General features: G+C 39.3%; 1 protein-coding gene and 1 long non-coding RNA gene across 10 annotated transcripts; both read right to left on the reverse strand.

Moving 5' to 3' along the window:
• Positions 1 to 12,010: 12,010 nt before the first annotated feature.
• On the reverse strand, positions 12,011 to 44,535 carry LOC110006414 (protein-tyrosine-phosphatase PTP1-like). Of its 9 annotated transcripts, none has more exons than XM_088852270.1 (9): positions 44,469 to 44,535; positions 44,060 to 44,343; positions 23,796 to 23,892; positions 23,568 to 23,650; positions 23,309 to 23,449; positions 21,740 to 21,874; positions 13,069 to 13,217; positions 12,846 to 12,987; positions 12,011 to 12,280 (listed from the first exon to the last, which is right to left on the reverse strand). In XM_088852270.1, the coding sequence occupies exons 2-9, from the start codon at positions 44,270 to 44,272 to the stop codon at positions 12,206 to 12,208; spliced, it is 1,035 nt and encodes a 344-aa protein (XP_088708396.1). In that variant the 5' UTR covers positions 44,273 to 44,343; positions 44,469 to 44,535; the 3' UTR covers positions 12,011 to 12,205. The 9 variants fall into 9 exon arrangements, with proteins under 9 accessions (XP_088708396.1, XP_088708395.1, XP_088708393.1 ...); XM_088852269.1 differs by having other exon boundaries at positions 13,069 to 13,220; XM_088852267.1 differs by having other exon boundaries at positions 23,285 to 23,449.
• Positions 44,536 to 57,804: 13,269 nt separating this feature from the next.
• On the reverse strand, positions 57,805 to 60,338 carry LOC148779826 (uncharacterized). The gene is made up of 2 exons (XR_016044780.1): positions 60,198 to 60,338; positions 57,805 to 58,404 (listed from the first exon to the last, which is right to left on the reverse strand). It is a non-coding gene; the product is annotated as an uncharacterized LOC148779826 (long non-coding RNA).
• Positions 60,339 to 72,089: the final 11,751 nt, after the last annotated feature.

Raw genomic sequence — 72,089 nt, forward strand, 5'->3', positions numbered from 1 at the left:
CAAAGTAAATAAAAAAAGCTAGCACAACAACAGTATCTTCCAAGGTTGATCTTGACTAGCACTCAAAATGAATCCGCAGTTATCCTGAAAAAATGTTTACCATAGTTTGATAAGTTTGGCTACTCAGTAAGTGATCATCATAATCCTAAAAATAATCATGATAGAAAGATATCAATATTTTTCAAAATGAGATCTATTAACAGAAATGCATCAACAGTTTCACTTTCAATAAATGCATAATTAAGTATAATCTGAGTAATTGAAATGCTTATAATACTTTTAACGGCAGTACATAATTCAAAGGATTTCACAAAATACGCTACTGGCATCCCAAGTAGGTCACCTATATACCCCATCAGCGTCCTGATGGGTCCACTTAATCCCTATCGGCGTCTCAGATAGGTCCACTTAATCCCTGCAGGTCCACTTATACCTCACCGGCGTACCGGGTGAGTCCACTTAATCCCTACCGGCGTCCCAAATAGGTCCACTTATACCTCACCGGCGAACCGGATGAGTCCACTTGCATACTTAAATTATTTCTAAATCTCTTTAAACATTCGAAAGCAGCAATATCATGTACTCAACATATCACTGAAATCATTAATATGAATTTCACTTACGAATTGCTCACCATATAGATAATACCTTTATATTTTCAAAGCGAATACTATTGCAGCTAGCTCCAAATCATGAATTGGATATTTTTTCTCATATTCTTTCAACTGTTTGGATGCATATGCCACTACTTTCCCATATTGCATTAATACACAGCCCAAACCTTTATGTGAAGCATCACTATAAATTACAAATCCCCCACTCCCCTCAGAAATAGTTAAAATAGGTGCTGAAGTTAATCGAACTTTTAGTTCTTGAAAACTCTCTTCATATTCACTTGTCCACTCAAATTTGACATTTTTCTGTGTCAATCGAGTCAATGGGATTGCGATTCAAGAAAATCCTTCTATAAATTTTCTGTAATATCCTGCCAATCCCAAAAAGCTTCGAACTTCAGTCACATTACTTGGTTGTTTCCAATTAACAACGGCTTCAACCTTTGAAGGATCAACTGATAGACCTTCCTTTGATATGACATGTCCTAAAAATATCACTTGTTAAAGCCAAAATTCACATTTACTAAGTTTAGCATACAATTTCTTTTCTCTTAATATTTGCAATACCATTCTTACATGCTGCTCATGTTCCTTCTGATTCTTGGAATAAATTAAAATATCATCGATGAATACCACAATAAATTTATCCAAAAAGGGCTTAAAGATCCGATTCATCAAATCCATAAATGCAGCTGGTGCATTGGTTAATCCAAAAGGTATGACTAGAAATTCATAATGGCCATATCTTGTTCTGAAAGCTGTCTTAAGTACATCTTCACTTTTAATCTTAAGCTGATGGTATCCAGAACTAAGATCAATTTTTGAAAACACTTGTGATCCTTGTAATTGATCAAATAAATCATCAATTCTAGGTAATGGATACTTATTTTTCACTGTCACTTGGTTCAACTGTCTATAATCAATACACAATCTCATAGTCCCATCTCTCTTTTTGACAAACAGTACTGGAGCACCCCAAGGTGACACACTGGGCCTGATAAAACCTTTATTTAATAATTCTTCCGATTGTTGTTTCAGTTCTTTAAGTTCTGCAGGAGCCATTCTGTAAGGTGCCTTAGAAATTGGTGCTACCCCTGGCAATAATTCAATGGAGAATTCAATTTCCCTGTCAGGCGGTAATCCTGGCAATTCTTCAGGAAATACGTCGGGAAATTCTCGGATAACCGGAGTGGTATCCAAATTTATTTCTTCATTCCTATCTTCTTTGATATAGGCAAGAAAGCCTTGACACCCTTTTCGAAGGAGGCGATTAGCTCAAATACAAGAGATTAAATATGATGGGGAGTCTTCTTTGACACCATTGAAGTAAAATACTGGTTGATTCGAAATACTAAAGGTAACAATTTTCTTATAACAATCAATACTTGCATGGTATGCAGAAAGCCAATCCATGCCTAAGATTATATCAAAATCTTGAATTTTCAGGAGTATTAAATCAACCAACAGTTCATTTTCTTCTATCTTTATTACACATGATTTGTACTTTATATTGGTGTTAATTGAATCTCCCATCGGTGTGGCTACCTCTAGAATGTATTCCAATTGTTCTGGTTCTACCTTTAAGTGGCATGCAAAGTGTTGTGACACAAATGAATGAGTAGATCCAGGATCAATCAAAACATGAGCTACTTTTTGGAAGATAGTAAGAGTACCTTAGATCACTGATTTTGAGGCCTGAGCGTCTTGCACGGTAATCGCAAATACTCTTCCCTTCATCTGAGGCTTTGGAGCTATCTCTCCCTGCTTTGGAAGCTGTTGTGTCTGTAAGCTAGGACATTGTCTAATCTGGTGTCCCAATTTTCCACATTTAAAACAGGCTCCGGTATTCCTATAACAAGGGCTTGATCCATGATTTTTCCCACATTTTCTACATGGTTCTATTGGGTTTTGAAATGGCGAGGGCCTTGGCTTCTTGTTTGGCCTTTCAAACTGTTGTCGATTAGATGATGTAGGTCTAACATGACTGTTCTGATTTTTAGTCTTTTGGTAATCTTCAAAATCTTTTTCGACAATTTGGGCACGATCCACTATTTCAGCATAAGTTCTTAATTTCAAGACTGATATTCTGCTTCTAATAGCTGGCCTGAGACCCCTTTCAAATTTCTTCACCTTTCTTGCCTCATTGTTAATCATATGTGGTGCAAACCTGGCCAATTCAGTAAACTTGACCTCGTACTGTGCTACTGTCCTATTTCCTTGGATTAATTCTAGAAATTCCATTTTTTTTTGGTCTCGAATAAAATCTGAGAAATATTTTTCATTAAATGTCTCTAGAAATACTTCCCAAGTCAAGGTTTTATTTTCTTTGACCAATACTCCTTTTGCCATTCGCCACCAGTGTTGTGCCTCACCTTCTAACATAAAAACTGCCAAGGCCACCTTCCTATCATCAGGACATTCCATAACCTCGAATATTTTTTCCAATTGTATAATCCATCCCTCGGCTTCCAGTGGGTTTACAGCACCCTTAAAAGAAGGTGGGTTTAATTTCTTAAATTGTTCGATATTGCTCCCACCATTTCTTGTAACTGACTGCCTGGGTGGATTGTTGTTTTCCATCTGATGTTGCATTAGAGCAACCATATTTTCCAAGGCTTTGTGAATTCCTTCCATATCGGCTTCAGCTATTCTGGATCTTGACTTTATCCCGGTCCGTACACACAATAAATGTGATTTTAAGTACATTCTTTTTAAATTTCCTAAGGATCTTAAACCTATTGCTCTGATACCATAATTGTCACACTCCAAGAATTTACAGTACTGTTATTCTTGAGATGTGACAGACAAAACATATATACATCTATTGATAGGACAAATTTACAGTGGCGAGGCCTTACAAAGTAAATAAAGAAAGCTAGCACAACAACAGTATCTTCCAAGGTTGATCTTGACTAGCACTCAAAATGAATCCGCAGTTATCCTGAAAAAATGTTTACCATAGTTTGATGAGTTTGGCTACTCAGTAAGTGATCATCATAATCTTAAAAATAATCATGATTGAAAGAAATCAATATTTTTCAAAATGAGATCTATTAACAGAAATGCATCAACAGTTTCACTTTCAATAAATGCATAATTAAGTATAATCCGAGTAATTGAAATGCTTATAACACTTTTAACGGCAGTACATAATTCAAAGGATTTCACAAAATACCCTACTGGCGTCCAAGTAGGTCACCTATATACCCCATCAGCGTCCTGATGGGTCCACTTAATCCCTATCGGCGTCCCAGATAGGTCCACTTAATCCCTGCAGGTCCACTTATACCTCACCGGCGTACCGGATGAGTCCACTTAATCCCTACCGGCGTCCCAGATAGGTCCACTTATACCTCATCGGCGAACCGGATGAGTCCACTTGCATACTTAAATTATTTCTAAATCTCTTTAAACATTCGAAAGCAGCAATATCATGTACTCAACATATCACTGAAATCATTAATATGAATTTCACTTAAACCATTAATAACAGTCACTCTCTATAACATTTCAAAAATAATCAATCAAATATTTTGGGCTCAAATTTAGAAAGGTAGCAGTTTGTAAAGGCATTCTAGCATAATTGCCAATTTAATATGTATAGAAAAATTCTTATAAAAATTCAAGAATACGGAATTATCACAATTTATGGGATATCAATCCACAAATAAGCATTTCACAACAATACTATAATCAATTGCAAAAATGTCAATTTTTTTAAATAATAAGGCAGTTATTTGCACATGAATTTTACAATGTCCAAATATTCAGAACAATAGAAAGAAATATCACAATTTTACTAAAAACAGAAATATCACATTTATTTCTAACAATAAACAAGAAAAATAAATAAATTTATTTTTCTAATTTACAGCATTCAAAATTTCTAACATAGATAAAATATCACAATTTTTATTAGAAAGATTATTTTTCAAGATAATGAGGTCACGTGCGCATAAAATTTATCGCGCTTAAAATTCATGATAATAAGCAGAAATAATTATTTCATTTCATTTTTAAAAAGAATGGATTATTTTTCGAGACAATGGGGTCAATTACACACAAAACTTATAAAATAAAGATCCTGGACGGAAATATCACTATTTATTAAAAACAGACTATTTTTCAGGAAGACGATGTCACTTACTCACAAATATTTGAGAGGGAGCTGCCGATAAAAATTCGGTTCGAGAGAGGAGTTCACTGTGTTTCGACCAGAGAGAGAGAGATCTCGAAATTTTTTTAGGGTGGGAGTGCTCACCTGCCCTATTTAAATTCTTATAATGTATTATTATATTATTTTATTACGCTCTACCTCATACCTGAGGTGTCGCGTTAAGAGTCTGCTTTTAACATACGAAAACCACGTCCACTAAAGGACGTGGCAAACAGCAAGCAGCAAGCAGCAAGCAGCATCAAGCAAAAGCAGGCAAAAGCAGGCAAAAGCAAAAGTTTAAACCGAAGTAATAACTTTTGAAAATAGTGATGGTCCCCAAGGACCATCATACTCAAACAGACCATCACCTATTTAAAAGCATCTTTTCTCCCTTTTTTTTTTTGAAATTTTAGGATTGTTACAGCCACCATCACACACAACGGTCATCAAGTCCCTTGGCTCTCTCCTCTAAGCCTAAGCTCCGACCTCATCAAGGGTTAACTTAAAACCCTCCTCGATTAATTCTTTATGCCCAGGTACCTTGGGTTTTCCAACTGACTGGCCAAGATCGATAAGCACAGTCTGGTATAAAGCAAACGTTATTCGTTTAGTATAGTCCTCGAGGGACCATACTCGCACTGAATTTATGTTTTACTATAATAAAAGGATTTCAATATGCACTCATAACCTTTAAAGGCCACATAAACCTAACATTCTTAAACTTTTAAAGAGAAACTATCATAAATTTTAGAAAGAGAAACATCCACAAAAAAATTTAGAGATAGAAATATCTCTTTGTTTAGAGAGAGAAACTGTCATAGAAGATCTATGCCCCCTACCATTCAGTCGCCCAATTTTGATCAACAGAGCGACTCACCGTTTGCTCTTAGATCTGATGTATCAAAGTATTTTATTTTTAGTTTTTTTATACAAATTGTATGAATATGAAATTTGATACGTGCCATTTTCTCATTGGGGTGCACTTATAAAAAATATTAAAAATAAATTTTCGATAAAATATGATAACCAAAATACCATTTGAAACTTTCAAGGGTATTTCAGTCATTTTATTTTACTATTACTACTATTGTTATCATCATGTAATTATTATTATTATTTACGATGAAAACGAATTACAAAAAAAAAAAAATACCTCCAAAATGTTCAAATCTATATTTTCGATATCGAATATTCTTGTCATGGATTCCTCAAATCTCTTGTTTGAATAAACTATATAAAATTCATGGATTATTTACAATCATTTTCATGTCCATTGCTCAGTCCAAATTTGATACAGTTTTTCTTTCTAAATTTTTAATACTCTCTTTAAAACTCAAAATTTGGGATAGTTTATCATTAAAATAGTTTCTCTCTCTCTAAAACTTGATATGGTTTGTCGCTCTAATATTTTAATAGATTTTCTCTCCAAAACTTAAAATTTGAAATTGTTTCTCCAAAATTTTTGAGATAGTTTCTCTATCTAAAATTTTCAAATGCTTTTTCTCTAAAGTTTAATATAATTTCTCACTCCAAAATTTTAATATACTCTCTTTCTCTAAAACTTAAAATTTGAGATAGTTTTCCTCTCTCACATTTTTTGATACAGTTTTTCTCTCTAAAAATTTTAGGTATTTTCTTTCTCTAAAATATGATATAGTTTTTATCTCTAAAATTTTAAGGTACTTTCACTCTCTAAAACTTAAAATTTGAGATAATTTCTCTCTAAAAGTTGTGAGATAGTTTCTCTCTCTAAAATTTGATATAGTTACTATGTCTTAAGTTTTAAGATGCTTTCTATCTCTAAAATTAAAATTTTGAGATAGTTTTTCTCTCTAAAATTTTGAGATAGTTTCTCTATTTAAAATTTGATATAGATTCCCTCTCTAAAATTTGAATATACTCTCTCTCTCAAAACTTGACATTTGAGACAGTTTCTCTCTCTAATTTTTTTGATATAGTTTCTCTCTCTAAAATCTTCATGTACTTTCTCTATCTAAAATTTGATATAGTATCTCTCTAAAATTTTAATGTACTTTCTCTCTCTAAAATATAAAATTTACAATAGTTTATCCCTATAAATTTGTTGAAATACTTTATCTTTTTAAAAGAATTTAGGTAGTTTCTCTCTCTAAAATTTGATATAATTTGTATATCTAAATTCAAATATATTTTCTCACTCAAAAATTTGATACAATTTTCATCTCTAAAATTTAAATATACATTCTCTCTCTAAAACTTAAAATTTGAGATGGGACCTCTCTCTAAAGAATTTGAGATATTTCTCTCTAAAAAATTTCTACAATTTTTTTCTAAATTTATTATAGTTTATCTCTCAGAAATTTTAAGAATACTTTCTCCCTCCAAAACTTTAGATTTCAGATACTTTATCTCTCTAAATTTTTTGAGATAGTTTCTATCTCTAAAAATTTTTAGATACTTTCTCTAAATTTATCTCTCTAAAAACTTTTAGGTAGTTTCTCTCCAAAATTTGATGTAGTTTTTATCTTTAAAATTGTAACATATTTTCTCTCTCTAAAATTTAAGATTTGATATAGTTTCTCTCTCTAAAAAAATTGAGATAGTTTCTATCTCTAAAAAATTTCAAGTCATCTCTCTAAAATTGGATATAGTTTCTTAAAACTTTAAATTTGATATAGTCTCTCTCTCTCTCTCTCAAAATTTCACATAGTTTTCCTCTCAAAATTTTTTTATGTATTTTCTCTCTCTAAAATTTGATATAATTTCCCTCTCTAGAACTTAAAATTTGAGATAGTTTCTCTCTCTAAATTTGTTGAGATAGTTTATCTTTAAAAAAAAATTTAGATACTCTCTCTCTAAATTTTTATACGTACCAAATGTGCCCAATGTTTCTGGTTGAGGGGACCGTGAGTGGAATCCATAGGCCTTGTAAATTCAAAAAAACAAATTTTGTTGTGGAAATGAAATTATATAAAAGTTAGGGTGATTTTCTATGATTTAATTTCTATAAAATTTTAATATCCTAGCCACAGAATCCATGCGCCAAAATCCATGGGCCTAAACGGCTCTAAAATAGCGAGATGGCTTTTAGTTTCATAATGGATGATCAATGCCCCACCGGACCGGCTTGGAATAATTGAATTGGAGTCATATGGCTTTGAGGTCCATATAAAAAGTCACCCAGCGAGCTTATGCATCTCAAACCCTAGCTGGTCTGGCTCTCTCTCTCTCTCTCTTCTTAGCGAAATAAATTCAACATTATATAACGAGACCTCGTACGTGGGTCACAAAACCTCAAACTATATGTAAACAAGTTTTTCTGGAGGGAAATTAAAATAAATATATGTTTTTCAATATTTTAAAAATATCCTTAAAATTTCAAAATTTATGTAGATGTCCGATTCGTTTAGTCGTTGTTGGTTTTTTTTTTTTTTCGCAAATAGCCATTTTTTATGCATCTCAGTTTCGAATTGTGTTGATGCATCTCGGTTTCGAATTGTGGTGAAGTTGGTTTTTTTTACAAAAAATATACTCTGCTGTCGTGAGAGTATGTTACGCCTTTAAGAAAGTTTGGTACTAACGAGTACCGATCAAATTTATTCTTTATGTTTGATACTATCAACACCGTATTATTGTCTCTCTTATGTTCAGTACTAGTAGTGCCATACAATTTTTTTTTATTTATATATAACCGAAGCAGAGTACCAAACATAACATTTAAGAGAATAAATTTATTTGGTAATCTTAATATCTAACTTTATTTCGAGCATTCATATGTTCAATACTCACCGAATGGTGTTTTTTCGCAAAACCCAACTTCAACATATTCCATAACTACGAGTACTGAAATAATGGACATTTTGGGAAAAAATAGACAGGAAAAATAGGTACATCAACGTATGATTTAAAGTTTTCGGGATATTTTTTTAATATCCCTAAAAGCGGGTTATAATAAATCTGAGGGTCCCTTTAGAGACCTAGAGATATCTGTAACGGAGGTGATTCTCCAATGGGATTGCCTATTTCCACTATTTGAATGCGAAAAAAGGAGGCCAAAACAAGGAAATCGATCTTCTAGAGAATCAGATGGATTGCACTCTCCATGAAACGGTTTCATATGGACCTGAAAATAGATGCTTTATTAGGAGTGATCTAGTGACAAACAGGTGAGGGCAACAGTCCGATTGAACCGGCCAGGTTGGACCAGCTATACGGTGAACTAGTCACATAATTAGAAACTAGAAAAAAATAAAAAAATACATATAAAATAGAAAAAGAATGTCAAATCTAGAAAAATACAGGAAACTAAGAGAATTTTAAGAAATATACTAGGAAAAAAATAATATCTATCAAGTATAAATGTTTTTCATACTCCATTGTTTATTGAAGTTGAAGTGCTAAAAATTAAATAAATATAAAAACCCCAAAAGAACTATTATTTGTTTTTAAAAAATGCATAAAAGCTTCCTAAAGAGCAATACCATACACCATGGGTAAATTGCAACAATAAACTTAAGATAAAACAACGATTAACAGGGACAAATGAAGTAATGTATTGCAAGAATTTGGGGAAAAAAATCATATATAGTAGATTTTATCTAATCAAGCACGGATGTTTGTCGTTAAAGAGGAATCAAATGAATTCAAAAGAAGTTTTTCGGAAGGTATCAATAAGCTAGACCCATACTACGAGTTGTCTCATGCCATAAATAAACACATACACTCAAGAAATCCGTTGGACAGGCGTATTCACATCTCTTACAATTTGTAGTGTCCTCTATTCAACAAATATACATGGATTTGCTTCCAACGGGACCAATCTCCCCATTGCATATTGATACTTATCGAGTATAGAATAAATTTACTTTTCTTTGTTCCTATGAGCAGAGTCGTTCGATTATTACCAAGGGCACGAACTTGTCCAAGACAATCCACTTAAAAGTGAAAATGGTCAGGTCCACGGCATAGTCTTTTTCAATGTGATAAAGTTACATAGTGTCTGTTTTGATGAAGGGGGTATTTCCATGGGTTTGCCTTGGTATCGTGTTCATACCGGTCTTGAATGATCCCGGTCAGTTGCTTTCTGTCTATATAAAACCCCTAAAAATCTGAAATTTTATATAAAAAAACAACAAAACAAGAAAATGGTGTAATAGACTTGCGGATTACCGAATACAAAAAATTGCCAAAACTTCTCCGTATAAAGAAGCCCGGTTGTTAAAGCCCCAAATCCTACGTATAATAATCAAAAGGCCAAAATGTCCTTATAAAAATAAAACACAAAAAAAGACACTAAAAAAGGTGGAAAAAGTGAACTAATTTTTTTTTTAAACAAAGCAAAAAAAAAAAATGAAGGAAATGTGATTGTTTCAACATCGTCTAACCGGTTGGTTCAACCATGAACCAGTGCACCAACCTGCAACTCACTCTCTCCGGTATTAATGGATTCGGAAGGAGGAAAGGTTTTTATGCTTCCCCTACAGCATAGAAGTTCTATCTTCCGCCTACCATCCAGCCGTCCAATTTTGATCAAGAGAACCACTCACCATTTGATCTTAGATTTGACGTCTCAAAGTATTTTATTTTCAGTTTTTTTTATACAAATTGTATGAATATGAAATTTGGTAGGTGCCATGTTCTCAATGGGACGGACCTATAAAAAGCATTAACAATAATTTTTCGATAAAATATAATGATCAAAATACCCTTTAAAACTTTCAAAAGTATTTTGGTTATTTTATTTTATTGATTATTATTTTTATATTTATTTTTAGCTAGTGTGAGTTTAATAGAGAAATGGACATCCAAAATTTGGTTTCGAAATAGTTTATAAAAAAAATTAAAAACAAAATAGTGTAGAGACGTGACATTGTGATTGGGACAATCTTAACCCTCCATTTAAAATGGACGGTTGGATAAAGAGAAGGATAAAACTTCTATGCTCTAGGGGAAGCATAGAAAACTCGCCCTCTAGAAGGAATGTTGCTACACGAAAGGGATATGAATTTTCATAAGCTATCCAAACAACATCTTCCAGCATAAGCGAATTCATGGATATGCCTATTCCAGGAGAGTCATTCCCTCCGGACAAGCATCTCTAGGTATCCGAGCCCGGATATAGTAGGGAAACACAACCTATTGCCATGGTCATTTCTCATAGGAAAAAGTTTATATAAGGGCGAGGACTGAAATAATCAAATTAAGACGCACCTCAAAAATTTCACTAGAAAAACAAATTGGTATCTCAACCTCAAGACATGAGAAAAATGAATTTCAAAGCTTGAAAATAATGTACCTTATAATGCATTTTAGGTCCATCAATTTTCAATATCATCAAGTGTTTATAGATTTGTTCAATCTACACTATTTTTGAAGCTTTAAATTTTATAATTACAGATGAAAATAAATGTTCAAGCCACCACAACAATTACTGGTATTGAAACATCTTTCAACACTATACAAACCACACCCTTTCTCATAGGGTCTACTTAGAAACGTTTTTCTAATTTAAAATTTTGATATTTACTTCATAATTAAAGTCCAAGTTTTTGAACACGAAGCCTAGATATAACTCTCCAAATAACTTAGACAAATTCCTTGTTTCCATCATAGGCCCTTAGAGGTTCCATGGCTCCTAAGGCTACATGTTTTTCCCAAGCGCAAGGTTGCTTCTTGGGCTTACAAAAAAAAATGTTCGGGCCTACACTTGGGCCTGATCCTCAGCTCCAACAATAAATCAGGCAGGGCTTGGCTGGAGTATGGCACTTGCTAGGCTCATGCCTTAGGCTACTAGGCTACATAACCTTGCCACCACATTTTGAATCTTTACTATATTGAAATGTATAATGATTAGGCCATTTATTTTTTATACAAGGTTATAATCATTATTGATCATTGGATGTGATATCACTTCTTAATGATAAATTTCTCCAAATGTGTAACACACTTCAATCTATTGGATTTCACAGGTAGCTATAAATAATTACCCTTCTTCTATCAAGAATAAATCGTTTCATGAATAATATATTCTCCTATGCAAATTTAGGAGCTCAAAATCATTAACTTTTTCTCCTTTTTTAAATTATATAGATGATTTCTCAAATTGCGGATTAAGTGGGGCTTTCTCTTGAGGGACCAAGTGCAAAGCTTGCTCCAGCGGGAGCATGCACCCCATTGAAGCTCTGTATGTTTTCTCATTCCGACAAACCTCCCACTCTCTCTCTCTCTCCTCTCTCTCTCTCATGTACCTGCGTCTCAGGTGGACAGGAGAATGGTATACATTTGGCTGGACATACACCCTGAAAATGCAAATCTACAGATAACAAGTGGTCAATTTTGCTCTCAGCAGATAACAAGTGGTCAATTTATGTCTAACAAGTATAGATAACAGGATGCAGATGAACTTGCATTAGTTTCGCCCGCTCTAGGATACCATTGATTATCGTTGGGCTACAAATCACTGTTCTCCACTTCCTGAGATGAGGTCTTCTAACTCATCCATTATGACAGAGTAACAGAACAAGAATTGTTCCTGCAAAACCATTACTCAATTACATAGTATCATCTACAAAATGAAGCAAAATCCATAATCATATCCTTGATCAAAATATCATTTCATTAATATGAAATTGATTCGTTGCTGAGGTAGACCCCTTAAAATACAAATAATAAGGGGTGTGGTTTGCATAAGGTTGCAAACTTAAACAATAAAAGTAAGATGCAAATTTGGTGTCAAAAATTCTTAGGGTGGCCCGAAAATCTATTTTCATCTCTAATTATAAAATTTTAAATTAAAAAAATGGTTCAAATCAAACAGATCTATAAAAGCATGACAATTTTGAAAATGGACGGTCCAGATAATGTATTGCAAGATGTACTATTTTTGGGACTTAAAAGCTTCTTTTTTTTTTTTTTCATATCCATGTATATTGATGTCAAGATGATCAATTAGATGATTTTTCAACATCAAAACATCCTTTTCACAGGGAGTTTTGTGATGCAACTTAATTCTACAATTTAAGGCGTCAACCTTAAACTTTTTCCAATAACGAGATAAAGCAGTAATTTGGTCACTTGATTAAGTTAACTAATCTTACTCGTGTCTGAACCATCCCAATACGCTCATCTCGGAAGTTGCTAATGGTTACATGAAGATCCACAGCCGACATATCCCCAACAAGAATTCTCTGGATTGTGTGATATATTGTACAAAAGGCACCAGTTCTTCCAATTCCAGCACTATCAAGATATGAAATCTCAGATGAGAATACACTTTTATATAATCTAGAGGCTAATTTAAAGTAAAATATGTGGTTTAACCTGCAGTGAACAATAAAGGGGCCCAATTGTGGAGCTATGTGATAAAGCCTCTTCAAAATTTCACGAACAGATGTGGTATCTTCTGGCACCCCATGGTCGGGCCACTCTGCATACTGAATGTGTAAAACTTGGTGCGAGATTTCATCCAACTGCTATGGAAAAGAACCATGACCACAAGTAAACATCAATAGCATCAGTACCTGTCGTGAGATATGCTCATGGGCTTCGACACTTTCGAATTTGAGTGAAGGTAGGAGGCAATAATATTTTTTCCTTTTTTTTTAATTTGGGTTGGGGGCGGGGAGGAGCAGAGAAAAAGGTTCCCGCTCATGGGCTTCGACACTTTCGAATTTGAGTGAAGGTAGGAGGCAATAATATTTTTTTCCTTTTTTTTTAATTTGGGTTGGGAGCGGGGGGGGGGGGGGGGGGGGGGGGGGGGGGAGGAGCAGAGAAAAAGGTTCCAGGCACTAATGGTTGGGAGAGAATGATAGCACTACTTGGTGGGAGAGAAGGAGAGATTATTTGCTAACTTGAGGCCACACAGTCTATTTCAATTTATCGACATAATGTAACTGGCATAATGATCATAGTTACTCAGCTGATTCCAAATAGGGGCACAGATTTTCTTTCAACAGGGATGGCATACATTGCACCATAATACAGAAACAGGATAAACAAAATAAACATATTCGACAACCCAATGAAATAAATGCATTAAATTCAATTCGCCCCTTCAAATCCCAAGTAATCACTCCAGGCAACATGGTCACAAAAAAGTGAAGAAGGGATATGAGCTATGTTACATGGATTCTTCTGTTTGGGTGCTGTGCTGTGTCTGACTGTAATGACACATAACAGTAGAGATTCCTCTGGATTCTTCCTCATGATTAACCACTGATTACATCATTTTAGAGACCTGATATTTTCTGTTTGGGGTAGACACCTTTGAAGTTTGAAAAAAGAATATCCATCGAACTTGGAAAATATATACGGATTCAGCCATTTCAGGTAAGAAAAAGTTTATATAAGGGTGAGGCCCTAAACAATTAAATTAAGGCACACATAAAAAATTGACTAGAATAGGTTGTTTCAATGCCCCCCAAAAATTCTCAAATTTAATCATTTTGACCTCGAGATGTATGGAACATTCGAAAAATGAATTTTAAATCTTAGAATTAGTGCATCTTGTGATGCATTTTTTGGACGGTCAATTTTCAAGATTTTCAAGTGTTAATAGAACTGCTTGATCTACAATATTTTTAAAGCTTTAAATTTTATAACTAGAAATGAAAATAGATTTTCAAGCCATCCCAAAGATTTCTACTACTGAAACAACAGCTTCCGCCACTATTTAAAGGTACGCCTTACTTTGAGTGTTTAGGGCCTCAGCCTTACGCCCAGAGGAATTCCTCCCAGCTGACTTCCCTGTACTCAAAGAGAATTGTCTAAGCGCTCTCTCCCAAAGCACTCACAAAGTGCATAAGCACGGAGCGAGGCCTAATGACACTCGTTGGAATAGATGATGGTCTTCCTCTGATGTCTCCAAGCGGCCATAATAGAATAGATAGGCAAAGCAGCCAATAGCAGGTAGCTCTGTTCTCGCCTGTCGCCTTATACAAATCGCACCCTTTCAGGTATAATTGATTGTTTGTTGCTATTCATCACAAAATGAAATATTAGTAAAACATAGTTGAAGTTGGTTGTCTCATCATACCATAGCCATGCGGCCAAATTCTCTTTTTTATGGCATGAGGGATCAAATACACCATCCCCATTTCACACACTGACACACATTCTTGTGTCCATGCAACATAGAGTTATGAGCTGTGTATTCAAAAAAGGACTATTAACTCTGGAATATTTTTCAAAGGCCCAAATGCTTTCTAAGATATTTGGAGAACTAATAGCCAGCTTTACTCGACAAAGAAAATCCTAAATGTAAAAAATATCGCTTAAGCAATCACATTCCCCCCAGGAAACTGAACTATCCTTGCCTACAAAATGACGTCAAGTGCATCACTGTCAACCCTTAAGCATAGGGGTTATGGCAGGCATTTGTGGATCAAAGGCAATGCGTCATTTGCTTCTAGGATCAGCATGTCTTTTCCTCTACATTTTCGTAATCATGATTGTACTCATGTAGTACATGGATTAGGAGAACAGTTTACTTGTGTCATTTATGCTCTGTTCCTATTTGGGACAAGTGGAGTCCTAATAAAGATAGGCACTCCTGCAAATTTGTGTATCAGCCTACCAGGACTCGAGTAAGGTTTGGAGATAGTAGCCAAATTGCAGAAATTGATGATCAGTTGAAGTAATATGAATGCCGCTTGATGAATGGTGCGAACATATGTTCCACAGTGACTAACATCAGTTAGTTAACTGGTTCTGTCTCAGTGCTTTAATTATAAAAAGAAGGAATCTAAAAGGCCAATAGGAGAATTGATATGAGGGAGATGGTTTTCCGCTCTGCAATGCCTCATCGCCCCCATAACCCCTCACAGCTGCAAGCTCCCTGCCACCCCCATCACCCCTCACCCTCAACCCACCCCCCTCATTCGAGTTTCCCCCGAGGGAAACACTCTACCTCATCTTTCCCTTCTCTCTATGAATCTTACACCAAGCTCATCCCCACCCAAAAACCTTCCTCTCGCCCCCAACCTCTCAGTTCCTCTTCTTCTCTTCCCCATTCCCAGCCACCTGTTTCTCGCTGCCCGCCCTCCATTCGCCGCTTCCACTCCAACCCCAACTCAATGCCTCCTATGCTTACATCTTGCAGGCTCCGCAATCCTTTTCGCCTCCTACCCCTGATAAATCCCAGCCACAGGTGCCTCCTCCATATCCCTGCCCACCCCTCTCTGCTCCTTTTTCCATCCCCGTTGGAGGCAGTCATGCCTCTCACCTGGAGAAAGCTTTGAGGTTCTTGCTTATTGGTTGGTTCCAGCCTGCACACAACGATGCCAAAGGAGTTCAGAGGTGGGCAGCTGAGACTTGGGATGTCTCAGCTCTCTCTTGCAGGAAGCTCTCTTCAGGGGATTTCCTCTTCTCCTTCCCCATAGAGGAAAAGATGCTCGAAGTCTTGAGGAGCCACAAAGAGTCTTTTCATGGTGCTGCCCTTTCCCTCACAAGCTGCAACAAGATGATGGGAGCAGCGGTCCCACAAAAGATCTGGCTGTTAGCCTCTTCCCTTCCTCTTCATGTGTGGAACATAGATACTTTCTAACGCATTGGAGAAGCCTGCAGAAAGTTCATTGCAGTGGATTGGAAGTCTGCTGGGTCTCTCCCTCTCGGCTCCATTCAGTTGCTGGTGGACGCTCTAATTCCTGCCCAGATCCCCCAAGCTCTTTGGTTGGAAATTGATGGGTTCTGCTTCCAAATCCCAATCTCTTGATCCTGTGCATTGCCTCCTTCTCATCGCCATGTTCATGATCTCTATCGCTTTGCGTCTAGAGCATGTCCTTCCGTGACCAGGACCCCCCCCCTCCCTTGAGCCTGAATGGACCTTAGTGAAGAGAAAGCATCCACCCCGTCGCCCCCATCATTGAAGGGTCCCCCAGGTTCCCAGCCAAAAAACTTTCCCTCAACATTCTTTCGTGGCCCTGCAGGTCCGTCTACCCAGTCCAGTTGTGCAGAGGCTTGGGAGTACCATCCATCCGTCAATCTCCCAGGAAGCAACATCGATGGCTTCGCAGTCTGCCATGCCAGCTGCTTTTCCTAATGGGTCGACACGTAGCCCCTAAGTACCTGACAGCCCTACCTGCCCACCACTCTTTCCGCACCTTCTTGCCTCCATCCTGTCGTTCCCCTTGGGACAAATGTCGATCCCTCGACCGACCACCTCTTCACCCAATCCCTCGCCGTTACCTTCAAACCCTCTGTCTGCCCCGCCCGTTTCCCTTAATCCCCTTTTGGTCCCTGCTCCCCTCCTTTTCTCTCCCACCGGCCTTTTGCCAAGTGGCGAGCTTCTTGACCTACACTTGGCTACAGTCTTTTCCTCCCAAATCGAAACCTTTGGTGCGGCCCCCTCTTCCTGTTCGTGTAGCTCTTCTCCGGCTCTCGTCTACTTCCCTAACTTCATTCTCGTCTACTTCCCTACTTCCCATTCCTTGTCCCTTCCCTCCCCTCCTTTGGCAGATCCCGCTGTCTAGAACTCATCCTCTCCTCACATTCCCTCCCCCCTTCCATTTTGCTCATGCCCATTTCTCTCCCCACTACTCCCTTTCGCCAGTCCCCCCCATTTTGTTGCTTCACCACCTTTACCCCCAACCTTCCTCTCCCTTTCTTCTAGAAGCAGCTCGTCTCAAGCTCTAAGGTGCAATTTTTCACCCAATGCCCTTCCCGTTTCATCCTTCTCATCTCCTTCTTCTGGATCAGCTATCCCTGGCAAGGAGTTCTCGTATTTTGCAGCCTCAGTTGATTCTGTATTTCTCGACGGCTTGAACCGAGTCCAAGGCAACCCTCACAAGGTCTTAAGGTGATGGGCTTCAGATTTAATGGCCCAAGGGACGTACTGGAAGACTTCGTCAATTGGGAATCCAAATCTCGCAGCAAGAAAGGAAAAAGAGAGCTGGCCAATCTTCTTTCTTTTGAAGTCAATTACAGTTTTGGTACGTCCCCAATTCCCTCTCTCTCTTCTGCATTAGCCTTAGCTTCTTCAGCTAGTTCTGCAACTAAGCTCCGTTCTCAGCATACTGTTAATCCCCCTGGTGACCAATGAAGATTATTATGTGGAATATACGAGGCCTGGGCCAGCTGGAACACGACAATCGCATATTTAGGTGTGGGAGAAGAGATAGTGCATTGGACTCCTAAGTGCAATAGTGCATCGAGTCCAAATCCTGCACTCGCTAACACTGCCTTGACCATTTGTTTGCGAGGAGAAATCATGTTTTCCTAACTATTGGAGAGACATCCCCGACCTACTTGATTTCTCATGTAGTCATAGCCAGTGTTATCCGATTCATTTCGGAGCCTTCTTTGGTTTGGTTGAAAAAAACGAAGCAATTTAGTTCTTTGGTTGATTTGAAGGAAGACTTCAGAATTTCTTTTAAAATTTAATATAAATAAAGTATATATTGATATGTAAAATATATTAAAATAATAATTTCAAAAATAAAAATTTGAAAATAAAAAAATAATTAAAAAAAAAACACAATTTAATGCTCACCTAAAGCATGCCAAAGCTTTGGTCGAAGAGGCTGAATCAGACCGAAACAGCCTGAAGTAAGCCCAAGCGAATGCACCACAACTTCGCTTCACTTCGGTTTAGGCTGAATATACGAAGACTCTAGCCTCTTCAGCCGAAGTGAAGCCAAGTGAATCTGATAACATTGGTCTTAGCAGAGCATTGTGAACTGCGTAGAGAAGCTCGAAGAGCATTTCTTTTGTGGCACCCGTCAGCCTCTAGGTATTGTGTGCATCTCTTCGAATTCTGAATACCAAGTTGACGGTTGTTGCACATATGGGGTACACTGTAAACATTGTTAGCCATTTATCGTTTTGGCATCCAAGTAACTCATATACCAACAGGATGATCGATGAATTGAAATTTGAGGCAAATAAGATTAACTTTAACCATATCAATTTTGGAGCTCTGAAAATTTAAGGGCTTTCGTACACAAAGAATCAACTTAAAGAACTATATGAAGTTTCAATATGCAAAGTATCCATGACAGAACGAATATAGCAACAAAAGGGGAAGAATAGAACAAGAAATCAACAAAAGAGGGGGTTTTCACCATGACAGGGATGAGGAAAGGAGATTAAACCCATTGATAATTAAACTCATGGGGCCCAATATTTGTAGTGGAAGGAGACTCCAAAAACGTCATTTCCTAGGCTGCAGGCACTACAACTACTCCTTGGTACCTTTCCATGATTTTTGATGAAATTGATTTCATATGCAGGGATATGAACGTCTTATGGTGGCATACTTGGTGGACATTGAACGAGTTCGCAGACCTTCTCGCTAAAGACGGAGCACGGGCCCGTCCCGAAGACCACGACTGGTCCATCTCCTTTTTTGCTTTGGACCACAGAGGGAGTCTAGGGCGGTAATTAGTCACATCTACTTTTCCTGTAACCGGGCACTCTTATAAGCCCCATTTTTTGTAATACACATGTACATATTCTGTAATCAGGAAGGTCCAAGGTCATTTTTTGTATAAGGCCGCTGGACCAATTTTTTGACCAAGAGACCCGTCTCGTGGGTACTCTGTCCCATCTTCCCCCCCTCCTCTTTGTACTCTATCTCCTTACAGCAATACAATGTTAACTTTTCTCAATAAAAAAGAAAGAAACGGGAAACTAGATGGCAATTTTGAGAAAAAATAAGGGTGATATTCTTGAGGTTTATAAACGCTTACAGAGCAAGAGACGTTTTGTCCTAGATTTATACTCACATGTCATCCAGTTAAACCCTAAGGGCATCTTAGTCAAGTAATTCGTCTATGAATCTCACGAACGAGCCTTTCAATGATAAATTGGGTGAATGCTTAATCTTAAAAGGGTTTCTCTCATTCTCTTCTCCATGCAACACCAATGAATGCATGCTGATTTGTCTAGCATCGTATTGAGACAGCAAATGATGAAGATCTGGTCGTAATTCTTTCCCTTTCATGAAGGTATCTCTTCACTTAGTTTTTGTTTATTCCTTTTATATTGGACATCGACCATTTAAGGTAGCATTACAGAACAGCTTCCCTATTTTGACAGTTTTTTTAACAGAAGGAAACGTAAGTTGCTAGGACGTATGACCTGTTCTTGGGCTTTCTGCTTCACCTACTCTATCCTCTAGGGGTTAATTGTTTGACTACTGAAAGGTTCACTCATGCGTTGCAACTTTTGAATCAAAGGTGGAGCTAGTTTTGTTCTTTGTGGTTTCTTATCACTCAGCTTTTGCAGCTTTCCTATATAGTTGGTAATTTTGGTTTACAGGGCATATTATTTCATCATCTTTCTAGAGAGGCCAAAATGAATGCTGATGCACTCACCTATGGTGGAGTGGCACAAGATGTGTTTTGAATAGAGCCTGACAATTCCAGCATTCAAGACGCCACTTTGTCATCTCATTAAGGCCACAGCATTCCCTTTCTTTATTCAATTTACTTATTTTATAACAAAATTAACAGTTGCTGATTAAAAAAAAAGCATGTCTTCCCCAATTAGCCATGATTTAGTTTCAACAGGTTGGTTCAGAATAGACCCTTTTCAACAGGCTGGCTGAGAATAGACCCTTTCTTCAGGAAATTTATCAGGTATGCCACCAACAGAAGTGCAGTTGTTGCCTCCTATACCCACCCCCAAAAGAGGCCTATATCAGTTCTATACTGGGGATGGATTAACGATAATCATGTATAGCTTTTCAACTTGATGCTGATGTTTTCTTGAAGTTCTAAGGTACCCAAACAGGTTCGTTCACCAATATTTTGATGTCTTCCATTGATGTATGAGGGCCAACTCATGTCCTATCCATGACTAGTTCGATATACGAAGTCACTTTGATTGGCAACTGCTCTATATCTCTACATAAGTATTTGTTCATTTGAGTCAGATGTTCCAAATGTTCTTAGAACCTTAATAAATGAAACACACTTAGAATGCTCTGACTATGGGGGAGAATATATGACTACTGAGATTCTAAGCTTTTCTTAACAAGTGAAGGAATTATTCAAGTCCTCGCACTCAAGGATCTGAAGCTTAAGGCACATCAATAGAGCTCTTGCCAACAAAATGAAGAATTGCAAAAGCCAATGGGAGCTGAGTACAGTAACAGAATCCAGCCTCCGGCATCAGAACCTCAACCATGACCTCTGTCCAAGACTCTGATGGGAGCACCCATTGAAGTAAGTGCCAAAGTCCATAATCCAGAGGCAGCCCATGCTGGACATGGTGTACAGGAGGAAATCGGTGAAGAATCAGCAACTTCCAATCTCTCAGAAGTTAGTAATACTAAAAATCCAAAGCTCAGATCTCGTGACACCCTAAGTGATTACTGATACTCAAAAATCATTTCAAGCAGTAATCCTTCTAAACATGCACCCATTACTCCCTAACAAGATATCCAACTAAACCGACACCAAGAAAAGTTGACAAATTACCTTCTCTTGCCTCGTGAAGTTTCAACAACTAAACCCCTTGTCTTAATGTTTTGAGAAATGTCTAATTCATTACAAAAACCTTGCGAGAGTCGTGATGTATAATTATAGTGAAAGGCAACCCACATTTCGGGTGCTCAGAGTGACATGGTCTGTGTACAGAAAAGGGACAGTGAGAGAAGGAGAAGAAAAGAGAGGGCAGAACTCCTCAGCAGCCCATCCCTCAAAAATTGTCCATGGCTGCTAAGGTTGTGTTTCCTGATCATAATTTTCATTTGACGAGAGCTGTCTATAGTCCATAAATGAGGGCTTTCCCATGGTTTCTAACTACCATCCAAGCATTATCAAGTATTTCTAAAGAGCAATTCAGCAAATCATATTTGGATTTCCGGAAACCTCAGCTCTTCTATGATTACAATCCCTAATAAGCAAAGAAAAACATAAACAGGATTTTTTTTTTGGGGAAGACAAGATTTAAACATTATGACATATTCACAAAAATAACATCTTATCACACATTTCACATTTCACAAGTTTATATCCTGATGACTAAATTAATATTTATAACATCTCACCTCTTTGTGCTTGACTTCCATGCAGCGCAATACTAAAGAGTTATCACTAGTCTTCATGCACTTAGTAGTAACACAAACTTTTCCAAATTCTCTAGATCCTTTGTCTGCTTGAAAATAATCACCACACTTCACCATCTGAAAACCAATTTGATTTGTAAGAGCACAATTGGCAACCCAAGGAGGGAGAGAAAATTGTAGGAATTCATGACTGGGCGCTATTTCCAGAGTTTCAATACCAAAATATCAAAGAGATAAATCAAGTTTATACATGTGGTCTAAATTGTATGAAAAAGAGAAAAGTGCTTGCTCTTGTGGCTGGCATGCATCCATAGGAAATAAATGGTCAAAATTAAAGAAGGGCAGTCATGAAAACAGGAAGCACATATATGTTCAAGGTAACATATGTCAGCTGGAAGGCCACAAGTTTCTCACATGAATGTGTTCAATGATATAGATTCCAAAATGCAGAAAAGTAACTTTACATTCAGAACTAATGCTTGCAGCAAACCGGCAGCAATTGACAAAAAGGTCAATAAAATCAATAGGAACATTTTAAAAGAGACCTCTTGCAAATAGTATTGAAACAAGATTTGATGACTAGATGACATGAATCAACAGAATGAGTAAAGATCGAGACAAGAAAGCAAAGAAATAAATATATTTCATTGTATATAATATGTGGCTGACAATAAGATTTCTCATAAACTATATTAAAAAAATACACATAAATGAACCTAAAATATGGTGAGGAAACACATACTACAAGAGACAATGGTGATGGAAGTTTAACTAACAGAACATAGAAATGAACTTTTAATTGACAAAATACATGTCAATACAGACTTCAATAAAATTCCACATGTGATTTACAACTTATTATACGATGAGAAGTCCATTCACCAATAACAATCATCACAAAAGAAGGTTGAATATATAGAAAGTATTTGAAAAAAAAAATACAATAGCATATACTATGTATTTTTTAGTATGTTTACTACTCCTGTGCACAAAAAAGCAGACAGAAGACCACACAGTTGACTAAAAAAGTATCAGTTAGAATCTAATAAAGTTGCCCTTCCCCTAACGCAAAAGAGAAAGGCTGAATAACCTTCTAATAATTTCTAGAATGCATGGGATTTGACATCCATTGCTTTGTGACAGAGAAAAAGTATATACTGTGCACACACTGTGGTTTAGGCATGATTAAGGAAACCCCTTTCCATTACATGCCCACACAAATAAGTGATACAGAAAAGGATGCCCAGAGAGAAGTTTGAATTTAAAAGAAACAGCAAATACACCAACTTAAAATTACATAATTAACTACAAACATAGCATATAATCTCTGGAGAAGAAAGGAATCCAATGGCAGAAGCACTCCAAACAGCTCATATTTAGAATGCAACGATCTGGTCGTTGGACATTTGCAAACACATTCAGAACTATCATTCCCATAATTATCAAATGAAGCAACAATCAGATGATCATCTCTGAAAGACGCAGTCTAGCTTCTCATTGCATTTCAATTTACTATATGGAAATTACCTTGAATCTGACACAATGAAGTACCTTGTAATTATCAATCAACCGAGTGAGCATTACAATTACAGGGCAATGGAATTGGATTACCATCTCCCAAAAGTCCTCAAAAGTTTCTGGTAGAGGTCCCTGGGTGGCTATAAACTGTGGCAGTCTTTCACAGGAAGTATTCTACACAAAAAGTTCTATAGTAGTCAAAAGACACCATACGAGTAAATGGTTACATGCAAGATACACTGAAAGCAATTTTAATAATATGTGTGCATCACTAACTGAACAATATTGATACCGTAACAAAACTAGCATTGATATAACCACTTCCAGAAGACTTGTTATTCCGATTTTGATTGAGAACAACCCTTGAATCATCGACTGGAAAAGGATAGCAAGCAAACTTCAGCTGTTTAAATTACCACATTTTAGACTTGAAAAATAGATCAGATACTAAACAATATCTAGAACTTAAGGAACTGAATAAACTGAAGAAAATAGTAAAGGATGCATTATAAAATAACACATGGTAAGACATCTCCATAGCGGTTTTTGTTGGCATTAGCTTCTTGGAGAGCCACTTGGCACCTTCGTAACATATCACTCTTTCTTAACCTGTTTGCCTGTCAAGTAAGAAGCAGCATCGATAACTACACAAGTTTGGAACTATGACTATTTCAAAAGCATTGAGACAACAAATCCAATCCAGTAAAAGAAAAAATGGCCATCAGACTACATAGCATCTGAGACAAATAAGAATACATAGCATTTGAGACAAATAAGAACGAAAAGTTTGGTATAAAAGCTTTTATACAAGTAAACCGGCAAAATTCATTTTTCCTTTTCGAAAATCATGATCTCCTTGCAAAAAAAAAAAAGGCAAAATATTTACAACTCATTAAATCGCTTGTCAGTTAGTTGTGTAAAAGCATTAATGTTGGTTTATTTGTTGACGTTAAGTAGTTATTATATGGGGAACAAGTACTCAAGTGCACGACATCATAAATTAACTGACTGATCTCAGCTGGCATTTTAAACAATTTTTCTACCAAAAGAACTGCTTCTATCATTTTGGAAGCTTCATTTTTTAATAATTTGGAAGTCGTAAGTATTTAAGAGAAGAAGGGCGCCTTGTACATGCACTCAAGAAACCTAATAGGGAAAGTTGAGATTTCAAGGTGCTAGGGAGTTGAGCTTCTGAAAGAGATAGCTTCCAAGCTATGCTCCATCTTTTCTATGAACCAGTTCTTCAATTAGAGGAGGGTAAAAAGAAATCTTGAGATTTTTTAAAAGATGTCACCAAAGAGAGCCTCTCCTCCTCCATGTCATGCCAATGAAGCATCGATAACTACACAAGTTTGGAACTATGACTATTTCAAAAGGATTGAGACAACAAATCCAATCCAGTACAAGAAAAAATGCCCATCAGACTACATAGCATCTGAGACAAATAAGAATGGCAAGTTTGGTATAACAGCTTTTATACAAGTAAACCGGCAAAATTCATTTTTCTTTTCCGAAAATCATGATCTCCTTGCAAAAAAAAAAGGCAAAATATTTACAACTCATTAAATCGCTTGTCAGTTAGTTGTGTAAAAGCATTAATGTTGGTTTATTTGTTGACGTTAAGTAGTTATTATATGGGGAACAAGTACTCAAGTGCATGGCATCATAAATTAACTGACTGATCTCAGCTGGCATTTTATACAATTTTTCTACCAAAAGAACTGCTTCTATCATTTTGGAAGCTTCATTTTTTAATAATTTGGAAGTCGTAAGTATTTAAGAGAAGGAGGCCGCCTTTTACAAGCACTCAAGCAACCTAATAGAGAAAGTTGAGATTTCAAGGAGCTAGGGAGTTGAGCTTCTGAAAGAGATAGCTTCCAAGCTATGCTTCATCTTTTCTGTGAACCACTTCTTCAAGTACAGGAGGTTAAAAAGAAATCTTGAGATTTTTGAAAAGATGTCACCAAAGAGAGCCTCTCCTCCTCCATGTCACGCCAATGAAGAGCCAAGATCTCAGCTCAGGTTTTGCTCCATGTGGAAAGCATGGTGGTTGCTATTTACGTAGAACTCAAGCATAATTAAGCACCATATGCACTGTTCAAATATCATGTAAGATCTTTTACTTTAATATGTTTTCCACTGTTTGAAAACCTTTTAGGCACAGCACCTTTTGGTAACTAAGGCAGTTTCTCGGATGTCTGGCTGGGCACCTCAAGTTTAGGAATCCAAAAACACAATGAAGAGGTGGTGGTGATGAATTCAGTTAAAATTGAATTGCATAATGAACTTAATGTATGTGTTGCAGTTTCTAAAAGTGCATTCATGAATCAGTAAACTAATAAAGGCATACTAGTATGCCCCACAATTCAAAATTAATTTTAAAGAACGGTTGCAATTTTAGAAGGATAAAGAAAATTTTGGCTGCTAATATGATTCACATAGTGCACTTGATGTATGTATAGAAGTTCTAATAACGTATTCATGAAACAGGAAACTAAAAAAGCCATCAATGTCCTACAATTCAAAATTCAATATCAAACGCCTGTTTGGATAACATTTAAGTTTATCTAAGTAGACCATCTTATATAAAATTAACATATTCTGCATAATATTATTTTCTTAGCTATTTGGTATGTACCAATGATTTCAAAAGCGGATCGGTGACCCGGATCGGGCACCTAAAAAACCGATTCGGATCGGCGAATCCGCTGAATCGGTCGGATTAAAGCTTAAAAAAAATCCGAAAAAATTATTAAAATTCATTATAAATATTGTTTTTGAGGAATCCAATAAGAAATGAGGGTACTACATTATTAACTTTCAGTTTTTTCACCAATTTGTGAATATTGAGATGCTCTTTTCCCTGTATAAACTTAAGTATTAAATTTGCATCACATAAAAAAAAAACCATAGCATTATCATGGATAAAATATATAATTATATATGGACTATAATAAAGAATAGACTAAATCAATGAAAGAATGGCCATTAAAATCTCGTTTTGGCGAAAAACCCTAATCCGCTAAAAAAACCCAAATTATTACAACCTAACTAACTATAATCCAAAATTATTACAACCTAACTAATTATAATATTATATACTGAAATTATAATTATTAGTTTACATTTTATAATTATTTTATTAGATAAATAATAACAAATTAAAAATATTTTATAATATTATCTAATTTAAAATGTATTATTGACAACTTAAGAAAAATAGTACATTACATGATTTATAATGTAAAAATTAATAAATAAAATAAAAGACTTGGTTATCAATGTAAAAATTAATAAAATGCCTACAAATTTTGGAAAAAACACTTTAATTTATTATATGCCCAAAGGGGAACAAAATTAGCTCAAGAAGGGATAACTATTATATGGCCCAAGAGCGGATTCGAACTTGAGATGTGAAAACAAATAACATTAGTGATAACCATCATGCCTCCTTAACATATGTGTTTAAATTGCCTATTAATAGCATATATTTACATTATGTTTTCATTTAATGATGTTTGGAAATTATCCTACATCGAAGGATGAGTATTCAAATATGCTATATAAATAACTATGTAATTGGAAGATTAATGCAAGTGTGAAAACACTAGGGCATCAGTGCAAATGCAAACGTGCATGTGCGTGTCGCACGCGTGGCACATGTGGGAGTGGTGTGCGTCGCACGTGTGATGTGTACGTGTATGTGCGTGTCGCACGTGTGTCACATGTGGGAGTGGTGTGTGTTGCACATGTGGCACATGTGGAACTGGTGTGTTGCATGTGTGACGCGTACACACGTGTGGGAGTGGACGCGTCACACGTGTGGGAGTGGTGCGTGTAGCACGTGCGATGCACACACGTGCGTGCACGTGCGTGTGGCACGTGTGGAAGTGTGTACGGCTCGTGTCACACATACACACGTGTGTGAGTGGTGTGTGTGGCGCGCGAGACGCGTACACACATGTGAAGGCTAGAACCGGGAGGGAACCAGCTAGAACCGGGTGGGAACCGGCTAGAACCGGGTGGGAACCGGCTAGAACTGGGAGGGAACCACTAGAACCGGGAGGGAACAGACGGTTTTGCTCTGGAACCGGGCGGTTCCCGGTTTTGTGCTGGAACCGGCACGGCCTGTGCCGATTCCCGAGTCTAACCGGGAGAGTCCGGTTCGACTCGGCGATTTTTAAATCATTGGTATGTACCTTATATTATGTATGATATTATGTACTTATTGTTTGGGTAGACAGATTTTCAATCTCTCTCTGCCTTAAACAAATAGCACCAGACATGATAAAGTTACAGTGAGTGAAGTACAAACAACTTTTCAAAAAGACAAATTTATATGGGGAATTACATACAAGTTTATCTCAGATGATTTTTTATGTTGGTCATTCCTAAAAAAGAGATGACTAGTTATCAAGACTAGTTTTATTGAATTTGTGAATTATCAGTTTTAACAAGTACATCCAAATATAAGCTAAAAGCAGGTAGCAATTTCGGTGATGAGCTACCAAATAAGGCTCCAATGATTTAACCTCTCTCTCTCTCTGTCTCTCACACACACACACACACACATATGGCATAGGGTGCCTAAGCACCCACCTAGGCTAGCTAAGTAGGTACCTATAGGCCATGTCTAGGGAGGGCATTGAGGGCCACACCGCATTGCCTAGGTGCCCTATTTTTTAAAGCACTGATTAATCTTGCACTCCTACAAGTAGTATTTTGCTTTTCTGGGGCTCCTGGTTCTACTCCTGGAAAAGGATACATAATGCCTATCCCATCTTGTGGTGGTCACTGGTGGAGCTACTCTGTGTATTTTTTGGAAAAGGCGATGTAGTCAAGTCATAGTCATGTATAACTCACCTTCTAGCATTATTTAAAAACATGCACAATGAGAAGTCTATAGCCTGAAAGTCCTATAAACAATGTAAAAATTGGAGGGTCATGATAAGAACTGAACTTGGAAATAGCGAAAGTCCCTACAGTGAACCGAATGAGACAACGATTTGCTATAGTGAGAACTGCCTGATTCTGAACAAGCCCGACAATTCCACCTCTTCACAACCATCCGGGATCGGACTCTAATAGGCCCAAGCCAACTCAGGCAATTCCGAGTCAATTCGTTAGATTTTAACCACTTATGCAAACCACGACCATGGAAATAGAAAACAAAAAACGTCTATAAGTGATCGCTAGCTAGAAAATTGTCAAAAGAAAAAAAAAAACACAAAATCAAAGACATCAAATTCAAAATTCAAAAACTTTTGAAACTTCCCCCTAAGATCCGTCCATTTTCAGTTGGGTAGAAATCCCCTTTCAAAGCAATCAAGATCCCCTTCAGTCAGGGACCGAGATCCTTATATAATAGGGGTTGAGCTTCCTTGATGGTGGGAGCAAGCTCCAATAAAGCTCCAGTTCTGGGTAGGAGGATGATTCCGAGGGGGATCCCCACCCCCAATTAAGCTTCCAGCATCTATGAGTCAATTAGGTCTCCAATCTCAAGATAAGAAGTCAAACAAAATAATGGTACATGCTGAGCTTTTACGCTAGATCTACAAGGCATTCTTGATATGAAGTTCTTGGACTCGTCAGCATCCAACCCCAAGGTAGCAGTAGAGGGCTATTTTTTTTTAAAATTTTTTTTATTCTTTTGATAGTTTAGCTGACACCAAATAGTCGGGAAAAAGTTCTAATGATGATGATGATTCTTTTGATAGTTTCCTTATTAAGAGGTTTGGAATGGAGACTCAATCCATCATAAGCCCAAAGCATACCGTTTATACATTTCAGTTTGTCATTATCATTATTCTATTTACTCGAGACATATACTTTACCATGATTCTTTGGTTTTTGTAATGTTTATGACCAATGGGTTTCTCTATTTGGGGGTGGATTTTACCAAATTGCAAATTCCAGGCATGATGCAATGTGAGAATGTAACCCATCTCAGGATAGCATAAGAATATCAGATATGTAGGTGCATGTGTCTTCAGTTAATAAGCAACGATATTCAAAAGAGATGTATTTAGGAAAGCATGCATGCTAATTGATTTTGAAAGAATAAAAGAAGAAGATAGGATCAATTAGGGGTTGTGTTTTCTATGTTTTCTTTTATGCCTTGATTGATGGTTACAAAAAAGGGTCATGGGTAGATAAGAGAAGAGACTGATCTTGAGTCTACAAAGGAAGTAGCCCCCTCAAGTGGTCATCTAGTGAGTTCTTTCTCAATTTTCAAACCCATTCTTGCTTTTCAGTGAATTATTAATCATCTCCTAATTATTTCTCTACATCTTTGTTTCATAGTTGTCAGGTGCAGGAGCGTTCCCGGAGCGGGAACTGGCTCGGGTCCGCAGAACCGTGGATTGTTGGAAGCTCCTTGTGGTTGGGGTCGTTGTCTGTACGATCCTATGTCAAGGCAGTATGATCCTTGTCACAAGGAAGCACGATTCCATCACTGAATGATGCATGGGTTAACAGTACCATTGGGCACAAACACGAATCAGTGCATATGAATCAATGTCGAATAGAGAAAACATCATATGCACTGCATCAGACACTTGAGAACCGCAGTTCAAACCTGTTGGGAACGAGGATCACAATGTAAGGTCCGCATTCCATCCAAGATCCCTAGCTGGAACCGAGGGATTGAGGTTCCGGAGCGGGTCCATGACCATTCCTACAAGATTCCAGCAACTATGCTTTGTCTAGCTTTAATAAGTTCATTCCATATTGTTCCAAAGCTCTTTCTTGAGAGCGATTATGCCTTATGTATGCTGTAAGCTTCCCTTGTTTCATCCTAGCACATCAGAAAATCAAGACTCAAACCCAAGGTGGACTGAAACTTTTCCCTTCTCCGACCTCCTACTTCGCCATTGCTTTTAATCGTTTCAATCTTGAGTGAGAGAGAAAAAGAGGGAAAAAAAGGAGAAGAGATCCAAGAAAATAAGAGAGAGAGAAAGTGGCTCCCACGAACAAAGACTTAGAATCATAGTTAAACCAAGTTAAAGATGGTGCCGAAAGCTACCAAGTTAAAGATGATGCCGAAGAGCTTTCTCACACACCCTCAAGGACATATAAGCATTAGTTACTGCTTTGGACCCCAATTTGATAATATTCCTTTTCCTTGATACTATGGCTTTTCCTTGAACCAATGTTAAAGAACGCAGAGGCGGCCACCTAGGCAGTTTGGGCTCTGGGCCACCTAGGTGGGCGCCCAAACACAGAGGCAGCCTGCCTTTTGGGGAAGTGCATATCCTTGCGGATTTTTGGCCCCCCCCATACCTCCCCCCATTTCATTGCATATAGAAATGATTTTTTTTTAAATTTAATACGTAAGTTTTGTATTTAATATATTGTTCAAAAGTCAGAAGTACAGATCAAACATAAACATTTGCGACTTTAGACTGTAAATTAAATAGTTAAAACTCAAAAGTCAAACTTGAAGAAAACATTTACAAGATGTGAAAATTGTAAATACATACACAAAAGCAAGATTAGTCATCCAAGTAAACTCATGTTTTAAAACTCGTAAAAAAAGGCAAGAAGTGAAAATTGTAAATATATACACAACAGCAATATTAGTCATCCAAGTAAAACTCATGTTTTAAACTTAAAAAAAAAGGTCAAAAGAAATATTTATTCGATTTGGGGGCAATGAACTTTTTTATTGAATTGCTTTCCCAAAGACCCAAACTACATATTAAAATGGGAAAATAATAATGCAAATAGTTAATAACATATCAAATATATATTATAAAATATCACAAAAAAAATACAAATAGCAAAGAATAACATTATAAGACATTGTGAAAAAAACAAATACTAACCTAATAAAAACTAAAAGCTGGGATGAGCCGTCGTCTCCATCTTTCTCGTCCCCTAAGCTGGGATCAGATCTATGCCCTCTACCCCAAAATCCACCCTCCGCCTTCTAGTATTCATCCTTCTCCTCTTGTTGTCCCTCGTTCCTCTTCTGGGGGAGCTGTTAAGCTTCCAGCGCTGACTAAGCAACCTCTCAAGGCTACCTTTTCCCAAGTGGTTGCCTCTGGATAAACGACCGCCAGGGAGGAGTCCCACTATCCCGATTCCTTCTCCCTTTCTCCCATATATAATCTCAACCCCACCAGAGGAGTCTAAGCAGCTTAAACAAAATCTCTCAACATGCCTGGTAGCAAGGTTTCAACCCAAACGCGATGACATCAGGGGAATTGAGAGATGGGCTAAGCGCATTTGGGGGGGAACCTAACCTCACTTGTAGACATATCTCTGGTGGAGACTTCCTCTTCTCCTTCCCGTCCCCACTTTATGAATCGCGTGTCTTACAGGAGCCTCCACCCTCTGCCTTCAAAGGAGCTTCCTGCTCCCTTCATGACTGGTCCTCGGCTCAAGGGTCCTTTTGGATGCAGAGAATCTGGCTCACCCTTGACCATGTTCTTTTCCATGCGTGGTTCCCTTCCACCTTCAGGAGAGTGGCAGAAGTTTGCGGTAACCTTGTCTCGATCCATTGGAAATCTCTAGAGACCCTTCCTCTCGGCTCCATGCGACTTCTCCTGGAGGTGCTGGACACCAGCCGTATCCCATCTAGTGTCTGGCTGGAAGTCGACAACCTTTTCTACCAGGTAACCCTTTCGTGGTCGAAGCCTTCACCTCCTTCTCTACACTTCTTCAACAACGCGGACTCCTCTCAGCCTACAGTGTCCTCTTCCCAGTCTTGGACCATTGTGTCACGCAAACACCGCCATCCTAGGAGGTGCCGCCGGCAGCCCCCCACTGCTCCATCGAACCTTAACACGGCTTCCAAACCACCAAGGTCCGCCATCTGGTAGCCTCGGCTTGACATCCCAGATAGGCCAGGTAATAGAAAGGACATCGTTAAGTCGATTCAGCAAGCTGAAGGTGCCATCCATCAGCAGAGATCTAGACCTAAAGTAGGCGGGCCAGTCATCCAGCCTGCGATGATATGCCTCCACTTCTTTCTCTACCACCCGGCGATGATATGCCTCATCATATCCCCACCTGGCGATGTTATCTCTCTACCACCCGGCAATGATACATCTCGAGATCCTACCCAACCCAATCTCTCTACCCTTTCCCCTTTGCCGCGTTATGTTCTCTCTCTCACGATGGGTGCTTCTCCTGCTCCCTACCCCACGACACCCTCCCAACCCCTTCTGCACCCCCTACTCCCCCCACCCCTACCCCCATCCTCTCTCTTACTGTTCTACCTCTTCAAACTGCTGCCGAGGCTGCAACAGAACCCCAACCCTCCGCTCTTTGCTCCCTTCCCCAGTCAATGGATAGACCTCAGCTTCCTTATGGTATAATAGCCGTGTATTCCATGGACGCATCCCCCCACCGACCCAGAACTCATCTCCTCTCTTCTTGCCCCTCAGCTCTCCTACACTCCCCATCTCGTCCATATTTGCAGAATCTTGACCCTCCACTTTAACTATGCCCTTCACTATCCTCGGCCTTACACTGCTTTCGTCCCTCCCCAGTCACACCACATCCTTATATACTTCCCCTTTTTGGTCCACCATGAATCCTATTACCCTCCTAACCTGTATGCTTCCCAACACCCAGCTGTTTTCAACCTTGCCTCTTCCCCGCCCTCTCCAATCCTGGCCTAGGACTTGTTGTATCCCTCCCTTCTTCACTTGACTGAGCCATTCCTTTTTGACTTGCCCTTCCTGCCCTCCACCCTTTCGCCTTTGCCCCCACGCACTGAGCTAGCCTTGGAGTCGCTCGAGGTTTCTGGTACGCCCATCTCTCCCCCTTTGGTGAGGGACAATGTTGAGGGGGTCGACAGGGATGGGAACAACCAAGCCATGGAGTCGTCTGAGGACCCTGGTACGCCCATCTCCCCCCCATCGGTGAGGGATAAGACCGAGGGGCTCGACAAGCATGGAAGTGACAAAGATTTGGCGAGAATGAAAGAAATTTACCATGTTATGGGCTTCCAATATGAAGGCCCTGAAGGACCGGTGCACCGATTCCTCCTTGCAGACGTGCAGAGCTGTCTAAAGGTGAGTATTAAAGGACAAAGAGAGCTTCTCAATCTTTTCTCATCTATCGCTTATGATGACTCCCCTTTAGTCGACCTCCAATCCTCCACCCCCTCTCCCTTGCTGAGGAGGTCTACTAGATTAGCTTCTTCCATAGCTTCTATTCCCAAACTATGAAGATTCTCTCTTGGAACATTAGAGATTTGGGACACTTGTCCAAAAGGGAGCAGTCAAGGACTTGACCTCGAAACACCTTCCGACTATTCTGACTCTCACTGAAACCAAACTACCTGAGCCCACTCTCTTACAAATTCGTCAGGTCTGGGGTAGAAGGCCTTGCCAATGGGTCGCTCTACCTGCCGATGGGGCTTTAGGGGGAATTTGGGTGATCTGGAACCTGTCAGACCATCACCTCCTCTCATCCCATTTAGGGGAATTCTCTGTCACCCTACTACTTTCACGCATTTCCGACAGCTTATGTTGGAAATTTTCAGCCATCTATGGCCCCTGCTCAGCTACTCTTTGCCCTCGTCTCTGGACAGAACTGGACCGGGTGGCTACTTTACCAAATCCCATTTGGTATTTGGGTGGAGACTTCAACATCACAAGATGATCTCATGAGAGAAATTCAAACTCTATCATTTCTCAAGGGATGAATGACTCTTAGATATCCTTTTACAAGGAAGCCGCTTTACCTGGTCCAACCACTCCCCTCAACCATCCCTTTCTAAACTTGATAGGTTCCTCCTATCTTTGAACTAGGAGGATATTTTCTCGGGCTCTCATGCCAGAGCTTTGCCAGAACCCACCTGTGATCACTGTCCTATTCTTCTAGACACCCAAGCTATCAATAGAGGACCGACACCCTTCCGCTTTGAACTGGCCTAGCTTGAAGAAAAGTCTCTTCACACCCTCATTCCTATCTGATGGAACTCCTTCTCAGGCCAAGTTTCAGGAAGAGCAGGCTATAGGCTCCAAACTAAATTTCAGCTTCTCAAAGCCTCCCTAAAGACCTGGAGCAAGTCCTTCCCCAGGAATTACTCTCAAATCAAGAATTCATTCCTCAACTCCATTCAAGGCCTTGACCGTATTGAGGAGTCTAGACCTTTGATTGATTCAGAATTCAACCTGCGGACCCAAACAAAGCTTGATTACTTCTCCACCCTTAAAAAAGAACTGTACTGGTTTCAGAGATCACGGGTAAATTGGCTAAAAGCAGGCGACCATAGTACACGATTCTTTCACTGGATACCAAATTGTCGGAGGAGAGACAATACCATTTCAACTATCAAGTCAAATAATTGCTATCTGGAACAGCTAGGAGAAATTGAATTGGCTATTCTTAACTACTTCCAAGCCCTCTACACTGCCTCGTTGGGCCTCAGACCACTAATGGTTGACCTGGATTTTATATCTCTTACAGAAGCCCAGGCCCTTTGGCTTGAGCGACCTTTCCTGGAAGAAGAAATCAAAAAAGCCTTAGGAGTCTTAGCCAAAGACAAAGACCCCCGATCCAAATGGGTTCCCCATAGCTCCCTTCAAAATTTTCTAGGAAACTTTTCGCCCAGACTTTATGAGCTTCTTCGAAGAATTCTTTCACAGGGGAATCCAAAACAAAGCTATCAATGCTACCTTCATTGCCTTGGTCCCCAAGGTTGAAGGGGCTGAGGAGCTAAAGGACTTTTGCCCTATTAGCCTACTCAATTCCTCCTACAAAATCCTGGCCAAGGTGCTGGCCTCTAGATTACAACAAGTCCTTCCCCGTCTCATCTCACAGTCTCAATCGGTCTTCATCAAAGATAGACAAATCATAGACGGAGCTTTAACAGCACACGAGTGTATTCATTCTAGGCATTTGTCTAAAAGCCGGGTCTCATCTTTAAGATTGACTGGGAGAAGCCCTATGACTATGTCGATTGGTCCATTATGGACGAGTCAATGGCACGAATGGGGTTCCGAGATCGCTGGAGAAATTGGATGAGAGGCTGCTACTCTCATCCCCACTTCTCGATCCTCATAAACGGAGCCCCACAAGGTTTCTTCCCCTCCTCGAGGGGGTTACGTCAAGGGGACCCCCTCTCACCCTTTCTTTTTGCTATAACAGTAGAAGTCTTCAGCTGTTCTATCTCCCGTCTTTACCAGGCAGGCCTTCTTTCGGGCTTCAAAACGTCTCATCGAGGCCCTACAGTGTCTCATCTGCAACATGCAGACGACACACTGGTATTCCTAGACGCCTCTCCACTAGAGATTGAAAACTTGAGGCTATACCTCAAATGCTTCCAAGTGGCCACAGGTTTCAAAGTCAACATGGAAAAATAAAAAAAATGACGGGAGTTGAAATCTCCAACGCAGATATCAAGGAGCTTATTCCAAATTGGGAATGCAAAGTTGAGGATCTTCTTACAACCTACCTTGACCTGCTTCTAGGTTTTGGAAAACAGAAAAAGAGACACTGGTCACATGTGATAGACAGGGTTGATAGGCGTTTGGCGGGATGGAAAGGGAGATACCTTTCTCAGGCTGGACGAACCACTTTGAACAAAGCAACTCTGGTCAATGCCCTGGTCTACCTCATGTCTCTGTTCCAAATGCCAACGTCAGTGGCAAATCGGCTTGATCAACTTATGAGGAATTTTCTATGGTCAGGCCAGGTAGAAAGAACTAAATATTACGTAATCCGGTGGGAAAAAGTATGTTTACCCAAACAGCAGGGGCGGGGATCAGGATCCTAATAAAACATAACCTGGCCCTTTTAGGCAAATGGTGGTGGCGTATGGCAACTCAGCCTAATTCCCTTTCGGCGCAGGTCCTACATCGTAAATAAACGATCTCCAAAGGTACTTGGGTGCCAGAGAAGAGATCTTTTAGCAAGGCCTCAAAAGCGTGGAGGTCCTTCACCTCAACTCTCTCACTGTTCAGAAATTTCTTCAGATTTCATCCAAGAGAGGGAACAAGAGTACACTGCTGGTTAGATCTCTGGCTCGGACACACTCCCTTAAGGGATCTCTTCGCCTCCCTTGACTCCATTGTCTCTAACAACGATTCCACTACCGCGAAGGAAATGGTAGTAGTGGGAGGTAGAAGAGTGTGGAGCCCCTCCTTCAGAAGAAACCTCTCTGATGAGGAAACTAACGAATTTATCTCTGTTTCAACAATATTACATAATTTCTTCATTTCAACACAAGGGAGGGATTTGTTGGTATGGTCTCTTGCACCCTCTGGTATTTTCTCGATGGCTTCATTCTACAAAGGACTTATCCAACCTCCCACTTTCCCTCTTAACCCCACTTCTGTACTATCCAAGGTTTGGTCCACAATAGCACCTCCTAAAGTGCAAATTTTCAATAAGATAGTGGAGTCTCAAAGGGCTCTTACAGTGGATCAGCTTCAAAAGAAAGGGATCCCTATTCCCAATAGATGTGTCATGTATCTGTGAGAGGAAGAATCAAATCCTCACCTCTTCATCCATTGTAACATGGCTCATGATCTCTGGGGATCAAATGTTGCAGTTGTTTGGGGTCCAATGGGTAACGCCTCTGACAGTCAAGGACATCTTATCTTCGGACCCTACGTCACACTAGCATAAGATTGGACAAATACTTTGGAAGGCTGCAGTGGCGGCCGTCGTTTGGGTTATCGGGAAAGAGAAAAACTCCAGGATATTCCATGGCACTACTGCCAAAGGTCCAACACTTTTCCACAAGGTTACATCCCTTGTAATTTTTTGGGCATCCAACTAGCGGATCTTTTCGGGGTTCTCAGCAAATACCTTCCTAAGCCAGTGGGAAAACATCCTGCATCACCATCCACGAAAGGTGCAAAAATCTCACAACTAGCAACCACCCCCACAAGGAGTATAAAGCTTAACTTCGACGGTTGCTCTCTGGGGAACTCATGTCATGCAGGTGCGGGAGGTGTCTTTAGAGACCACCATCACACAATTTTACTTACTTCTTCCAAGTATCTTGGTTTTCAAGATTCTCAGTATGTCGAAGCAATGGCCCTCCTCTTGGGCATCAAAAGCTTCAATCACTCTTGGGGGCGATACCTTAGAGTAGAGGGAGACATGAGTAATATTATATCATGGGCAACTGGGAGATCCACTCCTCCATAGTATCTCGCTTCGATTTTTTATGAGATCGCATACACTTGCTAGGATATGGTCATCTTTTGGATGCATACCTCGAGGACGTCAAACGAGTTAGCCGATCTCCTGGCAAAGGCCAGGGTGAGGGCCCAAATTGAAGATCAAACCCGGCCCATCTCTTTTTTTGCTTTGGACCACAGAGGGTACACGCAACAGTAGATCTCTTTGTAAAGGGGTAAACCTGTAAGCCCATTTTTTGTATAAGGGTGAGTGACATTTTTTACTGAGAGCCCCATCTAGGGGGGACTCTCGGATTTAAACCACTTTGTACTCCAACTTTATAGCAATACAAATGTTAACGTTTATCAAACAAAAAAAAAAATCTAATAAAAACTATTGAAATATAATAACCTTCTTGAAGTGGAATCGATAATGGGCCAAACCCAAAAGTTTTGGTTCTCAAATCTCCTATTTTACAACTAAAAGCCTCAAAAAGATTGGGATGAATTATAATTACCCGAATCCCCCACTGAGGCCACGATTCCGGTTCAGAATCTCAATTTCGTGTTTCCTAGGACGAAACTTGATTCTGGAAGAAAGGAATCACGTTTTCAAGTTTCTAGAAACACGATTCAATTTAGCATATGAATCCTGAAAGCCTGGAATCGAGATTCTATATCGCATAATTTGTGCACAACAATGCGATTCTAAGTGTGCGAGATGTTAATTCCAATTATTTAGGAATTGTGAATCCATGTTGTTTGGAAGCAAGTTCCACATCATTAAAAAGCAGGGTTCGCAAATGCACTTAAAAATGTTCCGATCAACATCGAATCAAGTTTAAATTTGGGGAAGATTTGAAAATTTTATTTTCTTTTCTCATCTAATTTCTATCCTTGTACTCGAATTCCATAATACGTTTTAACAACTCTTACCAAGTATAAACATTATTAAAAAAAATTGTTATTTCAAATTTAATAGTTTTTTGTAAATGTTGTGGTTCCTGATGTAATATTATTTGATATATGATGGGTACTAAGATACCATATGATGTTTTAGTTTGAATTAATCTTTAAATATAAGAAATTGAATTAAAATTGAATAACTCAATTTTCAAAACTACATTTAATAAAGAAGGAGAATTTCTATTTCATTTACTTATTTTACAATTCTAGGGAAGGAGATAGAGGGAGCTCACCCTTGTTCTCATTAGTTGTATGCCATAGACCATGTCCAGGGCTCTTGTTAAGCCCATTGTATGGGATTGTGACAAAGATATCATAAAAAGGTTGACATTGGTAATTGGACTAAATATATGTAAACCAAAATTCAATCTTGTAAATAATGATAAAATTTAAATATTTTTTTACAATTCTCTCATATACTGGAGGGGATTGGTGTAACGATTATTGAATGAGAAGAATATCGATTCTTGAATGGTGAGAATCTTGATTGCAAGTCGATGGGACAACAATTCCAGAAATTTGGGAATCACAATTCCAATCTCATCGGATCGCAATTCCAAAAGCCACTGAACGATGTGGGGTCATGTGCGATTCCAGAATGGTATGAAACTCGATTCCAACATGATGGGACACTGATTCCTACAAATAGGAAACACTATTCCTATTTTATTGGATTGCAATTCCGATATAGTGCGAATCACGATTCGATGACTTGAATTGTACGGACAACGATTCCAAGATTAAGAATCACCTGATACACGCAATTCTGCGATTCTGATTCCTAAAATGATTCGAAATCACAAGCACTTACAACAACTATAGGTTGCCCTTAATTTCGTGACCATTTGAGGAGGTCGAAAAAAAATTGATCTGTTTACAAATCTTCAAAATCTTGTTTCTTCAAGTTTTTTCTCACTCTAAACTTCACTAACTGTGTTTTTGGGAGCATGAATGGCCCCCAAAACCCTTTTCTCTCCCTTTTAAGGGAGTAAAATGACGATTTTAGACATTGCCCTAGTTTTTATTTTCGGCCATTGGGCGAGGCAGCACCTAGGCACCAACCTTTTATGCCGCCTAGGCGGGTGCCTTATGACAATGTTGAAGTTATGATGGCTAATAGAAAGAAGCTAGCTTGTAGAATTAGGTGTAAAAATGAATATGTACCATGTGGGATTATCATTGTGACCTTATTTTGCATGGTTTGCCTTTGAGAGGGAATGACATGGTTTTAGGAGCTCAATAACTTAGAACATTGGGATTGATTTTTATGGGATTTTTTGTTTATGGATGCAGCTCACAGTCTGCAAACATCAATAAAAGTGAAGCGGCTGCAGGACAGCCCAGTGAAGATCATTTGATTTGCATCACATGGTACGAATCACTAGGAATAGTGCCGCAAATTTTCTCCTTAACAACGGCGTGGAAAATCCAGAAAATCATGTGGCCTCGTCGTTTTTAGAACAATATGACTAATGTGTTTGAGTAAGGGATAACCACCTCACCATTACCTCATGACCATGACATTCCACATACCATAGGAAGTCGGCCACCAAATATTAGAGCTTATCATTACATGCATGTGCAAAATACAGAAATAGAGAAGCATGCTCAAGAAATGAAGGAAGCAGATATTATTCTAGGCTCCGAGTATCAATCCTTACTCCAGGCCTAACCCTGTAACACATAAATAAGGATGATTCACAGAGAATGTGAAGATTACAGGGCCTCCAATAATACTCCAGTTAAGAACAAATTCCATGTACTTTAATCAATGAGCTGCTTTACGAGTTGCAAGGGGCAATATATTCCTCTAAACTTGATCTAGGATTGGGATATCACAACATTCAAGTAAAGGAAGAATATGTTCCAAACCATGAGGGCCACTATAAGTTTTTTATGATGCCCTTTGGCCTCACCAATGTACCATCAACCTTTCAAAGCTGGATGAATGAGGCATTTCAAACCTAACTTAGACAAGTTATTCTAGTGCTTTTCGATGATAGCTTAATTTATAGCCAGACTTGGGGAAACCATTTGGACCACTTCACCAATGCATTGCGGATACTATGCAAACATTGCCTTATTTAAAACATACTAAGTGTTCATTTGGAAGGCAAGAAGCAAAATACTTTGGTCATATTATTGGGGGTAGAAGGTGTCAACGCTGACCCTTAAACTATGAAAGGCATAGTAAATTAGCCTACTCCTAAAACATTAAAAACCCCAAGTGGGTCAAACCAACTAGTTATTATAAAAAATTTGCGAGGGATTATGACAAAATCAGCTGACTTCTCACTACCTTGCTAAAAAGGAATTCCTCCCCTTGGGATTCTAAAGCCATGATTGCTTTTGATGCCATGAAGAACACAGTGAGATTTACACATGTGCTAGACCTACTTGATTTCTCTAAGAATGTCATTATAAAGACTAATGTCTAAGGGACCGGAATAGGTGTTGTGCATATGCAGGAAGCGTGACCCATAGCATCTCTCTAGTGAAAATTTGGCATTGACATGTGAGAAGGAAATGTTAACAATTATTGGCGCAATAGGTAAATGGAGGTTGTACTTGGTGGAACGACTTTATTATCTGCAAGGATCATCATATTCTCAAATACTATGTTAAGCAGAGAGTTTCAACCCTTGGTCACCAAACTCATGGGTTATGACTACAATTTGTCTAATCAAAAGGGTAAGGAGGATGTAGTTGCATATGCCCTTTCCCGTCTCCATGAGGAACCCCCTACCTTCAATGGTATATATCTACCTCAGCCTAAGTGGATGAATATCATCAGACATCAAACAATGGTATCGGAAGGATGAATCTACAAAAGAGGATCTCATAAAAGAAATTCAGGAGGATCATATGGTGAAGCCAAACACAATCTGCAAGGAGGGTTTTGCGGTGCAAAGGTCGTATAGTATTGGCACCGACTTCATCTTGAAAATATTAGATCATCATCATCAGAGCCTTGTTCCAATCATTTGGGGTAGGTTACACGAATCCTGGTCCGTCATTCTGGTCTATCAAGGGCCATACGCTCACTGAGGCCCTAAGTCCCTATATCTATGCCCTAACATAAGCAGATAGTGTAAATTCATGATTCATAGAAAGTTTTGACAAAGTTTTACATTGACTGCCAGCCCAACACAACCCACCTCCTTAACCCGGGCGTGGGACGGGTTAAGGGAAAGTTTAAGGTCCTCACCCTTCTTCGACCAATCTTGGAAACATTAGATACTAAAAGATTTATGAGACATCGATCACTTTGCAGTCATCTTTCCTCATAACACGAAAGCGATTGGCCAGGTCATTTTATTAGAAGGGGATTAAGCATGCTACTAAATAGTTTCTTGTGGAGTGCGAAATTTGCCAAAGACATGAGAAGAAAAAAACATGTTATTCAGGATTCTTGCTGCCCCTCCTTGTACCTAATCAACCATAGTTGATAGACTGACATTTAAATGGACTTCATTAAGGGGTACCAACTCTTATGAAAAGTTTGTTACATTAGTGGTGGCTGACTGGTTGAAAGAACACTCACTTTTGTACTATGTCTTACTCATTTAATGTTGTTGTGGTTGCTCAAGTTTTAATATATTTAAGCTACATGGAATGCCAAGCTCTACCACGAGTGATCGTGATTCTATCTTCACAAGTAATTTTTGTGGGAGCTATTGAAGTTGCAGGGTACCCAGTTGACAATGAGTTCAGCCTACCAACCCTAAATAGACAGACAAATTCAAATGGTCAACAAATGTTTAGAGACTTAATAATGGTGTTTTGCATCAATCCAATTAAATATTGGGTTCACTAGCTTTCATTGCCTAATTGGTGGCAGTGGCACAATACCACCCACAACATTTCCATCGAAAATGACACTATACGAAGCTCTTTACGGGCAACCACATCCATCTATCACTACTTACAGCCTTGGGGCTGCAAATATTTTATCCATAAATTAAAGACTACAAAGCCAAAAGTATATCTTAAAATTTTGAGGGAAAATCTAAATTTTCTACAGCAATGTAAGAAACATTAGGCAAATCGAAAGCTCAGTAAAAGAGCGTTTTGGTGATATAGCTCTCCCACAACTACAATCTTATTGCAAAACCTTTCTGGTGGTTCATGGGCCCAAGAAACTTGAGCCTATATTTTATGGCCATAAAGGTTATTGAACGCATTGGACATGTTGCTTTACAAGTTAGAGCTACCAAAATCATCACAGGTCCACCCTATATTTCATGCATTGAGCTTAAAGAAAGTAGTGGGGGTCAAAAAGCACAGTCCAAAATGAGCTTCCTCAAAACTCAAAAGGGAGTATAGGAGTTGGAATTTGAAGCCATCTTAAATCGTTGTATGCAAAATTTGAAATCGTGCCATTATTGAGGTGTTGGTCCTCTGGAAGGGTATGGAACCTGAGGATGTTACATGAGCACGATCCCACAGATTCACCATGCACTTTGCTCATTTTCAACCTTGCAGACAAGGATTTCCAAGGGAAGGTGGCACCTAACCATGTCAAATTTGAACGGGGTTGAGGCATGTAGAAAGATATTCAATTAGATGAAGGCATTTACAAAAGAATGTGCGCTAATTCAAGAATACAAGCAGAAGGTATGATTAATTATAGAAAGGCGTCTTCGGCAGTTGATAGAGCAGAGAAAAATTTGATCTTGAGTCTTAAAATGAGTTATGCCCCTCAAAGTAGTCATTTATCTAGTGAGTTCTTTCTTCATTTTCTAGCTTTTCATTACTTATTAATCATTTCCAACTTATTTCTCGTTATATTTGTAATCCTTAATTGGAGTCCTTCCAGGTAGATCCACATTAGAATTCATGCAATTGTAGCATCTAAACCATGCTAAAACAAAAAATGCTGTACATCAACAGTAACAATCATTACTAAATGTTCTCCCAAGTCCTAGTTGGGTCACTAATACGGGCCCCACAGTTGTTGCTGTGGTTGTTCCTAATTTTGCTTTCAAGACCAGCTTGTTCACAAAAAGACAATAAGACAAGCCAATCCCTGATATTTGACTAGTTGTTTGGGGAATGTCAGTTTTAAGGGAGGAGCTGACCAATTTTGGGCGAAGTTCCCTAGATGCTAAAGGGTTTATTGTATTTTCTGTAATTTAAAGCTCATTTCTTGGAACACTAAAGAAGCAAGAGACCATATGGAGATCTAAACAGCAAGCTGTAATCCACAACAGCGGAATGGATGATTTGGCCATAAGCCTTGATGAATGAGATCAGATTCTTTTACCATTTGGTCTGCTATACTCTTTGGAATGTGAACAAGAGCGTGATTTTCCTTTTGAAATTCCAGAATTCCTTTCGACGTCACAAAGCACATTGAAGTCATTCACCTGCTATATGAACGATTTGTCTCGTAAAAATTCACAGTTTTTAAGTGGTCACTGGTTTACATGAAAGGGCAATCCAAAACGAGATTAAATCCGCTCATGTAACCTTTTCAAATCAATTTGCAGGCATTAAAACCAAACCTCAGTCTATAAATCTTCACTCCAATCCACAAAATGCAGATTATCTTCATTCAATAAAACTCAACACAAAATACAGCAAAAAGGAGTCTGGAAAACCAAACCATCAACAAGAAACAATGCCTAAATTCAAAACCAAGGAGCACCCCTAAACCAACAACTAATTAAGTAAGAAGATCCTTGCCTTCTTTTTTTTTTTAGGTTATGTAAAATAAGAATCTGACCTGTAAGGCATCGAACTCCTGGTTTAGCTTGAAAGGGGTTTGTATCTTCTTCTTGAGCAAGGCGAGGGCTTCGGAGCAATGGCGAAGCTGATCAGGCAAGAGAGTGAGGGAGGGGGTGTCGGCATATGCCATGAACAGTGGGGAATCAGGTCCCAGAGGAGGAGGTGGTGGCGCAAGGGCTGGCCGTTTCTTATTATGAACAGAAGTCGCCATGCACGACCTGCGAGAACCTGTCGAGTTACCCGTCCTTGTGGAGAGAGAAAGGACCAAAGAACTAGGGCAACCTGAAAGGAGAGCAAAGAGTGAGGTGGTTATTAGAGAGAGAAGAATCCGGGAGGTGGATTTTAGAGAGAGAAAGAGTTTTTAGAGAGAGAGAGGAGCGACGCTCCGGTAAAATGGGAGAGCTTACCGCGCAGAAGCAGGCGACAGTGACCTTCACGCGCCCACAGAGATGAGAAGTTTTCCTACTATGCTCTATGTGACCTTTGGGAGATAATGATCATAAATGTCATTTACAGTCCAAAATATGGATGACGGCGATGACTGAGAGTGACCCTCCAACTGGGATCCTGTGACGGCCGGTGACTGAATCACCTCTCTCCATCACCGTTGAATCTACGATTGCGCTGTGAAATTAAAAGCTGCTTGCCCACCAGCGATCGCATGGATGATATTACTATCTTATTTAGCCGTTTTTCCGAAAATTTTATATGATAAAATCTGGTTGGTTTATCATAAATGAGGATTTAATTATCTTTAGGGTGTGATTTCTTTAAGGTTGCAACCTTGAACAAACCAATTAAGGAGCACCTTCAAATTTTATCATAACATATAATTTTGGTGTAAAAAATTATTAGGATTATCTGAAAATCTATTTTCATATCTAATTATAAAATTTTAAGCTAAAAAAATGTTCAAAATCAAGTAGATCTATAAACATATGAAAATCTTGAAAATGGACGGTCTAGATAATGTATTGTAAGATGCATTATTTTCGAGACTCAAAATCTTTTTTTTTTTTGTAATATTCACACAGATATGTCGAGATGACCAACGTTAAAACAACATACTCCGATGGATTTTTGAGGTGCATCCGTATTTCTACATTTTAAAGTCACAACCTTATATAAACTTTTTCCATATCTTTATGCCAGACCTTGTAGATAAAATCTTGGGTTTATCTTAAGGAAAAAGTTTATACAAAGTTGCAACCTTAAAATGTAGAATTACATATACACCTCAAAAATCCATTGCAAAGGTTGTTTTAATGTTAAAAACCCTCTAATTGATCATCTCGACATCGACATGTATAAATATGGAAAGAAAACGATTTTGAAACTCATAAATAATGCATCTTGCAATATATTGTCTAGACTCTCCATTTTCAGGAGTTGCATATGTTTATAGATCTACTTGATTTTAACAAATTTTGTAGTTAAAAATTTTATAATTTGATATGAAAATAGATTTTAAGATAATCTTAAGAATTTTTTACACCAAAATTATACGTTATGATAAGATTTGGAGGTGCGCCTTAATTGAATTGTTTAAGGTTGCAATCTTATATAAACCACATCCTTATCTTAATACTTAGTTTTGTTGATTCTAGCCTATATAAAACTTGGTTTTGAGCACAACGCTCTTTGGCAGGCTGCTTGAAGAACTCAGTATATATATAAAAGCTGGTACTTTACCTTGTTTGGCACCATGAAGATGAAAACTGGGTTTTTTATTGTATTATGTTAAAGTAATTTAGCCGTTGATTTTAGAAGTTGATGATTCTGTAATTTAGCCATTAATACATAGCCAATTAACAATGACAGCCTTCATGGCCCTCTTCCAAACAGAACCCCAACTGTCACAACCCCACCCCCGACCCCCCTACCGTACATGACGGAGGGTGACCGAGTGTGGGTTCGTGATCCCAAAGTAGCGTTTGTTAATTAGGCCGGAGTGAACATAATGCCATTATTTCAGTAATCAAAGCAAACCATAGAAAGATAAATATACTAGTAATTCTAAATACATGGGCAATTTATTAATTTAAAGCTCCATACAGTAACAAAAGGGCTTTACATAACATTCTTCCAAAAATATTACATTTAAGTCTAGGGCATCAGGGCCCAAAATTTACAAGTTCATGCAATAAACAAAATCCAGGGCTAGACTTCCCAACCACATACAAGATCTAGATCCTACTACCGATAAGTCTGGCTTCAATTTCCTTCAAGAGTCCCCGCCGGTCCAACTCTTGACCTGTTGTTATCAGTCTACAAGGAAGGAAGGGAGAAATGGGATAAGCTATACAATCTAGTAAGTAGGTTTAAACGCTATGCATCAATAATGAGCCTACTCATGAATCATAAACAATTTATTTAACTATACGGAATTTCAGTGCAGCAGTCATGAAATTAAGCGATCAGGTCAATGCATCAATTATACGCATTTTATCCATATAGCAGTTATCATTCAATCGATTCAATCATCGATATTCACAATTACTATTCAATCATTACTCACTGACCCTCTAGTTCACATACTCCCGCAATAGAGGCCCTATCCATCAGGTTAAGCCAATCCCATTACTTAAGGCCTCTACCATCTCCCAGGAGGGAGGGCAATGACAAGTGGGAAAATCCACTTCGTAATGCCCTTATACTCACACACACGGTCCCCCAGTGCGTATTGGAGATTCAATAGGCACTTACTTTGCAACGCGTCAGTCACTAGTCTCATCTTAGTAAATCTGGGGGGGTGTGACCCTCTCATTTCACTTTTCCCCTTATCTGCATCCTATCATTTAGCAAGTTAGGGGGTATAGCCGGCATCACTTTCCTCAGTATAGCAGTCCTCACTACCGATGGGTGCCCCATCCCGTGGCGAGCAGTATCAGTAAAACATTGGCTGTTATCACAGTATTATCATATAGCAGTGTCCACTACCAATGGGCGTCCCATTGCGTAGTGGTCATCATTGTGGCTTCATATCGTGCTCAAGCATTTAATCTCTTTCGTGCTAAATCAGTGCATTATAATAGATGAATCAAATTTCATCATGCAAGAGATGAGTCTTATGCAGAATCATCCAGCATTCACAAAACATTATAGAAGTTATCATGAAACATCCATTGCATGAGCTGTCACATAGCATTTACGCTTAGAAGTCATCGGTAGCAATTCGACACTTATCATGTAGCATTCATCATAGAGAAATCACATTAGCTTTGCACTTATCCATTCATCACATAACACACAGTTGCGTAACACCATCCATATAACACTACAGCATTCGCAAGAAAAACCTCACATAATGCTCGCATTTATCAGTTATTAAAGCTGTTACATAGCTACTTGAATAGGTTAATGAGTAATCCCGAGAAAGGTGGCAGAAAAAGAGCTTAACACAAAATTTGTGAGGTGAAACAGTGACATCCCCCTCTTATTGGGGTGTAATTCCCCAATCTAGGGAGAATTTCGAAACACTTTAAACATGCAACTTCAAGTTCATGCCCGGGGCTTTAAAAGGACGGTGATTTGAATGAATTTGAACGACTTCTAATAGGTCAAAAGCTCGGTTCAAAGCGATTGAAAGTTGATGTGAATTTCTTGCAACAGTGGGTAGTGACGTACCCACACATTTCGAGGCTTAGCTCTCAATTTACGCGAAATCTCAAAATCATCAAAGCATGTAACTTTAGGTTTATCCACTGATCTTCCAAATGGTGGCATTTTGAAGACGTTTGGACACTGTTTGATAGGCCAAAAGTGCGGCACAAAAAGAGTCACAGTTGCTGGAATTTACCGCGGCTGTGGGCAGTGACATGACTCAATATTTTGGAGTATAGCCTTTGATCCTTACAAAATTTTAATGTAGTATAAAAAATAAACTTAAAATAGACACATATCTTTCATTCAAGATCGATTTGGACCCATTTGGGTGCCGTTTGATCATTGAAAAGTCCAAGGAAAAGGCAAAGACCCTCACAATTGTTGGAAAATCCCACTATCCCACGTTTTAACATGCTATCCAAATGATACACACCATCTCACAAGCCAAAAAATATATACATTAAAAAATAAAACCCATCACATGCCTTATTCATGTCGGGCAAACTAAGCATGCTTTACACGGAAACTACTTTATAAAATTATGAAGTTCATTATTTAATGCTCAATCACTCATTCAAGCCCTTTTTATTCATTTATTCTCAAACACTTAATTCTATCATCTTGCTCTTCGTAGCAACTTAAATTTAGGTCCTATGAAGTGAAATGATGCACAACACTAAACCCACTTGCCTGGTGTTCATAGTGTCTTCAATCTCCCATTCACAGGCCACCCCAAGCTCTAAGCAATGGCTTCTCCAAGGCAGCAGTTAACTACCACTGGTTCTAGAGAGAAAAAATGTAAGGGAAAAGTGAGGGGAACGGTGGAAAAGGGGAGGGGAGAGGGCTTAAGTACTTAGGGTAGGTAAAGGTCACAGTAGCTGACGTGTACGGCTCTGACAAGTGCGGCGCTGGGAGCGGTCACATCTTCCCTCTTCACCTTCGAAGTTAGCTCTTCTAAGCCTTCACACGCAGTGATACCCCAGTTCTCGCGCGGTGATGCTTCAAAGGGCGCTACACTCACGGCGATGCCTTTTGCACACGGCGTTGCTCTTCCTTGTCTCTCTTCACAGCCGACGTTAGGCCTCTTCTACAGACGGCGATGCTCATCCCTATCTTCACGTGCGGCGTTGACTTTTCACATGCGGTGCTTATTCTCTCTCTTTATCTCTCTCTCTCTCTCTCTCTTCTTCATTTCCCAGTCGGCGCTGGGTCACAGATGGCGCTAGGCCTCTGTTTCACCCTTCATCGCCATGCGCATTTCTGGACTGGGAGAAAATTGTGGTCCTTACATCATCCCCCCCCTTAGAAAGGATTTCGTCCTCAAAATCATATCATTTTCAATAAAAAAGGTGGGGGTACTTCTCCCTGATCTCCTCCTCCCGTTCCCACGTTAATTCTTCTCTTGAATGGTATTGCCATGGTACTCTGACCAGGGGGATTTCTTTATTGCGCAAAACCTGTACTCTCTTGTCTAATATCCCAAGTGGCCGTTCAACATAGGTCAAGTCTTCCTTGATGGGGATTGGTTCGTACTCCAAAACTTGGGACAGGTCAGGCTGATATTTGTTTAGCAACGATGCATGAAAAACATTGTGAATGTTGGCCAATTTAGGTGGCACGACAAGCCGGTATCCCATGTTCCCAACTCTTTCAAGGATTTCAAAGGGTCAAATATACTACGGGCTGAACTTTCCTTTTTTGCCAAATCTTGTAATGCCCTTGGTTGGCGAAACCTTCAGGAAGACTCGATCACCCACTTCAAATTCGAGGTCTCTCTTGCGATTATCAGTATAACTCTTTTGCCGACTTTGGGCTGTCTTGAGCCGCTCTCGAATTAAGGAAATCTTCTCAGAAGTTCTTTGAACGATTTTGGGCCTTAATAGTCTTCTTTCGCCCACCTCATCCCAACAAATGGGCGACCTACACTTTCTTCCATATAGGTCATAAGGTGCGATCTGAATACTGGCTTGGAAGCTGTTGTTGAAGGCAAATTCTATCAGAGGTAGATGGTCTTCCCAGCTTCCCTTAAAGTCAGTGACACACTCCCTTAACATGTCCTCCCAAGGCTTGAATGGTTCTTTCTGACTGTCCATCTGTCTGAGGGTGAAAGGCGGTGCTAAAGGTGGTTCCTAAAGCTGACAGTAAACTTGCCCAAAACCTAGAGGTGAACCTGGTGTCCCTATCGGACTTGATGTTGATGGAGACACAGTGCAATCTCACAATCTCTCTAATATATAACTAGGGCAGCATATCTAGGGTATAGGTCGTGCGGACAGGTAAGAAATAAGCAGCTTTAGTTAATCGGTCCACAACGACCCAAATACTATCATGCCCTGCACTTGACCTTGGCAATCCAGAAACAAAATCTATCGTAATGTGTTTCCATTTTCACTCCGGTATGGGCAAGGGCTGCAACAGTTCAACGGGTTTCTAATGTTCCGCCTTCACTTGCTGACACGTCAAGCACTTAGCGACAAATTGTGCTATATCCCTCTTCATATTTTTTCACCAGAAGGTCTTTTTCAAATCCTGGTACATTTTTTTCCTCCCAAGGCGTACCGTATAGCGGGAGTGGTGTGCTTCCTCTAGGACAACCCTTTTTATATTCTCGTCGTTAGGAACACATACTCAGTCTTTAAACCTTAACAAGTCATCACCGCTCATAGAGAAATCATCTTTTCCATCCATCTTCAGTTCTTCTAGAATCTTTACAAGCTGAGGATCGCCCTTTTGAGCCACTCGGATTCGTTGAAATAATTGAGGCTCCATCTTCAGACACGAAAGCATTCCTCCCCCCTCACTGAGGGGCTAGGTTGGGTGCCACTCCACCACATCTTCTAATAGCTTCATCTCTTGAACCATCAAATATGCCACTGAGACTACAGCTTTCCGGCTTAGGGCGTCGGCTAATAGCTTCATCTCTCGAACCATCAGATGTGCCACTGAACCACCGGCTTAGGGTTGGGTGCCACTCCACCACATCTTCTAATAGCTTCATCTCTCGAACCATCAGATGTGCCACTAAGACTACAACTTTCCGGCTTAGGGCGTCGGCTACCACATTAATCTTGCCTGGATGGTAATCGATTGCACAGTTGTAATCATTCAACATATCCATCCATCTTCTTTGCCTCATATTCAACTCCTTTTGGGAAAATAGATACTTGAGGCTCTTATGATCTGTAAGCACTTTAAATTGGGCCCCATAGAGGTAGTGTCTCCAAATTTTGAACACAAATACTAGTGCCGCAAGCTTCAAGTCATGAGTTGGACAATTTTGCTCATATGACTTCAGCTGTCTGGAGGCATAAGCAATGACTTTCCTTTTTGCATGAGTACACACGCGAGCCCTTTATAAGAAGCAACAGTGTAAATCACAAAATCCTCATTTCCATCAGGCAAGGTCAATATTGGGGCCGTGGTTAATCTTTTCTTAAGTTCCTGGAAGCTTCTCTCATTGTCCTCTGACCACCCAAATCTTATATTCTTTTGGGTTAGCCGAGTAAGGGGAAGCACTATCTTTGAGAATCCCTATATAAAGTGCCTGTAGTATCCTGCTAACCCCAGAAAACTACAAATTTCGGTCACATTTGTTTATCTTTCCCATTTAAGTATGACTTCAATTTTAGAGGGGTCGACCGTGATCCCATACGTAGAGATAATGTGCCCAAGGAAGGCCACACTGGGGAGCCAAAACTCACTCTTGCTCAACTTAGCATACAAACTCTCCGACTTCGAAGTTTGTAAAGTAATTCTTAGATGTTGTTCATGCAGTTCCCGATTCTCTAAATACACCAAGTTATCATCAAATAAAGACCACTACAAAGTCATCTAGGAAGGGTTTAAACACCCTATTCATCAAATTCATGAACACAGTGGGGGCATTTGTTAACCCAAATGGCATCACAAGAAACTTGTAGTGACCGTATCTAGTTCTGAAAGCGGTCTTCGAGATGTCTCCCTCCTTGACTCGGAACTGGTGATAACTCGACCGAAGATCAATTTTCGAAAAAACTTGGGTCCCTTGGACCTGGTTAAAAAGATCATTAATTCTAGGCAGGGGATACTTATTCTTCATTGTTACTTGATTCAACTGCCTATAGTCAATACACAGCCTCAGGGACTCATCTTTCTTCTTCACAATTAGGACCGGTGCACCCCAGGATGACATGCTGGGTCAGATGAATCCCTTATCCAACAATTCTTACAACTGTTCTTTCAATTCCTTCAACTCTGATGGAGCCATTCTATATGAGGCTTTGGAGATGGGAATAGTACCAGAGATTACATCTATCTCAAATTCAATCTCCCTCTGTGAAGGTAGGGACGGTAACTCTTCTGAAAATACCTCTGAGTACTCTCTTACAACCGGTATCTCTTTTAGCTAAGCCTGAACACCTCGAACTATTGCATAGGCTAGATACCCTCCACACTTCTTAGCCAGGAGGTGAAAAGCCCAAAGAGCAGAAATAAAGTGCAGAGGGGAAGTATCCTTAGTGCCCTCAAAGCGTAACTCTGCTTGGTCAGGACGTTTAAAGGTTACCATCTTTTCATGGCAATTGACGGTGGCATGGTGGGTATATATCCAATTCATGCCAAAATAACGTCAAAATCTTGAATATCTAGATGAATCAAGTCTACTGACAGGTCACACCCATCAATTGTAATCTTACACTATTTGTATACTCTATCAGTTTCCATAGAATCTCCCACAGGTGTGCATATTACTAAGATATAATTGAGATATGCAGGTGTAACATTCAAATGACAAGCAAAACGGGGTGCAACAATGAATGAGAGGAATCAGGGTCAACTAAGGCTTTGGCTCTAACATCACAGATAGAGAACGTACCTCTGATCACCGAGGTGGATGCCTTAGCTTCTTTCTAAACCTCCCTGATGACACAACCTTCATCTTTCCTTCCTCAATTTATGATCCTCGCAGTCCCTTTCAATCTTTAGGGTGAGGTCTACCAATGGGGCGTAAGCCTTCAGGTTGGCCGACAGGACCCTTCCTCTGATACCCAACCGAAGGCCCCTCTCAAATTTGGCTGCCTTTCGTGCCTCAGTGTTAATAATGTGAGGCGCGTACCTAGAGAGCTCTGCAAATCTGGTGGCGCACTGCTCCACTTCTTTTCTCTCCTTGACGGAGTCTGGAAAATACTTCTCATCGAAGGCTATCAGGAAGTTTTCCCATGTGGTCTCGGTTCCTGACTCTCTCCAAGATTGCTTCACCGAGTTTTACGAATATTCCGCCACTCCTTCCAGCATGAAGGCTCCTAATCTGACTTTCTGCTCATCCGAGCAGTGCAACACTTCCAAGATCTTCTCTATCTGCGTCTTCCACCTCTCAACTTTTTCTATTCCTCCTTGCTCCAAAAAGGTTGAGGGTGCTAGCCTTCTAAACCTCTATATAAGGCTACTGTAATTCTGCTCCAGGGTAGGGGTAGACTTAGCTGGCATTGACTCTTTCATCATCGGGGTCATTGCCCCCAGAGTCCAATAAAACTCACCTAGCATCTCAGTGTTCTCATTACTGGAGCTCGCATTGTTGGCACGAGCCCTCGGCATATTCAACCGAGCACAAAAGCACCCAATCACTAATCTCCCCGAAAACTATTCCAAGGCCAAGAATCATATTCGGGCTGCTCTGATATCATATCTGTCACAACTCGCCCTCGACCCCCATACCGTACGTGATGGCGCGTGATCGAGTGCGGGTTCGTGATCCCAAAGTAGCATTTGTTAGTTAGGTCGGGGTGAACATAACACCATTATTTCGGTGTCAAAGCAAACCATGGAAAGATAAATACGCCAGTAATTCTAAATACAGCGGCAATTTATTAATTTAAAGCTCCATACAGTAACAAAAGGGCTTTACATAACATTCTTCAAAAAATATTACATTTAAGTCTAGGGCATCAGAGCCCAAAATTTACAAGTTCATGCAATAAACAAAATCCAGGGCTAGACTTCCCAACCACATACAAGATCTAGATCCTGCTACCGATAAGTCTGGCTTCAATTTCCTTCAAGAGTCCCCGCCGGTCCAACTCTTGACCTGTTGTTATCAGTCTACAAGGAAGGAAGGGAGAAATGGGATAAGCTATACAATCTAGTAAGTAGGTTTAAACGCTATGCATCAATAATGAGCCTACTCATGAATCATAAACAATTTATTTAACTATACGAAATTTCAGTGCAACAGTCATGAAAATCAGCAATCAGGTCAATGCATCAATTGTACGCATTCTATCCATATAGTAGTTATCATTCAGTCGATTCAATCATCCGTATTCACAATTATTATTCAATCATTACCCACTCACTCTGTAGTTCACCTACTCCCGCAATAGAGGCCCCATCCATCGGGCTAAGCCAATCCCATTGCTTAAGACCTCTACCATATCCAAGGATGGAGGGCAATGACAAGTGGGGAAATCCACTTCGTAATGCCCTCATATTCACACACACGGCCCCCAGTGCGCATTGAGGGTTCGATAGGCACTTACTTTGTAAGGTGTCAGTAACTAATCTCATCTTAGTAAATCTTTGCGGGTGCAACCCTCCCATTTCACTTTTCGCCCTAGCTGCATCCTATCAGTCAACAAGTTAGGGGGTATAGCAGGCATCACTTTCCTCAGTATAGCAGTCCTCACTACCGATGGGTGCCCCATCGCGTAGCGAGCAGTATCAATAAAACATTGGCCAGTATCATAGTATTATCATAGAGCAGTGTCCACTACCATTGGGCGTTCTATTGCATAGTGGTCATCATTGTGGCCTCATATTGTGCTCAAGCATCTAATCTCATTCGTGCTAAATCAGTGCATTATAACAGATGAATCAAATTTCATCATGCAAGAATGGAGTCTTAATTAGAATCATCCAGCATTCACAAAACATTATAGCAGTGTTATCATGAAACATCCATTGCATGAGTTGTCACATAGCATTTACGCTTAGAAGTCATCGGTAGCAATTCGACACTTATCATGTAGCATTCATCATAGAGAAATCACATTAGCTTTGCACTTATCCATTTATCACATAGCACATAGTTGTGTAGCACCATCCATATAACACTATAGCATTCGCATGAAAAACCTCACATAATGCTCGCATTTATCACTTATTAATGAGTAATCCCAAGAAAGGTTGCAGAAAATGAGCATAACACAAATTTTGTGAGGGGCAACAGTGACATATCCCTCTTCTTGGGACGTAATTCCCCAATCTAGGGAGAATTTCAAAACACTTGAAACATGCAACTTCAAGTTCATGCCCGGGGGTTTAACATGGTAGTGATTTGAAGGAATTTGAACGACTTCTAATAGGTTAAAAGCTCGATTCAAAACGATTGAAAGTCGCTGGAATTTCCTGCAACAGTGGGTAGTGACGTACCCACGCATTTCAGGGCATAACTCTCAATTTACAAAAAATATCAAAATCATCAAAACATGCAACTTTAAGTTTATTCATTGATCTTCCAAATGGTGGCATTTTGAAGACGTTTGAACACCGTTTGATAGGCCAAAAGTGCGACACAAAAAAAGTCACAGTTGCTGGAATTTACTGCAACTGTGGGCAGTGACATGGCCCAATATTTTTGGGCATATCCTTTGATCCATACAAATGTTAACATAGTATAAAAAAATAAACTTAAAATCGACACACGTATCTTTCATTCAAGACCGATTTGGCCCATTTGGGCACCGTTTGGTCAACGAAAAGTCCAAGGCAAAGGCCCTCACAATTGTTGGAAAATCCCTCTATCCCTCATTTTAACATGCTATCCAAATGATACATACCATTTCACAAGCCAAAAAAAAATAAAACCCATCACAAGCCCTATTCATGTGAGGCAATCTAAGCAAGCTTTACAAGGTAACTACTCTATAAAGTTATCAAGTTCATTATTCAATGTTCAATCACTCATTCAAGCCCTTTTTATTCATTTATTCTAAAACACCTCATTCTATCATCTTGCTCTTCATAGCAACTTAAATTTAGGTCCTATGAAGTGAAATGATGCACAATATTAACCTACTTACCTGGTGTTCACAATATCTTCAATCTCCCACTCGCAGGCCACCCCAAGGTCTAAGCAATGGCTTCTCCAAGGAAGCAGTTAACTCCCACTGGTTCTAGAGAGAGAAAGTACAAGGGAAATGTGAGGGGAACGGTGGAAAAAGGGGAGGGGAGAGGCCTTAAGTACCTAGGGTAGGTAAATGTCATAGTAGCTGACGTGTACGGCTCCGACAGGTGCGACGCTGGTAGTGGTCACATCTTCCCTCTTCACCTTCGGAGTTAGCTCTTCTTAGCCTTCACACGGGACAATACCCCAGTTCACGCGCGGCGATGCTCCAGAGGCGCTACACTCGCGGCGATGCCTTTTGCACGCGGTGTTGTTCTTCCTTCTCTTTCTTCACAGTCAGCGTTAGGCCTCTTCCACAGATGGCGATGCTCATCCCTATCTTCACGTGCGGCGCTGACTTTTCACACGCGGCGTTGATTCTCTCTCTCTCTCTCTCTCTCTCTTCTTCATTTCACAACTGGCACTGAGTCACAGACAACGCTAGGCCTCTGTTTCACCTTTCATCGCCGTGCGCATCTCGGGACTGGGAGAAAATTGTGGTCCGTACACCAACCGTCCATACCCATGTTAGTATTTTGTTCCTCGACATTAATATTAATGTATGTATATGTTGGGCGAGTATCCTTGTGATAGTTATGGAAGTGTTCATGTGCTTAAATGTTGGACACGAACAATGGACAACCCCAGAGAAACCATCCACTTGACGTTTGCACTCCTTGCAAGTTTTATATATCCCTGGAACATGCCTTACAAACACTACATAATAATGTTGTCACCGCATAGTCTCTGGCAATTTTAACCAAAAACTTAAGAGAATATAAAGACAAAAATAATATGCCAAATAAATCACATGTTACATGGGGATAATGAATGTCATATATGGCATCAATGTTCAATCCATTGCTTTAAAAAAACTAGAAAGGATCCCTCCCTGTGGATCTCTCTCTCTCTCTCTCTCATATTTTTTAATGGCCTTGACCTCTAAAAACCTAAAAAAGTAACCCCCCATTCTCTATGGAAAGCAAGAAACATCAAATATAGTGTGTACAAGGAAAAATACAAAATCAAAGGAAAACTAGAGTTTAGTGCAAATTTATGATAGCCTGCAGCTGTACAAGCAAAAAAATAGTATATTCGAGACAATTTTTGTTAAGAGAGACATTGTTGAACAACTCCTTCCAAAACACTATGGCATCTCTCCATAAGTTTCAAATCAATTAGTCCAAGCTCAAAATCTATGCCATTTGAAATTTCAGGCACATGCTTATGCTCTCGAATATTTTGGTGTTATGATTCCTCAAATATATGCAATGTAATGATAGCAAGGTATTTAAATGTAACTCTAGAAATCAGGTTGTTATGCAACTGAATTTTGATGTTAAAGAATAACTAGGTGATGTAGAGAGAGGTGAAAATTCAGCAGCGTATCGGTGAATATCGTATGCAACAAAATATGCCACTACATTCCAGTATATGATAGTATAACAACCCAACAATGGGCAGCCAAGGCAAGGCAAGAACTACGCGCAGCAACTCATCAGTTAAAACATGAGCAACTCATCAGTTAGATTGTCACAATTCATATATGGTTCGAGATGACACTCAGGTCAGGTTTTGGGCTTCCTATGTATATCCCATATTGTGTGCATAAGGAGCCTAAACCATGAGCAACTCATCAGTTAAATTGTCACAATGTTAACTTGGGAAAATGGAATGTTAAATTGTAGGTTAACTTGGGAAGATGGAAAGCATTTCACATTGAATGGCTAGTCCCAAGCACTCCATAGAAACATTTTCTTAGCAATGAAAGCCTATGAAAACACGCATTAACGAACTCAAGGATCAAGAACTACGCGCAGCAGACAAGCAAACCATGCTTCTTTTCAAAAACTGCCCTCTGATTTCTTTCCCAGTTTCATTTGTTCTCTCAGTAAGCCAAGGAGCATGAGGTCCATCCTTTGGCTCGAAGTAATTTTTTTGTTAGATGTGGGTTAGCTACGACTGACATCCATCCTTGATTAATAATTACAAACCGCATCTGTATGAATTTCTACTGCACTACTTATCAATATACACATCATAAATTAGTTGACAACATGCATTGCCCTGGAGGAAATCGGGGCATAATCAATATTCACATCATAATCGAGGAACTCAGGGCGTAATTCAATTATTGAAAAGTAAATATGCAATATGAAAGCATGTCTGTTAACATAATTTTAACAATACTCAATGACCTAACTCAAGGAAGGATTATAATCTTCCTATTTTGTCAAGTTATGACTTTATAATATGAAAGAATATGATCAACTGTTCTTGCACAGTTACCATTGCAGTGTCCTGCAATAGACGTCGCTCTCTTATCATGTGCTCTAATGTCCTATATGTTCCCTAGGATATTTGCATTTGGTTACGACAATTGATGTCTGTAGTATTGACAATGTCCTCATCTTCTTGCAGGCGAGACCGTAATAGGACTTGGTCTATTGAATTGATCATCTTCATTGCCATCACACAAGCTGCATAGGCACCTATTATGGCTGTCATACGTTTGTTGTTCTCCCTAAGATCATCTTCCATGGTATCCATGTTATTTTATGTAGACATCCTTAGGAATAGATCTAAGATAGAAGAAGGCTCTGCACAAGGACATCCACATAGTCATTCTCAATACATATACTTATCACCCATTAAAGATTTCTCAATGTGAATATATTTCTTAATAAACAAACACACCATGCAAGACAAACCAGTCATAAACTCAAGTAAAGCATAGAAATACTTCACACCAACATATTGAACATTAATCCATAAACACGGCATCAATCACATTACAACACATTGACCAATTCATCTAGTCCCATCAATAATTACTAGTAAAAAGGACTAACAACAATGGGCATAGTAGGAGCACAAAGATATAATTTGACAAATTATCAATTGTCTCTATAGTTAAACAGTTGAACAGTTGACTACCTACAAATTGTACTCAATAAAACCATGGTACAAGTGAATTCAGTAACAAAATGTGTCCAAATAAACAATGAGAGTGCACAGAAAAGCTCTTTTTATTTTTAAAAAGATGTTTAAAACAGACAAGTACGGAACAACTAGAGTAAATCTTTCCATGACTATAAACCAAAAAATAGAAAGAGAAAAGAGCAGATTTTGAATTTGCCGATTAAACACAATGAATACACCAATAAACATATCATGAAGGAGACATGACTTTAAGAAGAAACCAATAGTGAAACCTCGTGAATAGAAAACTTTCAAATGTCTTTTTTTGCTCTTGGCAAAAAAAGAACATGGAATGTTCTATCACCATGCAGCACATAAATTTTGGACAAATAAGTTAATCATTATTCCAAGAATTCAAAGTAAAACTAGAGATACAGTTTTATATAAAACTACCACAATAAGGAGTAACATGATCCTTGCAAGCCCATGCAGTCATGCACCAAAAAAGAAAAAAAAAAGCTATAATGTGAGAAAATCCAAAGGAAAAAGAAAATAGCTCTCAAATTGGGGAACATCCTTTAAAAATATTCTTTATCAATTAACAGTGGATAGGTTCCTAAGAAGATAGAAAAATACAGATAATAACGGCATAGGAGTTTATACACAATTCAGATGTATCTAAATTAAATTATTTTAATAGGATGATTTTCTGGCATTAAGAACAAAGTTTTCCTTTAAATCATAAGATCAAACATACCTCAAACTATAGAAGAGAAAGGGATGCAAATTATTCAAGGGAAGTTAAGAAGGGAAAGAGATTTCATCAAATTCTTAAAAATTTCGGCAACATCTCCTTTGTTTGCAGGAGGTTTTACAAGAAAAGGTGTTGACGTGATGGCTATTCCAAGTTACCCCGGGGGATTTAAGAAGCTAACAGTATGAGGGAACAAGCCCACAAGAAATATTAAGAGTGCTTAATCATGCCCAAGAAATACTTAATTGTGCTTAATTGGGCCTGAAAGTACTTAATTGGGCCTAGAAGTGATTAATTGGGCCTTAAAAGTGTTTAACCAGGCTCAAGAAGTGCTTAATTGGGTCCGAAAGTGCTTAATCAGACTCAAGAGGTGCTTCATTGGGTATGAAGATGCCTAATCATGGTCAAAGATACTTAATTGGGCATAAAAGCGCTTAATTTGGCTCACGTAGTGCTTAATCGGGCATGAAGATGCATAATCAAGGGCTAAAGTGTTTAATTGGGTTCAAGGGTACTTAAGTATATTTAAGGATTAGTATAAAGGAACATGAAAATGTTAAATTTGATAGGCCTATGCTATGAAGGAATGGACTATGGAAATCATGGAAATATGGAAAGAAGAAAAATTCAATACAGCATCAAAAAAATGCATGGAAATCTATGAGAAAGCATGCTTAAGAATTCACAAAAAGAAATGGCTATACAAGAAAAAAATACCTTTGGGGCAAGGTTGAAAGGAATTAGCCATGCCTTGAAAATTCTTGAAAAGTCTCATTTAAAACCCAAAAACTCTCTTTCTCACTATAAGGAAGCTCCCCTTACTTTCTCTCTCTAAAAAATCAAGAAATGAGCAAGAGTGAGTGGAAATGGGGCCCTTCCTACTCTTTTAAACCTTTCAAAAATGTGTTTTTCACTGATTTCCCTCATATAGCCTCATGGTACTGTAATTTCAGCCTTGTCCTTGAGGAAAAACAGTCATTTTAGCAAAAGAACAAGAACCTGCAGGTCATATGAAGATTAAAAATGACAGTTTGGTCCCTCAAAAAGACAGAGTTGCCCTCCAGATTGATCACAGGAAGAATTTTTCAAAAGGGACCAAACTACCATTTGCATGTCCTTGATTTTTTTTTGGCTGAAATGACTGTTTTTTCTCAAGGAAAAGGCTGGGAATTGCAGTATTGTGAGGCTATACGATGGAAAACAGTGAAAAACACATTTTTGAAGGGTATAACAGAGTGGGAAGGGCCTCATCTCCACTCACCCTTACTCATTTCTTGATTCTTTGAGAGAGAAAGTAAGGGGAGCTGCCTTGGGGTGAGAAAAAGAGTTTTGGGGTTTTAAAAATGGGGTTGTAAAAGACACTTTTCAAGGATTTGCAAGGCATGACTAATTCCTCTCAACCGTGCCCCCGAGGTACATTTATATATTTTTTATAGCCCTTTCTTTTTGTGAATTCTTGAGCATGCTTTCTCATAGGTTTCCATGCATTTCCTTCATGCTGTCTTGAATTTTCTTCTTTCCATATTTCCATGATTTCCATAGTCCATTCCTTAATGGCTTAGGCCTATCAACTTTAACATCTTCATGTTTCCATAAACTCATCCATAAATATATATAAATATACTTAAGCGTCTTTGAATCCAATTAAACACTTTAACCCTTGATTAGGCGCCCGATTAAGTACTTCTCGATCCGAATTAGGCACTTTTATACCCGATTAAGCATCTTTGACCATGATTAGGCATCTGCATGCCCAATTAAGCACCTTTTGGCCTGATTAAGGACTTTCGTACCGAATTAAGCACTTCTTGAGCATGATTAAGCACTGTTAGGCCCAATTAAGCATAATTAAGCACAATTAAGTATTTCTTGGGTATGATTAAGCACTTTTTTCCTTCTTTGATCATATCTACATGGTAGAAAAGGGGGCTCTTCAAGGTCATATTTCTTGTGAGCTTGTTCCCTCGTACTGTCTTGAATCCCCCGGGGTGACTTGGAATAGCCAACACATTTTCTCGTAAAAACTCCTCCAAACAAAGGAGATGCTGTCGAAATTTTTGAGAATTGGATGAAATCTCTTTCCCATCTCTTCCCTTGAATAATTTGCATCCCTTTCTTGTCTTTTTCAAATGAAGTTCTTGACGTTACCAATCTTCCGAGGCCGGAAGAACTAGGAACTCAAGTTTACATCGGAGCTGCTTTAAATCGGAATTCCTCTCTTAGAGTTATTGAACCTACTTGTCCCTTAGAGTGGCCTTCTAAGCATCACCTTTGTAGGAAACCGAGCTCGTTTTCTCCTGCGTGAAGAAAAAGATGGATCCTTAATCCCTGACGATGGAGTGCCCATGTTTCACTCTCTTCATCATAACTAAACCTCCTGACCTTGGGTCAATAGCAGTCAAGATGATTACTGAAGTTGCTGAGACCTTGATTTCTTTGGTCAACAGCTGGATGATTCTCAAATAGAGGAGGCAGCACTTATGGATGCACATTGTCAATTGTGCTTTACGAACCCGTCACTGACGAATTGGCCATGGAGGAGGTTCCTACTCCTTTGGGTCCAGCTGCAGCTATTTAAACTCATGCAATGGCTAATCCCCAATTAGATAAGAACTCAAAAATGTCAGCTGGGTTGCATCAAAGCGGGCTTCAGAAGCTAAGTGAATGCTCCCTTCAGGAACTCGAAGAAGGGATAACTTATTTTAGAGACCTTATGGGTGCCATGGCGAGAGAGAAAGAACTTCATGAGAGAGAGAGATGAGGAAAGAGAGAGAAAGAGAGGGAGACCGAGAGGGAGAGAAAGAGAGAGAGAGTGAGTTCAAGGGGATAGAGAGGGAGAGAGAAATAAGGAGACCGAGAGGGGGAGGAGAGAGACCAAGGAGGAAAGAGAGAGAAAGTTCAAGGGGGAGAGAGAGGAAGAGAGCATTAAAGAGACGGCGAGGGGGAGGATACTGAGGAGAAAAGAGAGAGAAGAGAGAATAAGTTGGGGGGAGAGAGATACCATAGAGGGATGAGAAAGAGACATGAGAGAGAGAAGAGAGAGTAAAGAGAGAAAGAGAAAGATAATTGGGCCCGCGGTCTAGACCGCAGGCCTGAGAGGGGAAAGAGAGAGAGAGAAGAGAAAAAAGAAGAGGAAGAAAGGAAGAGAGAGAAAGTGAACTGTGCATCTAGGTGGGCTCGAGTCCTTGGCTTGGCTCAGTGTGGACCCTTTGGTGGGCTAGGTGAGGTGAGAGGTTTGGAAACTCTAAGGGCATTATCTCTCTAACAAAAGTATTTCTCTCTTCAAAATTTGAGCCAAAAAAATTGAAGTTTCATTCAAATTTTCTCAATAACAAGCTCTCTTGACCCAATTTTTCTCATCTTCTATCTTCCATTTGCATGACTTGCTTCATGTTCCTACATATCCCCATGGGGTTGCCGCATGACACCTTGCTACATATAGCCCCTATCATGTCCCTCTTCACAAGATCCCCAGTGGAAGAGCACCATCATTCCAAGCTCAACACCTTAAGGTGCTCCCCCAATTGAGGCATACCAGAATTTCGATTGTGTAACATTGAACCATGCCATCGCCTCTGCATAAGAAATAATGTAATATCCGCAATCGAAGCGTACCACAGTTCCGACTGTGTGACTTCAAAGCATGCAATCGCCTCTTCTTAAAACCATATCCCTAGTAGAGTCGCCAGTTGGTGGACTTAGATTTTTCGAGGGCCAGAATAGTTCTCAGGTCGGGGACCAGAGTTTGCAAAAACTCTCTCAAACAACCACACATGAAGCTTACAGATAGGTTCCAACGACGAGAGAATTTTAGTATGATTTTTAGGACGTTAAGAGCCTACCTCATCATCGGGTTCGTGGGATGCATTTGGGTAGGTTACCCTCTTAGATCACTAGAGAAAGCCCTTCGTCTGGCCTTATAGTGCGGTTTGAATTTGACTCCCTCACTTCACTGCACAACACTAGAATCACACTTATCTATGACTTTTGAGAGGCATCCCTTGGCTTGTCTCCAATTGGGTATGAGAGGTTTGAGCGGTAGGGATTATGTTTATGGGTTAAGAGATTCAAAGAGAGATAGAAGAGAAATATGGAGGAAGAAACTAAGGGAACCAAATAACTAAAAAGATGGAAAAAGATTAAAAAAAAGGTTGAAGGAAAATGGGCAGCCTTCCGGCGTCACCTCTCCCAAGAGGTATTACCGGATGGCAGAGAAAACATACTCGACTTGTGATCGAGGTACCCTGAAGGATTCAGAAGAATGGAGTCTGTGGGTTAAACCCATCGCGAATCGTTTTTGAAGAGCCCCCTTATGCATAATGCACGATGATAATGAAATGAAATGAGAAGCTTATGTATGTATGAATGACGATGATTGATAAGAAATCTGTTAAAGTAAATAAGAATCTTAGAGAGGCTTAAATCAAATGGAATAGATGCAAATGTGTGGTAACTAGTAGTAAAGAAATGATGTAAGAATTTTCACAAGGAGAGTAGATAGTTTTAACAAGTAAAATGAATTTTTTTAAAGAAAGGATACACATTTAGAAAAGAGATAGAGTTTCGTATTATTATTTTATTTTATTTGTTATTTTTTTTTTAAGAAATAAAATGTACTAGTTTTTAGAAAGAGAGTAGAAGAGTTTTAAGAAGTGAAAATAAAGATTTTTAAAGAAAGGATTGAAATATAGAAAAGAGAAGCGTTTTGTATTTTTATTTTATTTTTATTTTTTAAGAAATAAAATGGAATAGTTCTTTGTTTAGAAAGAGAGTAGAGGAGTTTTAAGAAGTGAAATAAAGATTTTTAAAGAAAGCATAAAAATTTAGAAAAGCGATAGAGTTTTGTATTTTATTTATTTATTTTTTATTTTTTTAAGAAATAAATGTAATAGTTCTTTTTTTAGAAAGAGAGTAGAGGAGTTTTAAGAAGTGAAAATGATGATTTTGAAAGAAAGGATAAAAATTTAGAAAAGATATAGAGTTTCATATTATTATTTTATTTTTATTTTTTAAGAAATAAAATGGAATAGTTGTTTTTAGAAAGAGAGTAGAAGAGTTTTAAGAAATGAAAATGAAGATTTTTAAAGAAAAGATAAAATTTTAGAAAAAGAGATAAAATTTTAGATTTTATTTATTTATTATTTTTTAAGAAATAAAATAAAAGTTTTATGGTGGAGAACTTTAAAAGAGGGAGAGAAGGTAACTAGGATTTTTTTTAATAAAAAAAATCGAAATAATAAGAGGGGTAGGGAGAAGTTTTTTAATTAAAACAAAAGGAATAATAAGATGGGTAGGGAGATGAAGATAAGGGAGAGATAAATAGAGAGAAGAGAGGGAGATATAGACCAAATAGAGAGAAGAGGGAGATAGAGACGAGAATTGGGAGGGAAGATGGGGATGAAGAGAAGGAGAGAGAGGGAGAAGAAGTTACGTGGGGGAGGGAGAGATGAGGATGGAAAAAAGGGAGAAAGAGTTGGGGGAGAGAGAAAGTGAAGAGGGAAAGCGAGACGAGCGAGAGACAGAAAAGAGAGGAGAGAAAGCAAGGGAGGGAGTAAGAAGAAAGTTGCATGGGAGAGAGAGTGAGAACGAGCGAGGGAGTTGACGAGAGAGAGAGAAAAAAGAGGGAGAGCAAGACGAGGGAGAGAGAGTTAAGATAAGAGAGAGAGGAAGAAAGATAGAGATTAATAGGTAGGATAGAGAGTGATGAGAGAGATTAGCAGGAGTGAGAGAGACCGAGAGAGAGAAGGGGGCAGTAGCAAGCTACTGCTTGAGAGAGAGAGAGAAAAGAGGAAGAATGAGAGTTGGGAGAGAGGGGGAGAGAGAGGGAGATTTGGGAAGAGAGAGAGTGGGACTAGAGAGATTGTGGGAGAGAGAACGAGAAAGATGGGAGAAGAAGACGAGAAAGAAAGTAGGCAACGGCTTGCTACCCCGTGAAAGAGAGAGAGAAAGGGAGAAAGAGATAGAGATTTGAGAGAAGAGGGAGGGAAATAAGGGAGAGAGACGAGAAGAGAGAAAGAGTAAGAGAGAAATAAGGGGAGATAGAGCTGGGTTTGCTGCCTAGGTTGCGGGCTTGAGAGGGTAGAAAGAGAGAAGATGAGGGAGAAGAGAGAGAGAAAGAGAGAAGATGAGGGAGAAGAGAGAGAGAAAGAGTGAAGATGAGGGAGAAGAGAGAGAAAAAGAGAGAAAGAGAGAAAGAGAGAAAGAAGGGGGACCAAGTTCGGCCCGTAGCTTGCAGCATAGGCTGTAGGCGTGAGATGGTAGAGAAAGAGAAGATGAGGGAGAAGAAAGAGAAGAGAGAGAAAAAGAGAAAGAAGAAGACTCCGAGCTGGGCTTATAGTCTAGACTATGGCTCGAGAGGGTAGAGAGAGAGACAAGAGATAGAAAGAGGAGAAAGAAGGGGGGTCTGAGCTGGGCCTGATAGGAGAGAGATAAGATGAGGGAGAAGAGAGAGAAGAGAGAAAGAGAGAAAGAGAGAAAGAAGGGGGGACCAAGCTCAGCTTACAGTTTAGGTTGTGGGCCCGATAGGGTTATGGAGACAAAGAGAGGAGAAAGAGAGAGAGAGGGAGACATGACAAGAGGGAAAAACAGGGAGAAAGAGACAATGAGAGAAGAGAGGGAGAGAGAGGGAACTAGGCTTGCAACCTAGGTTGTGGGCTTGAGAGGCTTATGGAGAGAGAGAGGAGAAAGAGAGAGAAAAAAGGGAAGAGAAGAGGAGAGTTGGGCTGCAGCCCCAAGAGGGCTAGAGAGGGAGAGAAGAGAGAAGGGAGAGAGATAGTGAGATAGAGAAATAGGGAGAAAGAAAGAGAGAAAAAGAGATGAGAGAAAGAGAGTTGAGCCTGCGATCTAGGCTACGGGCTCGATAGAGAGCGAGAGAAGATGGAAGGAATAAGAGAGAGAAAGAAGAGAAAATTGAGAGAGAAAGAGGAGCGAGAAAGAAAGAGAAAGAAAAGAGAGAAGAGAAAAGAGGAGAGGAGAGAGAAAATAGACTTAGTACCTAGGCTCAAGGATGGATTAGGCCGAGTGGCTAGGTGCACCCTTGATGGTCCCTTGAATGCTCTTAAAGGTGGGCTCGAACCTTAGAATGGAGGCTTAGGGTCTAGGTTTGGGAATGAGTGAGCCTAGGTGGGTTAGGGTGGATAAGGAATATGGTGTATGAAGTCTTAGGTGACTAAGTATAGTGTATGAATGATGACTATGGTGAATGGTGATTAGGTAAAGGGGGTGTATGGGTAGGAGTGGTCTAGGTTGTAGGAGTAGTGTATGGATAGGAGTGGTGTAGCGTGTAGGTGTGGTATATGACAGTCTAGGGGTAGAGAGTATGGTGTATGGGGGAGGGGTATGGGTAAAGTATTCTCTCAACTCTCTCTCAAGGGTAAAGATTTTCCACCTAGCTCAAAAGAAGACTTTCTCTCTCTTAATTGCCCTCACTTTGTTCAATTTTTGGTAACCTTTTTTAACGAGTCATTACCGAATGAGCTTATGTGTAGTTATAAGAATCCACCAAAATATGGATGGATGCTCAAAAGTAGCCTAAATTTACCAAAAATACCATTTTCTTGAATTAAAAATATATTTTTGTTTTAGTGAAAAATGACCAAAATACTCCCCCACAATGTAGGAAATGACCAATAGGTCCCCTTCAAAAAAGGCTTAAGCCATGGACATCTTTCGGGGGCACTTTGGGTGCTTTTCGATGGCCATTCGGATGATCCGTCATCGTAGAAATGACATTCGAATTATTGCGGTCGTTTTGATATCCATTTCAATACCCAAATCGCACTTTTTGACTGCAATAAAAATTATGGTCACCTTTAAGAACATGAAAAGTTTCAATTCTTTGTATAGGCTAATCCGTCTTGTTTCCAGCAAATTTCTTCATCACAACTCAGATAGAATCGCATCATAGTCATTTTGTGATAAAAATCATCAATTTTAATGGTCATTTGAACTTGTTCCCAATTTGGAAAGTCACTGGAAAATGGGATTCCAGCGACAAAAGAACTTGTGCTTTTCATCTTTAAAGTGTACCCAATTCGACCCTTCATCTTGCTTGAATTTTACCTCATATTGTTTGTCTTCATCCCACGATCGCAATACATTGTCTTCATCCCACGATCGCAATACATTCATTTCCATGACGATTCGATGTCGAGATCTCAAAATATGCCCATTTGATCAAACACCTTTTTCTCTTTCCAAGCCATTCAATTTTGAGCCAAACTTATCTCTTCAAATTCTCCACATTCGCTCATCATCTCGGGGCAAATTTTATATCAAAACGTGCATATCGATGAGATGAACCCTGCCCTAAAATTTGGGCTCGATCGGGTCCGGGATGAAGGAGATATGGCCATTCAAATTTCAATCCCGAGCCCAAATATAATAGTTTTCATAAATGGAAATTGGTTCCCTGCAACCTCACAAGAATAATGTAAAACCTATCCATTTTGGGTAAGGTTGGCATAGGGGGTCTAGAAGTGTCCAAATGAGCAGAAAATTGGTATACAGGGGTTTTCGGACCTTCTGAATCCAATGGTGGTGGTCTGGTGTTCATTTAAGGTGTAAAAATTAGTCTCTAGTTATGAGGTATTTTTTAGGGTGTTCATCTGAGGCATAAAAATTAGTCTCTAGTTATGAGGTCTTTTGCAGGGCGATAGAAGCTGAATTTTCTTACTAGATTTCGTCCTGATCGGTCTTAAACTTATTAGATTGGGCTGAAACTTGGTGAGGATCCTTAAGATACCCCAATCTACCATCCTACAAGTTTTGGGATTATTCTGCCACTATTTTTTTTTTAATAAAAAAACGACTTCATTTGATCATTGCTTTCATAGTTCGTAGGAATTTTTGATACCGGTGGTACCATGTCACGACCCCGCTCCCTGACCCCTACTGTACATGCCGAAAGGCGACAAAGTATGGGATTGCAACCGGAAGTGGCGAATGCTACTCAAGTGGGAGTGGCGCAATGCGTTTAGAGACTGAACAGAATATAAAACCATAAAAACCATTTTATACATGTGCATTCTACAAAAATTCTTTTACAATTATGTTCAAGGCACTACAGGCCTAACAACAAGATTGCAACACTTCATCAAAACAAATCTGAGGCACTGCCACCAAACACCTACTATCAACAAGTTCCTTCGTCAAGCAACGAGCTTCAGTCGCCTGCCCTTGATATCCAGTTGCTTGCTCTAGAGAGTCCGAAGTTATCACTCTACATAGATAAAATAAAATAAAAGGGATAAGCTAAAAGGCCAGTAAGTAGATCAACACCATTGCATTCTGGCCTGTAAATAATGATAATTATAGACAGTGCCAACAATTCATACAGGTGTCAAAAAGTGGAGTCATGCCTCACAATTCTTTAGCAGTGTAAGAAGGAATAGAGTTCAGATATCAGAACATTACACATTGCATGAGCTACAACTACTTCATCTCTTATCACAGTAACGGGTCAGAAACTCAAACATGAAACATAACACACTCAGTCAGAAGTTAGATTTGCTTACTCTTGAAGTAGATGTCCCATTGATCAGGGCAAGCCAATTCTGTAACATGGGGCCATTGCCCTCATTCAAGAGGGAAGACAATGACCAATGGTTGTCCCATTTCATAATGTCCTCACTCACGTACACAATCGCCAGCGTGCTTTGGGTTTACGATAGGCAATGGCCTTGCAAGACACGACCCTCTCTTTATGCTTTCAGGCGAGAGGACATTACACTACCATTAGGTGACTCAATACGTAGTGCCCATATAGATTCGGTGGGCGCGACCTACCCTGTTATTTACATTCACATCTCGACCTCATTCCTATCATTGGGGTCGGGATAAGATCATAATTGCCAGCAAAACTGTCTTATCATAACAACATCCCCTTACCAATGGGTGTCTCATTGCGTACTAGTCAGTATCACAATCATATCATAACCGTATCCCACTACCAATGGGTGTCCCATTTCGTCGTGGTTAGTATCACAATATCATGACAATATCCCACTACCAATGGGTGTCTAGTTGCGTAGTGGTCAGTATCACAGTATCATAACATGCATATTCAGTGCCTCATGACAGATAATTTCAGTTTTTTATGAAGGAGTTAATCTTTATTCAGAAACATATGAATCAATGCACAACTTTTATGAATCATACAACCGTTTGAGATTCATTGCCATTCCTATCGGTGGTATACATATGCGAAAGGAGGCATAGTATCCAATTCATAAGAAATCTCAACTCAATTTCAACATCAACTTGAAATAGACATATACATCCTTTAATCGAAGGAAATTTGGTGCCATTTGAGCATCATTTGATCAGTCAAGAGTTTAGTGCAAATAGGATTACAGTTCTGAAATTTCTGCAATTTCTTACAGTAACATGTCTCCATAAACGGAGGTGTAACTTCCAATCTATATGAAATTTTGATATATTTTCAAAACTAATTATTGAGTAAACACACATATCTTTCAAATGGAGGTAGTTTGAAAGCATTTGGACCTCATTTGACAAGTTAAAAGCTCGGCACAACAGGGGTAACAGTTTCTGAAAATTGCAGCAATTCATGATAGTGACATATCACATCAACAAAAGCATAACTCCTAAATTATGGGGAATTTTGGGATGGTTTCAAAACCAAAGATCGGTAGAAACGTATATCATTCCAATAAAGGCAGTTTGAAGGCATTTGGACCCCATTTGGTCAGTCAAAAAGTCACGACAATAGGAATGAAATTCTGAAATATGTTGAAATATGATGACAGTGACATATTCTCACAAATTGAAGCACAACTTCCAATTTATAAAGAATTTAACTGAGATTAAGCTTCAAAATCAAAATAGACACATGTATCTTTCAAATGGAGGTGATTTGGAGCCATTTGGATATCATTTGGTTAGTTAAATTTCCCTGGAAATTCACAGTGTAGTCATGGAACATTTCAAAGAACAATCAAATACTTTCAATTTATGATAGTTATCAACATGAAAACTTTTCATCTTACATCAGATGCATAGGAACACCATTTCATAATTTTCATGGCCAACTAGAAGAATTTCAGTGCTCATTTTGTCATGCAATTGAAGGCCTAATTTCCTGGAAAAACGGGACACATGCAACCACTTTTCTTTTCACAATTCATATGTATACTCAAGCTTAGCCTCATGTTTATTTTCATGCTTGCATAACTAAAGACATGCAAGGTGTTTGATCCACTTACCTGTGTGCAATGGTGCCCCCAAAATCCTTCACACAATCCACTTCTCAAGCTTCTCAATCAAGGGCTCAAAAGGGGCTGAATTCTAAGTGTTTGGCTTCTCAAGGGTCAGAAAATGAGCATGACGTGGGGGAAAGAGGGAGAGATAGGGGCTTAAGTATCTCAAAGGTAGGAAGTGGCAGCATGGGGTTCACCAAATGGCAGTCCTAGTGGCATGCAACTTGACACGTGGCATGCATGTCAGCATGTAGTAAGCAGGTGGCACTCCAATGGCATGCATGGCCCGGCGGCATTGCACACGGTGGCGCTCATTTTCTTGCTCCTCTTACTGCCGTGAGCGTTCACTGCTGCGCACTTTCTCTTTCTTCTTCCACTCTCGCTGTTGAGCACGTTCATTGCCGCTCGCGTTCTCTTTCTTTTTTCTTCTCCTTGTCGCCGCGCGTGTTCTCCTTATTACTGCTGCATGCGTCCTTCTTCTTATTGCCGCACGTGTTCTTTTTCTTCTTACCGCTGTGTGCGTCCTTCTTCTTACCGCCGCACGCATTCTTCTTCTTCTCTCTTCAAGCTACCGCACGCTCACTCCTCCACACGCATTCACGCTGCCGCACGCTCACTCCGCCGCGCGCGTTCATGCTGCCGCGCGCCTTCATATTGCCAAGCACGGTACTCTTTCTTTTCCTTCTTCCACCATGCCAGGAAAATCTCGATCCTTACATCTTCCCCCCCTTAAAAAGATTTTATCCCCAAAATCGTGTCTCAGCTAATCAAATAAATGGGAGTACTTATCCCCGATTTCGTCTTCCCGTTCCCATGTCGATTCTTCCTTCGAATGATATGGCCACAACACACGGACCAGAGGAATTTCTTTATTGTGCAACACTTGTGCTCTCCTATCCAATATCTCAATCGGTTGTTTAATATAGGTCAAATCTTCTCTGATTGGCATTGGTTCATACGTCAAAACACGGGACAGGTCAGGCTGGTATTTTCTTAACTGTGACACATGAAAACATCATGAATGTTTGCCAACTCGGGTGGTAGGGCAAGTCGATATACCACGACTCCAACTTTTTCAAGAATTGCAAAGGGTCCAATAAAGCGTGGGCTCAATCTTCATTTCTTGCTGAATCCCATAATGCCCTTAGTTGGCGATACCTTCAAGAAAACTCGATCACCTCGGTGTAATTCTTTTGTCGACTCTGAGCAGTCTTGAGCCTCTCTCGAATCAAGGCAATATTTTATAAGTCACTTGAACAATTTCTGGTCTTAAAAGCTTCCTTTCACCAACCTCATCGCAACAAACATGTGATATGCAGTGCCTCCGATACAAGGCTTCGAAAGGTGCCATCTGAATACTGACTTGGAAACTGTTGTTATAGGCAAATTC

Source organism: Amborella trichopoda, chromosome 11, assembly GCF_054954075.1.
Source record: "Amborella trichopoda isolate Santa Cruz 75 chromosome 11, AtrichopodaSantaCruz75HAP2 v2.0, whole genome shotgun sequence".
NCBI classification, from domain to species: Eukaryota; Viridiplantae; Streptophyta; class Magnoliopsida; order Amborellales; family Amborellaceae; genus Amborella; species Amborella trichopoda.

Excerpts from the sequence above, each read along its gene's own strand:
- LOC110006414 (XM_088852266.1), bottom strand. The coding sequence starts at position 44,272 with ATGGCGACTTCTGTTCATAATAAGAAACGGCCAGCCCTTGCGCCACCA. Across the intron at positions 23,651-23,795 it reads CTATGGAGATGTCTTACCAT|TCGATGATTCAAGGGTTGTT; the intron begins GTGTTATTTTAT and ends ATCCTTTTCCAG. Across the intron at positions 12,281-12,845 it reads TTGGGATGGTTCAGACACGA|GAACAATTCTTGTTCTGTTA; the intron begins GTAAGATTAGTT and ends ATGGTTTTGCAG.